At 45.3% G+C, this 72,089-nt stretch overlaps 2 protein-coding genes and 1 long non-coding RNA gene across 4 annotated transcripts; 1 reads left to right on the top strand and 2 right to left on the bottom strand.

Moving 5' to 3' along the window:
• The first annotated feature begins 33,218 nt into the window (after positions 1-33,218).
• LOC135386055 (3-hydroxyisobutyrate dehydrogenase, mitochondrial-like) lies at positions 33,219-39,929 on the top strand. Its single transcript, XM_064615779.1, has 6 exons — positions 33,219-33,327; positions 33,466-33,730; positions 33,794-33,915; positions 37,293-37,503; positions 37,851-38,007; positions 39,658-39,929. The coding sequence occupies exons 1-6, from the start codon at positions 33,240-33,242 to the stop codon at positions 39,820-39,822; spliced, it is 1,008 nt and encodes a 335-aa protein (XP_064471849.1). The 5' UTR covers positions 33,219-33,239; the 3' UTR covers positions 39,823-39,929.
• Positions 39,930-40,016: 87 nt separating this feature from the next.
• LOC135386053 (endoplasmic reticulum junction formation protein lunapark-A-like) lies at positions 40,017-65,764 on the bottom strand. 2 transcript variants are annotated; one of them, XM_064615775.1, is made up of 9 exons: positions 65,560-65,763; positions 64,215-64,256; positions 62,387-62,574; positions 57,875-58,061; positions 55,749-55,797; positions 55,296-55,454; positions 47,940-48,113; positions 47,677-47,847; positions 40,017-41,544 (listed from the first exon to the last, which is right to left on the bottom strand). In XM_064615775.1, the coding sequence occupies exons 1-9, from the start codon at positions 65,584-65,586 to the stop codon at positions 41,327-41,329; spliced, it is 1,215 nt and encodes a 404-aa protein (XP_064471845.1). In that variant the 5' UTR covers positions 65,587-65,763; the 3' UTR covers positions 40,017-41,326. The 2 variants fall into 2 exon arrangements, with proteins under 2 accessions (XP_064471845.1, XP_064471846.1); XM_064615776.1 differs by lacking the exon at positions 55,296-55,454 and having other exon boundaries at positions 65,560-65,764.
• Positions 65,765-67,704: 1,940 nt separating this feature from the next.
• On the bottom strand, positions 67,705-69,473 carry LOC135384021 (uncharacterized). The gene is made up of 3 exons (XR_010420211.1): positions 69,309-69,473; positions 68,680-68,740; positions 67,705-68,271 (listed from the first exon to the last, which is right to left on the bottom strand). It is a non-coding gene; the product is annotated as an uncharacterized LOC135384021 (long non-coding RNA).
• Positions 69,474-72,089: the final 2,616 nt, after the last annotated feature.

Here is a 72,089-nt window from a genome sequence, read left to right as displayed (position 1 = left end):
TTCCGATATATTCTGAAAAAGTTCCTCGCTCTTGAATGTTTTCTTTCTTCTCATCACTTCCGCGCAGCTTTTATTTCGTTTCGGTGGCCCCTCTTGTTCTACCCTTTTTCCTTTTCCAAATTGGGTTTCATGGGACAAGTTTTTCTCCACTTTCTGCATCATCAAGCTGGCAACATACCACGAAGAGGAAAAAAAAAAACTTAGGCCGTCAAAGACGGACGTCGGTTGAACTATGATCGGCTAACCGCGTCGTATAGACATGTTTCGAGCTGCTTGGAGTAGATAGAGTCACGAGTCTATAGGGTCACAAATTGTCGATATTTCCAGCAGGTAACTGTTCTTCTCTGTCCTCATCGCTGGCGCTGCATTTTTAAAGGGTTGGGAGGTGGCATGTCACAGAAGCGTGGATTATAACTGTGAGTCAACGAGTGATGACGACGGTGCTCACCGTGCAAGAACAGCTTTCTGTTCGAAATCGGCGGCTGTCGACTTGAGGATTTCCCATTGTGGCGACCCGTTAGAGGACGACGACGAAGTCGCTCCACAACTACCGCGTGTCAGACATACGTCGGCTCAGTTCAATTAGAAGTCGGCCCAGGACGCACATTCCCCAAGGGCGTAAGTCGTGACGTTGCCCACCTCTGTGAGGCCGACAACGGCGAGTTCTTTTACAAGCACCGCCGCCACCACGTGCACCACTTACTAAACGTTACTAAACGCATTACGCGTAATTACTGAATGCATGCACTCTCTCTAGTAATTTTGCATCTTGGAAATACATGAATTGCTAAATTAATTGCCGCGCTAACATGTTGCGGTATATTACAGTCAAAGCAGTCTTTGGTTGTTTTTGCCGCGTGAAAACGTTTTTTTTTATTTCGTGTTAGCCTCTAGAAGCAACTGCGGTACAGACGTGCACAGGTGGAGAGAGATCAGTAGAATGTGTGGGGGACAGAGAGAGGGAAACAGCTATGTAGCTCACATACGGCTTCTGCACATATCTAGCATGCACTTCTCACATAAATGCGATATGCGTTATACAGCTATTGCTTCAAGATTACTTGTTGCATCGAAGTGTTAATGAGCCCTAGTGAAAGCGAATTACCATATAATGTACCTCACCACGCGCTTTTTGAAGTATTTCAATGCATATAGTCCGTCTCCTACCAAGCTGCGCGTCGTACACATTTTTAATTCAGAAGAATGACCTAATCACCAATCAGCTAATGGTTTAAACGATGCACCGGTATTGTTACTATCAGATTCCACGAATGTTTTCGTGAGAAACTAACATGACCGTACCTGTAATGCTACACCTATGAACAGATTAACGTATAGCATAGTTCTGTCGAGATTAGATACGTATTATATAATTTAAAAATTCCAATTTGACAGGGTACCCGTTCGTCAAGAGGGTGTTTGGTGTTTTGTTGCTTTCTGGCACAAGGGCAGCTAAGCTAAAATATCGTCAAAAGGGGTATCCTGTATTCCACAGACACAAAAACCTGGCGTTATTCATACACAGCTACTAGCTGCGCACATTGCGAGACGCCGGATTAAACTTTCACAGTACCGGTATATGTATACAGACTTTGAACTCGTCTGAAATGGTTTCGCAACTCGTCTGAAAGGGTTTCGCAACTCCATAAACCCTCCACACGCGTCGCGTACACCTTGCATATAGAGGACATATCGAACGAGCAATTTTTTCCCGCACCAAATAAAATCCTCTATACTCGCAGGCGGCCTATCATTTATCGGAGCTTTAGACCCTTTAACTCGATAACGATATTCAAATAACCCTGGAAACATTCGCTTATGTATCCGTAGCTTCAGCACGCACAAATCGATGTAAATGCGCCACTGGCTATGCGGAAACAAACAACATCGCTCGCAATATATTCGCCACCATTTGCATAAATCGATAAAGTGCAATAACGACCTGCCAAACTGGGGGGGCCTATCTTCTCTTCCTTCCCATGAATTGGGCTCCACTTAGGGAAGAAGGAATGCGCATAAAAAGAGGAACGCACTGGAAACTCACAAACATTATTCCCGGCGCGTTCGCGAAGTTGAGCCGCCGCTGTGACGGCTCAAGTCCGCAGTTAATAAATCAGACGGCAAGTGTCCCCAGAACGGTCATTTCTCATTCCAGCTCTTCTCATCTATCAGAGGCAAGTCAGATAGAACAGCCGTATAGCGTAGACCTTTGCCGTTCTAGGTCGCCCTATTGCAAAGCGGTCGTCCGATCGCGCCGATGCACAGCGAAGAACGGGCTCTCCAGAGCAGGCTCATTCATTTTCGTCTCGTCCTACCTCACAAGACGTCGGCCGATTAGTATTTTCAGCACGCGTCCCGGCCAACCGCAAAAAAACACATTTGCCTTTCTTCCTGCGAAGATGCGTCACGGGGAGACTAAGGAAATGCAAGGATTATTAATGACTCCAATGGAAGGAATTGACGATCCCTTGTTCATACAGCTCCACCGTGTATCCTGCTGCCAATCTATTGACCAATGAGAGAGATGGAGGAGGATATGGTTCGGGTTAAGGCTGAACTATTTCGTTCGGTATTCGCTACGCGAATCCAACTGGTGAGGGACGTCGCGTCTGAGCAGACACACGGACACGTTGAGGAGGTGCGTCTGCTTGAGACCTATGAGCTGCATACAGCGCCCTGCATGCTGGTTTTCGTTGCTGCTGTAATGTAATACTGTAAAACCCTTATTGGTTTGCTTACCCTTAATCCTCGATAATTGAAACATTCGCAAACTTTCAGGACACCCGGCAAGGTTTGGCACTTCTAAAACTATGCATGCCGGAATCTCACACTTTATGTTCAGGGTTGGTTGTAGACAGGTTACTGGTAAGCATTTTAACTGCTTCGCAGCACAGGCATGTGTAATGTGGCTTCTACTGGTGAGCTCGGGCCTGTCACGAAGTAAGCCAATGAAGCCTCGAATTCTAGCACCCAGAATCCGCGAAATTTAGTGACCGCGAACATGTGTCCTGTGCCCGATTCGCGAAAAATTTAGGTCGCGAAATAAAGGGTGTTTACGTCTATGAGGCGGTGGATGGTCTGAAGAGCACGGAACGAAAGCTCGATGCTTACCATGAGGCAGACGCGAAACAGGCAGAGAATATTAACCGATGACGTGTGGTCTGCGCCCAAGAGGTTATTTACCTCCACCCACGCGAATCACATAGGGCATGTTTGCCTGCATTACTCCCTTCACCATTTTGCGTTATCACTCATAGAGAAATGACACCTACCTAAGAACGTCTAGAGCGCGGATTTTCATGCAAATGCGTCTTTTTCGTCATATGGTTTCGTATCTGCACTATGAAAAAACGCTTCGTCTTGGTTTGGGACCGGACAGAAGGGTGCCAGTCCTATGGGGATGTTCGGCTAGAGCTTGGCACTGCGACACTGGCTCCGGCTTTCGTCCCCGGTGGCGGGCGGAGGGAAAGTTTGCCAGCATAATCTACAAGCGTAGAAGACGATGTTGGCGATTTCACACGATATCGCAGGAATTCTGTATTGTGTTCGAGCTACCTCAGTGAATGTGTAGAATGCCTGATGAAATAACGGCAGGAAACTGCGAAATAAATGCTGGAAATAACTTATCCTTGCCACCGTATAGGTGGCACTGATGGCAGTGAGCGAGGGTGCCCCCTGGGCAGCCTAACGAGCCTATATGGTGCATTTAAATGCATATTTTGCACGTTACGGCATTTTCGCATGAAAATGCATATACATAATGCATATTTTGCCAAATTTTCGACAAAACGTGGTTTCTTGTTCTTCTTGGAAGGTCTTGCTGTGGTTTCGGGAAGCTTTTGGGTCCTCGTACGCGAAAATTCCGGTCGGAATCAAATATTTGCGAGTTTCAGTAGAACAAAGCTTGGCGGTGGGTTAGTTTATAGAAGTTCATCCTTCAGAAGTTTTGACGCGTTTGACCAAACTTCCACTCTCGCGACTGCAAAAACTCTGCTTGAAAGGGAGCATAGTGGGAGCATTCTACAAAACACGAAGCACGTCAGGACTCTTGCGCGAAAAAGAGGCTGATCTTTTGAATCGCTATCTTCGGCGCTGAAGACGAGGAATGTTCGTGTTTGTTCCTTTGAACTTTCTCTCCCTCTTTCCCTTGATCATTTTATTAAACAGCTAGTGGCACTTCTCATGTGCGTAGTTTATTCCTCTCGTCCTGTTCCGTTTGCACTACTTCGCAGTGCCAAAACTTCTGAAGTACGAATTTTAGTACATCGGAATACTACGACAACGAAACGATAAAGAAAGTTATCAAATTCAAGCTTAGCAATATGGTGTCACCCGTTTCGAAGAACCACTGCGGTGCCTTATCACATTTTCGCAACCGTTATCGTGAACACCTTCGAATCAACTGAAACTTGACATTATCGATGTTTCAGTACCACCTGGTGTTGAGGAACCACACTAACGGCTCCACTGCGTGAAATACTACACACAAATATTATATCGTTTCGTCGCGGTGCGTTTGCTGTGCGTCCATGGCCGATGGGACGCGCTTCGCCTTCGCCACTTTTTTTACCGTGACCATACCGCTACGAAGACAGCCGGCATTCCCATTGTAATTGATTTTAATTATTGTAATTGTACACGATTCGCTTTGGTTTCAGCAGTGCACCATTGTGCATGCAGCGCCGAAAGCAAAACCTTCAGCTGCATGACATGTGGCGCAAGTTTTCATTATTATGTGCTCCTGAACGAAAACAGCCTTATTTCCTCCTATGATCGCTAATTAAATGCTCAAATTATGTCAAATGTGAATTCCATACATTCCGTTCACTTTCACAGTACAAACAATGAAAAAGATTTCACATATTCAGTGTTTTTGCTGCATACATCGAAGACTTCTAGTAGTTGTATGCATATATTTCGGGAGTTTCTAGTGTATATTTATCCGCGCGCTATAATGAAACCACAAGTGTGTACGTGTTGGACGGGTAGCAAGGCTACTTTCTGTGTTTATAGCTCTGGGAAATGAATCAGTGTACTAATCACACACCTTCTATCCGACCTCAATGGGCTTCAGCTTTCGTTACATTGTGCTGCTTAGGTATTTTCTCTCTTTATTGTTGTCTTACTTCACTTTGCTGTGCAGCATTTATTGTGCAGCGATTGTAGCCTGAAGTGAGTCGAGGTATGCCATCAGCTTTGAAATCATTCGTGAGTTCGAAGTCGCCTGCCTATGAAGTGTGACGTGAAACAGCCGACCGAAAACGTAGACATCTGTCCACCACGAAGTATGCATATCTGCTCGTTCATCATTGAACACCAGACGACTGCACATGTACACTCGCTAAGTACACCCTGAGAAAGGGCAAGGACGACACTTCCTGTTGGAGTATTAGCGTTAGTAGCATTCACAGAAACAAACGATACTTACAAAGAGTGGTTTGCAGGCGTTGGCAGGCGCTGTAAGAACTAAGAACACAGAAGAGCACACCGCGTGGATGACTTCCTCGATGCCTGCTATAGGACGAATCATAAAAACGTTTGTCTGGCCGCTTTTGAACATTCCCAACAGTCAAAGCAACATGCGTCAACATGATCTGCAAAACCCTTCGGCCTCTTATCATTTTCTGTATCTCCGGCCAATTACCATCGCTCGGAGAGGAGGGAATCGTGCACCGTCTACCGTAGATAACAGGCACCTTCTCCACCGCACTTCCAACACGAGGCTATGTGCGATTGATAGGCCATTCGTGAACCAGTTTCAGATCAACTTCATTGCTGAAACTAGAAATATTAATCTTGAATCTGCCGTCAATTACCGAGTCATACCATCCCGTCCACGACACCCTACCAATATCCCATAAAGCCTATCACGGTTTCACGTGCGGAAATATTTCTGGCCAAAGTTGCGTCTCAAGCGTTGGAGTTATAGCAATGGAAAGAACTACTGGTTAAAACTTTACTCCGGTTACTTTACGCGAGAAAATTTTGTTGCCATAAGACGTTTCATATGATAGCCGGCAACATTTATGTGAAGAACGGTAGAAAAGAGCATCAGAATAGAATTTTCCTTTTAGTGACCCACCGATTAAATATATATATATATAAAGTCATAGGATATATTTAGGAGCGGTAAAGTGCATGATAAGTAGATGTGTTATGTTTTGTTATATATATTTTGTTATGTGTTATGTTATGTTTGTTTCGATTTGTTAGGTCACTTATAAGTAGGGGGATGTGCCAACCGAATCCGCGAATCCTCGAATCCACGAATCCTAGGCAGGGATTCGAGATTCGGGAATCCGAATCCCAGTGCCCAAAACGGCGAATCGAATCTTTCGAATCCACCAACCGCGTTTGTTTCAAATTGGCGCCTCTGGAGTCGGCGAAAGCCTCATTGACCGACGGCTGTTTCTTGTTTCTTTGTTTTAGATTGCTCATGACTGAAAGAGTTCAGGAAGGAACTGTTACATTACAAGTTTAAAAGTCATATGTTCCGCTTTCGGTTGTTGGTTAGTTTCATGGAAATAATTCAGACTCGAGAATTTTTGTATTTCCTGTAGTCGATGAAGAATATGCTAAATAAATTACGTTTAAGAAGAACTATACGGGTATATTTTCTCCCGAAACTGAACTATTATTTAATTTGTATTTTGTTGAACAAATGTATCATATTCTACTTCAAAACACTTTTCAGTAGAACTGTTTTTTTTTCTCTTGGCTTTTTAAAGTCTTTTTAAAGAAAGGATTCGAAGGATTCGAGATTCGTAAGATTCGTGGATTCGCAGAACCTTCCTTGGATTCGGGTTCGGATTCGGATTCGAAAAATTCTGGATTCGTCCCATCTCTACTTATAAGTAATGTTTTGTGCAATGCTTCCTCTTATGGTTGCATGTTTTAGATCTGAAACAGAAATTATTTCGGAAAAATGGTTCACGTGCAACAACCTTACATTTGCAAATACGCCGATACGTTGAATTGAAACAGAGGGCACACAAAAATGTACATAAATAAGTTTCACGAACATAGATATTGCGAAAGAAGCCCAATTATTTCAAAACTATACATACCTATAGGCGCAAAAATACATTTATATTTAGACTCTTCTCAACAAGGCCTAGTGAAACAGTGTGGAAGTAGAGGCTTACAACAAGAGGTCTGACGTGGATATTGTGTTTGATGACAAAGATATTACACACGTTAACATGACGCTTGTGAACCCCAGCTTATGCTGACCTGGACATCGATACCTACGTCGTCAAGGCCCGAGTTCAAAACTTCATTGCTAAGGAATCACAAACTGCGCTCCTTCCTGCGAAAATATCGCCAACCCTTTTCACCTGTCAGCGATGAATGAAACGGTCGTAAATCAAAAATCCCTTCTAGCACCGCTGTCCCTCTTTCTCACTCTGCGTGTTCCAGGTGCGGATCCCAGAACACTCGGAAGACAGGGGAGAAGGCGACCGGACTAGCCCAAGTAAAAAAAGAAGAAAAAGAAAAGAGCGATTTCTGACAGCTTGTAGAAGGATCACCTCCATTTCTTGCAACATAACGTGGAACTTCCTCCGCTTTCCCCTACTGCACATCTTCCGACCTTCGCCGGACGTCGACCATTGGTCAAACTTGATGCAGAAGTGACGTCATTTCCGGAGAGGAGGAACAGATAGGTGGAGAAGAACCAAAAGAGAAAAAGTTTGCAAAGTTCGCGATTTGTAACATCCACTGCACTATGTCGAATGGCTGGTAATAACGACACTGGGGCAAGCAAAACACAGGCAGTGGGGGATGGTAAGCTACTGGGACTCCTGCCGTCAAAACTAGGGTCTCCCCCTACTCTGGTTTGATTTATCACCGGGTCTTTCTGGGGAGCGACCTTTTATGAAAAATATGAAAAGGCGAGAAGCATGTGCCGCGATTCTCTCTTGGGATTACTGCAAACGATGCGGTATTCGTGCTTTGTATCCTCGCGCTTGCCACCGCCTGGTCGTTTGGTTGTTGTCCACTGCCCCCTTGCAGTCCTGTCTGGGCTTTGACCTACGAGTCAAGCATCGACCACGAGGGTTTCCGCTAGAGACTACCCCTCGCCAACTCGATGGTTAACGGTGGCTAACATTCTTTAAAGTCATTTCTATTCTGGAGACTTTGAGGATTTGGTTAACGACGTAGCTAAATGCTGTTTGAATATGCTCAGAAAAGCGCGGTTTGGAGGTGCGGTTGCCACGTACGTGAGAACCGTAAGATGTCGTTTAGGTGTTTCACGGGAAGCGTATAGTGTCGTATAGTGAACTGCAGGAGCTACCTCGTTATTTACCACCCATCAGTGATTCTCTCGATGTCAGACCACCCAATTGGCGTCGCAGTGTTTGTGGCACAACCTTTGAGATAATGCCTTTCAGATAAAGACGTTGCATTACTGGCGCCATCATCGTCACTGGCAACTATGACCTTGACACATCCATGGAACGCAGAGACACTTCGCAGACCAAAGATATGCCTACCACTCGTAGGTTAACGTTCTATGCCGCTTTTTACGCATTGGTTCAGTATTTACAGACACAGTTGCATTGAGAATAGCCACTCTTGTCTATTCTCTCGAAACTGTTCACGCCAAAACAACGTCCTTGAAATATGTGCTCGGGAAGTCTCGGGACCTTACTTTCACTCACTGTCCTTGTTATAGTATTTATTCGCTGACGTCACCCCTCCAGCTTCGAAAAGGCGAAATCGCCGCCATGATGCAGGTCCCTCGAAGTTTCGTTCCGGGTTTCGTTCACTACCATGTGCTATTTGGAGGACCATTAACGCTTAAAACATGGCAGTTACTTGGATTGTGGTACAAATAATGTTCACACAGTACAGTAACTTTGAAACACCAAATGTACGGTGGATGCCATGTGGGTGAAAGCATGGACACAGTCAAAATCCGAGGACCTACATTATGGCGCCGAACCTGCTAGTGGCGGTGGCGTTATCCTGCGGATGACGTCATGTGAATAAACCCTGCAGGTTCACTACTGGGGAGAGAACGCGCGGCAAAAATTATGGTTCGGTTTTTCGTCACGTATATAGGCATGCACATATATGTTGTATGGGCTGCAGAATGCGATGGGTGCATTGTTATTGCAGTGCTGTGTCTTGTGTGGCGCATTGTTATTTAGATGTTTTAGCACACGTGTAGCATGCATTGTTACTTTCATAACAACATATCGTGCAGATAAGGGACAAAATTAACTAGAGTGTGCGATAATGTGCACCGACATAGTGGCCCTAGGTTCTTAACGTAACTTACAGCTTATAACTCTAGCCCATACAAGTGACGTACGATGCATTCCAAAATAAACTTTCCACGCAACTTGGACGTATGAGAACAGACAGATAAAGCGGCAATGTCCCGAGCCTAAACTATCACCCAGGAGAGCCGTATCCTTTCGCAGTTTCCTTATGGTTTATCGTCCGTCTCATTATCAAGGTTGCTCCACAGTGCCACATAATAACCCACGCAGGCTGTTATACGACGCTACACCCAGGCGAGAAAACGGAACTAACTTATCGCCCTTCTACCAACTTTGGTTTGACAAACGAGCTCGGGGCCAGCGTCTCAACATGCTGCTTCTCCATCTCTTAGCCACCACGCATGATAAATATGCAGGCGAATGGTCTTCTTGTCCGTCCTTCCCGCAGTCCCTTATATACGCAGTCGCTCCTCTGCGTAACTCGCGATGTTTACACAGTGTTTAGCACGCCCACAATTTCTCGAAGACCCACAAGAGTACATTACGAACGAGTCCCGAGGAGCGTGTCCATAGCTTTCTAATGGAGTTCCTCCGTCTCGACTTGACTGCCGACATTGAAAAATGGTCTTGGCTGCACGGGAAGGAGGGACGTATAGTATAATGGCACATATAGGTGTTCGTTGCTTTTCTCTTCTTCCTCTTCTTTTTCTCTCTCCTCTCTCGCACTCTTTCTGCCTTATCTTTGCGAGCGTCCGTCTGGAAAGAGCCCTTTTATACGCGTGGCAATTACCTAATCATTGCGGTTGTTCTTTTCAGTCACCTAGGTAATGCATCAAGGTGTTCTTTTCATGTTGTCGACGCTCCTATTCGTTAGTTGGACGCCAACCATGTGCTTGAATAGTGATAAAAACCTTGTTACGTCTCGGTTAGTTTACTACATTGAGTTCGATCGGCACGCTCCTGTTAGCCGTATATCTCACGCTGAGAGAAAAGAAAGAAGAAGAAGAGAGAGAGAAACAACACCCATGCCGCTTACTTTTATGAATCTCGTGCCGTGTAGTCTATGGACACTAAGAAAATGGTCACTGAAGCATCAGTATATGCACGTGTTTTCTTCTTCTTATTGCGAGGAAAAATCAACGTGCACGTTGCGAAGAGCGTGTAAAATAACAATATGGTGTGTTTCAATCATTATAACACACACAATGAAGCCATGATCAGAGGAACAAAAACATTGCGTCACACACTGTTTATAATTTTCCTGCAGATCATGTTCACAAGTTCCAACGTAACCCTATACCTATATGATGATATGTCCCCCCTTCGCAATCCGAGTAGTATCACATTTCACGCGCAACCAGTAAAATCCAAGCTTTAGGAGACATAAACGACTTAGCGTCTCAACGTGTCTGATACGAACAGCGCACAAATGTGACAAACGAGGAAACCTAACCAAGGCCGTCTTACTTTTCCGCCTTTGTCTGGTTTCGGGTTACGTCATGCCAAACACAACATGCACGCGCGACCGATTATTACAACAATGTATCGCTCAAAAATATTAATGATGGTGAATTAAGCTCCCATTTCGAGTTTGTCTCTTCCTGTTTTGGTTAGTTGATTCAAAAAAAAAAAAAAAGAAAGAAAACTATGGGTAGTTGCTGTTTTGTTAGAAGTTAGAATTTACCTCACATTCGCTGCCGCAAATCAAGCTTAGGAGTTTCATTCGAAAGTGCTTCCGCAGACAAAGTGCGAAAGAAACGTTTGTTTCCTGTAATATGATAATATAATGATTGGGGGCCTTAGCTTTACGTCGCGAGACAACAGTGATCAGGAGCGACGCCACAGTGGTCGGATTTGTGGATTAATATTGGCCAGCTGAGGAGGTCCTTTAACTTGCGCCGAAATCTCGACACGCGGAACACCATATTTAACGTCCCTCGCTGAAGACGGCGCTTGTACCCTTCCGCGATCTTGCGATCAGCAGGCGGACATGCTACCGACTGAGCCATCGATTGCGGCTTCGGTAATATGGACGTCCAACTCAAACTACTGAAAGCTAGTGAAATCAGAAAAAAAGAAAAAAAAAAGCCACAACACAGTTAAGTTAAGAGCATCTTCACCGCTGCTCCTTCTTGAGAACAGGCCCGCATTGCTTTCAACCTCGAACATACCTATTATCACGGCACACGTTCATTGCCACAGCAGAAATACAGAACGAAAGCCATTCACCCCATATACATAGCGTGGCAAACGGACGGCGTTACATTTCAGAAAATCTCGGAGGCATCCGCGGGGCTGCGTATAATTATTGCAAATAGGCTGAAACTGTTGCGGCCCCTAATTACCACCATTTCCGAGCCGTCTCATGGACGCTGCTGTGGAGATCCTCAATGTGCCATTCATCACCATTAGGTGATCACATGACGGATTCCATGCTGAATTGCTGAACCGCGGCTCCATCATCTCTGTCACGTGATACTGCCAACATACATTCGCAGACGTATATGCGGCCGCAGCAGTGATCTCACCGTCTGACATTGAAGGTAATGGCAACGATGTTCTGATATCTGAGAAATGTATCAGGTGCGAAGAAGAAATAATGGTTTTGAAGACGGAATTGTTTAAAGGAACAACTCATCAGCGACATGTGGTTTCAAATATTAACACCATGGACCCGCGCTTACTATATGACTCCAAACAGGTTGTACTTGTGTTTCTGGATTCCCCACCTATAGCGTAGCATGCAGCAACAACAACAACAGCTATATGCATGCATGACGATGGGATGATATATGGACTGGGATAGCATGCAAGTACACATTAGCGATGCCTCTCAAATATGCGGTACTTCAGGAAAAACAGGCGCACCTGTCAGTAACTCTAACATTCTATATGAGAAGCTGTGATATTTAAAGAAAGCGCCTGCAAATACCAATACCTGCTGACTGACCATGACATTATATACTGTGCAGCGCAGTGTTGTATCATGTTTTATTTCATGTGTTCTGTTCAAACTTTCCAGAAGTTCGGTTCCTAATTGCAGCGACGAGCGCTCAGAGCTAGAGTAAATTGCAGTTTACAACAAATTGCACATGTATATATTGTGAGATGTAAACCGGTTCATGTTCGCACCGTGTCTCACCATCGTCATCATATTCATCGCCTTGATCTAAGCTTCACTCGGGGCCTCATTGTTCCCCGATCTTCCTACCACTAAACGTCCATGTCCAGTTCGCCCCGTTCCTGCCTCACAATATGTACACGTGTAAACATAGATTCATGCTTCAAAATCTCTAGTACACACGGGTGGCGCAGTCGCGCACACTTCAATTCTGATCTCTTTCATTATTCGAGAACAGAAAATCAAGGCCTGGGGAATGCATTCATAACAAACTTTTAAAATGTGAACCATGAAGCCGAATACAAAGTAATGTCGCCTCGTAATAAAGATGAGGTCGAGTTGTATCGGTAAAACGAGAGAGGTTCGACGCAAATGCAGACCCGCTCACGGGAGCCACTGCTGGCGCCATCCATTGGCGCTCCAAGACAATACAATATGCTTGCGGTGCTTGCGGCAATTCCGCGTTGTTCAATAGGTGCCAATATTCTTACTTATATATACTTATATACTTATATATGCAGGGTGTTTCACCTAACGTGATAAAAAGTTCTAACTGGGCACGTACTCGCCGGCCGGAGGATTGTGGGACTTTCGGCAATTATCTTCTGGAAACTTTTGCCACCATTGAGGAAGGCTTTGGACAATTTTTGATTGCGGGAATCTTTCCTTTTCTTTTTTTTTGCAGAAAGATTAAGCCCTCCATGGATAACCACAGACCCAACAAAAACTATGCACAGTATGGCAACAGAAATAGTCTAAAAAAAGTTAAAACCACGCTTTAGCCCCGCCTGCTCGACTGTCGCAAAGAAGAGCGCACTGAAGATGCGGGGAGAGGAGGAAGTGTTCCCGCCACATGTTTTATCTTTCTTTCCCCCGCTTTGACCTTGATGCTGGGGACAACCGATTTATCACAAAGAAGGCAAAACAAATGAAAGCGGGGGCACTTCCTCCTCCATTAGACGCACAGTTCTAGCGCGCTTCTTTGCGAAAATCAAGCAGGCGTGGCTAAGGCGTATTTTTTTCCCGACTATTTCTGTTGCAATACTGTGCATAGTTTTTGTTGGGTCTGCGGTTATCCCTGGAGGACTTCATATTTCTGTGAAAAAAAGTGAGGTTCGCTGGGCAATTTTCAAAGTTCAATTCACAAAAATAAACTTCCCGCAATTAAAAATTCCCAAGGCCTTCCTCAATGGTGGCAAAGGTTTCCAGAAGGTAATTGCCGAAAGTCCCACAGTCCTCCGGCAAGCACGTCGCCAGTTAGAATTTTTTGTCATTGTAGGTAAAACACCCTGTATATAATGTGTTCGGGCGACCGCAAGATTAGATAGGTAGTTGAAAAAAATTTAGAGGCAGACAACGAGGACGTAGGGACTAAGGAAAAATGGGGAAGCTATTTATTTGCAGGTGGGAAGTTAAGGGGTTACGTGGACGTTGCGGCAGAAGCTCCGCCTTCGTCAGGAGAAAGGGGTGGCAATGGCTGCTTGGATCTTTTGTACGTTGCGTACACAAGGGAGCCTACCAACTTTGGTTTGATAAAGACATAAATAGGAAATAGGACGAAACGCGTAAGGCGCATCTGCATGGCTACTCCACATCTAGGTGGCGCCGCCACCTAGCTGGAACACTGATATCTCCCAGCGACACACTGCTAGCGCCGACCCAAGTTCGTGTCCAATGCGGTAACTTCGCCAATAATCCTGGCGGTTACCGTGGTGCAGGGAGCATCCCAATGAAGACTACTGAGGTATGCCCTCATGTTTTCTGTGGTCGGTAGTCCTCTTGGACCACCAGGTCCCAGAGCAAGAGGGTTAGCACGCCCCTCCCTCTCCTATGCCACCATCATCTCTCCCCTCCTTCTTTCGCCCTTCCCTCTTCTCTCTCCCCTGGGTGCACCGAGCCTCCAGTTCAGAGCAGGCTGACCGCACCTTCCCACTACATCACTCCCCCCCAAGATCGTGTCACTTCCCATCGCCAGGTTGACGAGTTCCAAGTAGAACGAAACAGCTGAACTCGGCTGGGAATGAACGACCAACTTATAAACATATGTCAACGTGCTACCACAGAGCTTCAGCTATTTGTCCGTTGTATATGTACTTGCTGAGTTGCACTGCGGCCTCCACAGGTGGCGCCGTCACCGTGGAACACTGATGTCTCACTGAGACACACTGTTTGTGCCAACACAAAATCGTGTCACTTCTCTGCGCCGCGCTGACGAGTCCCAAGTAGGATGAAACAGCTGTACTCGAGTGGGAGTGCATGACCAACTTATAAACATATACTCCACGTGCGGCCACAGAGCTTCGGCTATTTTTCCTTTGTGTATGTACTACTTGCTGGCTTGCACTGCGGCCTCCATATGTGGCGCTGTCACCGTGGAACACTGATGCCCCGCTGAGACACACTGTCCGTGCCAACCCAAGATCGTGTCACATCCCTGCGCCATGCTGAAGAGTCCCAAGTAGGATGAAACGCCGTGCTCGGCTGGGAGTGCACGAGCAACTTGTAAACATATGCTCCACGTGCAGCCACAGAGCTTTGGCTAATGGGATTACGAACTAACGCAAGCGGATTCCAGCGAAGAATCTGGCTAAAACAGGAGTGACAGAGATGTCGCTATATTTACTGCCTTACATGTCCACTTCTCTTGCACCTCCTGTGAAGGCCTTCGATCCTTGCTGCTTGTAGACAACATCCCATAGCGATCTGACCAGGTACCCGCCAGCTGGAAGGAAGCTTTGGTGGTCCCCTTGCTGAAGCCTGGCAAGAATCCATCGCACCTGTTCTCTTCTCGTTGAAAGAACAAGAAGTTCAAGGGTAAAGTCGCGCATTTCCTATGTCCCGGAATAGATTCAAAATTTATGGGCCTATAGGCTTATTTGGAGTCATCGGTTTTTTTAAAGGAGGAATCTAACATTTCACGGACCTCCTGCCGTAATATGGAGGGAAGTCCGACGTCTGTATAAGACTTCCTAGAGGTCAACAGGTGCCTGCCAGCCCTGCCAAACGACAACGAGTGGAGAGCCCTGACTCGAGTTATGCCGATAATCCGCAACACATGAATATTCCTGGTAACGCCATGGACTTCGCCAACACTTCGGTACCGTCGGCTCCCCACTGGACAGATGAGACTAACGATGCCAACACTGCTACAACTCTTGATGACTCGTTCACCACTGCATCCTACAGGAAGAACTGAGCCGGTTGTATTCACATACTGTTTCACCCACAATCTAGTGACTACTCCTTCTGGAAGGCGAATCCCAATGCAGTCGCTAGTGAGATACGGCTGCTAGCCGGACAACAGGTTATGCACCACGTTTCCACCGAGATGGTTGTCTCTCGACTTCCTGGCATCGGAGCGATCATGAACATAGGACTCTTCGGATTCCGAAAGAATCGACGTCGTGCCTCGCACTGTCAACTGGACGAGGGTCGGACGAAAACGGAGAATCGTCCTCCGTGGCGAACGGTCTGAAGCGGCTGCCTACAGCCTTTTGTCAGTTATGTGCTTAGCTGGTGTTCCTGTTCTATACCGTCAATACCCCAATCGGATGCCAGAAACATGGGCAAGATTTATGATGTCTCCAACGAGTACTCGAACGGCGATTTTGTGCTCTACCTCAAAGACACAGGGGTTATATCTGCAAGCCGACAGGTTCGGCATTCCAATGCAGAAGATGGCGGCGATGTGTTCACTTCGTTACGCAGCGTCATCCTGACTTTTCCACCCACAATCCGTCTTCCCCCGCCGAATTGCCTTTGATTTCGGACCTTCATAGTCCACTAGTATTTAGAAGGCCTCATGCGGTGCTATAACTCGAAATTGCCGGGGTGCTACACGGTGTGGCGTATGCACTGGGCCTCACCAAAGATCAGACTGCAACAATAAAAGGAAGCCAGCGTGTAATAACTGTAAATCCGGCTATCCCGCATCATTTTCTTTACGTCCTGTGAAGACCGCCGCCACCAAAAGGCACCAAGACCGGGTACTACGACTTCCGTCTGACGCTCCCAAGGGACGTAATGCCACTTTCACGTCTGGTACAAATGCGCAATAATTTCCTGAAAATTGCGCCGAGCTCCCTTTCACACGCAAGGCTATGAGAAATTTCCCGCTTTGGGTCCCAGAAGCTCGAGGCTGTACGCTCCCATCGCTTCCTTTGCGTGGTCATCTACTCGGACCTGCGGGGTTCATCACATTAAAGGGACCATGAAATAATATTTGACAAGCCTACGATCATTTTCAATTTGTTCCTCTGTTCTAAAGCATTCATCCTGTAAAATATGAAGTTGAAAATCGTTAAATACCGAAAATATCCTATATTAACCACGACCGTGAACAGCGGCTTCTACGACCCGCCTGTGAGGCGAATTGGCCGTGATATCATACACAGAGGATGTTGCCGATTCGCGGACGGTCTTTTGCGAGCAAATTGCAAAATTCGAAAGTAAGCTTGCAAACTTCGTTGTGAAATATGTTTTAATTTTACCTGGAGCTAAGATCATATCTAATTGTTTACACATAATCCTACCAGAAGTGTAATGTAGCCGTTGATTGTCATCATGGTTACCGGGGCACGTTTTCACTCTGAACCGCTGCTGCTTCACAAAATGTCTCTATCGGTGACCCTTTAGAAGCTGCTGCGTACGGAACGATTCCTCGACGCTCTGTGCGTCGCATAATCTCTTCATCGCTGACAATATGCGTTTCGCCTTATTTCTACTGATTTCGATGGCAGATATACGACGTCGTCGTTGTCCAAACCGAAACCATGCACCCACGTGGTCCCGCGGGGTGTGCTCCAACAATTGGCTGAGAAGTCAGGACGTTGATGACGTAAGCCCGCTTCGAAGGGATGTATCCGGCGGTCACGCCCAGTTATTTTTGCGTGGTAACTGCGTTCCCAGTGCACTGAATACGGTTAAAAGTCGATGCGCGTATGACAGTGACGGCTCATGAAAACCGTTTCCGGCAGAGTACTCGGAATTCCCGAAAATCATTTCATGTTCCCTTTAAGCACCTTGAAACCAAAGTGCAGCGATGGCTCCCTGCAATTCAATATCTTTCTGGCTCAGGATGGGGCTATGATCAGCGCTCATTTCTAGTAGTTCACACGGCTTTGGTTAGGGCGACTGTGCTTTACAGCCTCTGAGTCCTGCAGAGGGTTTCCACAGCATCATCAAATACCCTTCGAACCCTATTTGCTCGAAACTTTCGCCGCTACGTTGGAGTTCCAAGAATGGCTGAAACACGGCAAGTCCTGGCTGAAGCTGGTAAACACCCGGTTGAGGTTCTACGTGAACGTGAAACGGCACGCCACCTCCTACGTTTGAGTGCGCACATTCCCTGCCACCCGCTCCTCAGGAAAATTCGATACCGCCCTGAAAGCGACTTCTATCCAAGGCTCATCCGCAACCCTATAGTTATGGATGTCTTAATGACTTACCACCTTCTGTACGAAGCAGGGCACAGGCTGGTTCTCCAGTGGGCTCCAATATTGTGGTGTCGTAGGGAATGAGTAGGCCGACAGCGCCGCAGAATCAACTCTCTCGTATGGGAAACGAACCAGTATTGCACTGCTGAGAGGAGACCATTGTTCCATTCTTGGACGCCTCATAACACCCCTGGCTTCCCGCCAATGGACAACTGACATTCTCCCCCACCCCCCATCTATGCTGAGAAGAGTTAATCCAACGCTCGCTTTCCGCATGCCATGAAACACCTCTCCTCCAGATGCTGCCATCAGATGCGACTCGGTGTAGCTTTCCCAGCTCAGTGGCGTGAGACAAGTTGACTCTCCCAGCTGCTGTCACTGCGGTGCTCTACAGGACCGAGAGCACATTCTTCTTCATTGCCCACAGTACCAACCTTCTCGAACCTCACTCTCTCGGTCTCTTAATCAGCTGGACTCTCGCCCTATCTCACTATCAAAATTGCTTGGCCCCTGGCCAAATCCAGTCCACCAACGCTCTGCCATCAAAACTCTTTTGACCTGTTTCCACACCACAGGACTTCTATCCTTATTGTGAAGGGGCTCATCATTTTATTCCCCACATCACCACCAGCACTGGGGTAGAGTTGTCGCCCCCGATGGAACTCCTCATTCATCATCTCCAAGCAAAGTTGTAGTTGTCGTCCTCTTCTCGCCCGGTTAGCCCTATCAGTTGCCTTGGTAAAGTAATGGAGTGGATGGTTTTGCACGGGCTGGAATGGTGGCTCTAGAGGAACCACGTTTCCTCTGATGAATTGTCTGGCTTTCATCATCCCCGTAGTTAAGTTCTTATGGACCTTCTGACTGCTGTTGAAGACAATTCCCAATTTGAATTTGAATTTGTTGAAGACGCCAAGAGCTGCAAGAGTATTGTCCAAGCTGTTTTTCTCGATGTCAAACGTGTCTATACGATACGGTAAGTCATATTTACGAGTATGTCTTGCACACCTTGCTCCGGGCTAGAGTATATCGCGGTCTTTTTGTCCAACAGCAATATTTCGTCCGCACTTGGGACGGTGGCACGCAAAAAAAGTTTTGACTCAAGGTTATGTCCCATCCTCTTCAATTTGGTTATGGCGGATCGCAAACGTTTCATTCATCGCAAGGTCTCCATAGATGCAGACGATGTATGTGTGTGGGCCACAAGTAAATCAAGACCGGCAATTCAACGCCGCTTTCAAACTCGTTGGATGCGATTCGGCGTTTACTTCACGAAGGCCGACATGAACATCTCAGCTATGAGAACTCAGTTGTGCTCCCATTCACGCGGAAACGCATGAACGCCCTTCCCCCTTTCGCTTGGCAATAATGCACTCAGGCAAGTGAAGTGCCACAAATTCCTTGGCGTTATCTTGGACACCAATATCTTGTGGGACGCCCATATCAAGCACTTGGAAGCGAGAGTTCAACGCTGGACCAGCGTCACTTCCCATTTAGCTGGCGCTGCAGGGGTATCGATCAGAAATCACTCCTATCCATCCATGGAGCATTGGCTCACGGAACCCTTCTTTACAGCGTATCGGTTTTGCACGGCAGCTCAAGGACTTCTGAACAGATACCTCGATGTCTGTTGGCCAGAGGCTTGAGGGTCTGCCTCGGAGTGCCTCGCGCCGATGAGACATGCATGGTGGTGACACAGGGCCGAGAGGCGGCTGTGGAGGTCTTACATCTCTGGGAAACTGTCCCCATTATCTGCGCCTCGTCGCTGAACACCACCGTCACACGTTGATCTCGAAGCCCCAAAGGCGGAGGCAGAGCAGCATTTCTCGCTGCATCTCTGCTACGTAAAGCTGTTTGCTGTGCGATCCATGTTCTTCCGGGACCCTTCCGTGGGTATTTTCGATACATTCAATATCGAATACCATTCTTGGGCTCAAGAACAAGAAGGATCATGTTGCAGCACCCGTGTTGAAACAATAACACTTGACATGATGCAATGTCGGTACCCTATGCACACTGCAGTATTCACGGATGGATCCACCAACTTTCAAGGCCCCACTGCTGCTTTTACTATTCCGGCTGCGTCATCGTGCCACGCACACCGTCTGTCACACCGCGCATCCTCCACGTCTGCACAGTTGCATGTCATTTTGTTTTCCCTCAAACACATTTCATCTGCCGATATCCGCAGCTGGGTGATATACAAGGGTGGTTCCATAAGTTTCCGGCCCGACCAACTTTTAATAGTCATAGAGACGAAACAAGTGTATCACATTTCGACATAGTCACCCTTAACTTCGATGCACTTTTGACACTTTTCAATCAGCAATCTATATTATACCCTTGAAAAAATAGTCAGAAGTTTTGTCCGCAAAATGCTCGAAAACTGCCTCTTGCACCTCACTATCGTTTTGAAATCTCCGTCCTCTGAGATCCCTCTTCAAGTTTGAGAACAGGAAGTAGTCACTCGGTTCCAAGTCTGGACCGTAGGGTGGGTGGTGGATTTCTTCGAAGCCGCACTCCTTCAGTGCAGCCTTAGCAACAGAAGCCGTGTGGACAGGGGCATTGTCCTGGAGCAACCGGACACCTCGACTCAACCTGCCTCGCCTCTTTTCCTTGATGGCGTCTCGCAGTCGGTGCAGGAGTGAAGCATAACAAGTCGCATTCACTGTGGTGTTCCTCTCTTTGAAGTCGATGAGGAGGGTCCCGTGACAATCCCAAAATATTGTTGCCATGATCTTCTTTATGGATTGTGTGACCTTGGCTTTTCTTCGGGGTGCTTCTCCTGCTTTACGCCATTCCATCGACTCCTTTTTCGAAAGGGGATCATAGTAGAGCACCATAGTCTCATCCCCTGTGACAATTGACTTCAATATTTCTTCTTCGTTCTCTTGACAGAGCTCCAAAAACTATTTGGCACAGACGACGCGCTGTTGCTTTTGAACTGACGAGAGAAGTCGTGGCACCCATCTCGCACTGACCTTTTTCATGTGAAGGCCCTCGCCGATGATGCGAAAAACGGTTGTTTTGGAACGTCCCAGCCTTTCTGAGATTTCCTTCACCTTCAGACGCCTGTCGCTCAGCACTTCCTCCTCGACAAGAGACAAATTTTCTTATGTCATCACTTCCACTGGACGACCATCGCGTGGATCATCTTCAATGGACTCTCGCCCCAGTCGAAACTGCTTAGGCCAGTCTTTTACAGTTGTGTACGACGGCAAGGCTTCCCTGTACACGTTGTCCAGTCGCGCTTTAATTTCTTTAGGCGAAAGTCCCTCTTTTGTCAAGAATTTTATCACAGCACGGTACTCGATTTTTTTCCATTTTAACTGAAGAGTGCACCCTGGCTGCTTGAAATGCCGCTCTCCAACCGACAAAAGCGTAGAGAGGGTTGAGGGTGGTGCTCCGACCCTCCAACAGATGGCGCCACGCGTCCTTAATCGCATTTTTCAAATTCCCGCGCATTTTCTACCTCGGGCCGGAAACTTATGGAACCACCCTCGTACACTGCGACTCCAAGGCAGCTCTTCAACGTATAACGAACATGGGTATTCGTGGATCGCTAGCGCCAGTTGTAAACGTTGTGGAGATACTTCGGGAACTAAGTCGCCTTGAGATGAGCGGGCACTCTGTCTATTTCCAGTGGATTCCTGCACACTGCGGCATCCGCGTGAACGAAGAGGCTGACGGGGCTGCGTCAGCTGCGTATCATTCCCGGTCAAGCATGCGGAATGTCCTACCCAAAGGCGACAGGCGAACCTTCCTCAGTGGTATGGTGAGGCCTCTCGCTCATGCGCAATGGTCTCGTGACGTTCTATGAAGAGTTCTGATGCGTGAATAGATCCTGAACTATGTTTCACCATGCCCTCCCTTGTGCCTCGCTATTTTGCATCGCTGAGGCCCCGCCTCGGGGTCTCGCTCACACACATTCATGCCTCTGCTCATGCTCTCGCTATGCTGTTTTGGCAGATCGTCGTGCTCTGCAGTATGTATATTTCCTGGTCTTTCTCCGTGACACCAGTCTCCTCTCTATCCTATGACGTGCCCGCGCATCCCTGTGTGATGTGTGTTCTGCCAATGTTTTGGCTACCTCTAATGTTGGCCTACCGCCTCCGCTGACTGTCAACCACTCACTTCAGCGTCGTCCATCGTCTCATCATCATGTCACATCGCATGCCGTCCATCGCGCCTTGTGGGCCGCACCTCATGTGGCGAAATTCCTCATTCGTCATCATCAGTTTATCTGTTGTTGTGCTCACTGGGCATCTTTTATGTGGATAAAGTTGTTTTCTATTCCGTGTTAGCACCGCGAAGCAACTGTGGCTGTGTGCGGCGTGCAGATACGGACAGATGGAGAGAGGACAGCAAAAAGGAGAGGGAGAGGGGGCCAGATGTTTCACATGTAAAATATAAAAAAAAGTGCAGAGGACGCTCAATCGTCGTTGAATTGGTTATAGAGGAGATCGTCCAAGGCAAGCGTCGAGAAACCTCATCCTGAGGGCCGCTTGCGGCGCAACGCAGACCAAGCGCGCGAAAAAAATCCCGGTGCTTAGCTCAATAGCCGATAGCGCGACATGGCAGGCGAATTCCTCATGCAAAAGCCCGCTCGCTGTGTTGTCTTTCCCTCTCTTCACAAAATTAACAAAAGGTAACGTAACCTTTTCAGTGACTTTCATCTTTCATCGTTAATTTCTTAGGCAACTTGAGGCCTTGTATGTGATTGTCCCTTCTATGTTGTTCCAGCCTCAGAACATCAGTTATCTCATGTTAAACATGTTTGTCGTATAGACCTCCCCCTGTTTGTAAGCAAATGACGTCATAGTGTTCGACAGCGCCACCAATTGGTAGAGTTGAACTACGCTCGTAGCTAGAGGCGAACAAGATCGCGTCCGAAAGCCACGGTCTTGAGGGGATTACGATGAAAGGGACGAGACCTTCGGTCCTACTTTTCTTTCAATAGGAGGCAGCGAACAAGTGCCATTTCGTGGAACCCAGCCCTCCCCTTCCGATTTGTTTCGGTTTCCATCTGTCTACCAGTCATGATGACGTTTCTTTGGTAGAGGTCTATTCTCTTACCGTAACTTTGTGAATGAAACAAGCCACCGAAAATGTACGCATTCAGTACAGTTAGACTTATTAAACGGTAGTAGCTACAAAGGAATGTTCAGCCCGTTATTCAGCAGCAATTAGTAATTTTTGCAGGCTAATTTAGACTTCTGGGGTCCCTGGAAAAAACTCGACGGAGGAGAGGGGGGTGAAATGTGGCCCTTTGGTTTGTAAAGGTTCCCGACTCCTGGTCTACGGAGTTGAAGACCGGACGAAGCGTAGCTCCCACCAGCCGTTCAGAAGGCAACAATAAATCACTGTAAGCTGATCAAATACGTCCCTTTGAAGGTATACAGGTCATATTTTGATCTTCGAAGTCATGACCTGAAGGATGGTGATATTACATCACCGCTAATTCCCAGCGACTTAGCTTGTGAAGTATAGCCGATTCTGCGATGTCGGGCCCGAATTGCGCGTGGTACTCGGTGGACAGACGACGTATAGTATCCTAAGGAGGTGAGGCTACTTGGTCTCACTCGCGCTTATGGTTAGGAAGGCCGTGGGCTTGCCCAACTGCCTAATCATGGCGAAGACATCCCTCTTGCGCCCTGCCCAGTAATGCATCGAGTGGGGGATTCTCTTCAAGAAGATAGAATCCATCTCAATCAGTTCATCGACGAACTCGCGATCTCCGATCTGCCTTCGTGTAATGTTTTGTGTGTGCCGTGACAATCTGAAGGCAGAAGGAAGGAAGTCTGAAGGTGCTGTAAATAACGTCGATCTCCCGCAACCGCATGATCTTCATAACCACATACAGCACATGCTGAGGGGTTACACCGCGCCTATCGCTACGCCTGGGTTCTGATGCTCCGGTTACGTTTCCGCGCTCGGGCACTTGAGCCCAACCTGGTTACCAAGGGTGGCGACTGATGGGGTGGAGGGCTCTTCAACCTCCATTGGGTGTTCATACGGCCCGACAGGCTCAATTCTGGGCCGCGACAACCCGCGTGGTCCCGCAGCACTCGTATATACGGCTGCGGCTTCTGCGCTTGCCTCAGTCTGGCAAGTTCCCTAAGTTTCCGGGACCGTTCAGTCGAGGTGGCTATAGTATTGGTCGAGGTCCCTCGGCCTCCTCTCTTTTCCCTTTGGCCGCTTCCCGCTGTTTGTGGCGCATAGTGGTCCGTCGAAATTTTCAGACTTTTCAGAAATTTTCAGATTTTTCAGAAATTTTCGAATTTTATTAACTTATATCGACTATAACTTTTAATGGGCACACGCCCTGGGTAATCGGTAAACGCATAGATGAGGTATATAGGCGAACAAATGCCGCGTAAGCGTCTTTTTTTTTTATCTCAAATTGCGACGCACGTCAAGCGGCACTAGTGTCATCTGGCTGCATGAGACATAAATACTTGAGCAGTGGCTTTTTTGCTCTACACAGTGATACCTAAACGAATCGCGCATAACACGCACGCACTTAGAGCTGCAAGCGTCACAAAGGCAACACGTTTTCGTTGCATGTGGTTTTAGCACGTGCACCCCTACTTACCGAAAAGGAAGACGTTTCACGCCGAAAGATAAATTTTTGCAAATTTCACATTTTCAAAGAGGAGCTTTTAAGAGGTACAGCTTGCGACATACTTGTCTGGAATCGACAGCTTAAGGTCTGTCCTGTCTGAAATCTTCGGGTGTTGCAAGAATGTTTCTTCCGATTAGTAAACATGTACGGCATGCAACCCAGTATACGTGTTTATGAGTCGAAACAAACAAGCTTGCAACGCTTGGACTTTCCAGGACGGATAAACCGCAAGCTGTCGATTCCAGACAAGTATGTCGCAGGCTGTACTGCGTTTAGACTGCAGATTAGTGCAGTGCACGGGCTCGGGCCTACCCGAAAACCCGAGCCCGGCCCGGCCCGTGGCCGAGCCGGGTAAAGCTTTCTTTTGTGGGCCTGCGCTGGGCTTGGGTTTGACCATTATGGGCCCGGGCCGGGCTCGGGCTTCTACATTGCCGGGCCTAGGTCGGACTCGAGGCTGTGTTACCCCTCTCTTAGTTAGCCACGGTCAAATTTTACAGCCTGATACAGTTGGTTGGGCTGGGCCAGGTAGCCTATACATTTCTCGGGCTCGGGCCGGGCTTGGGCCGAGAAACTTACAATCCTTCGGGCTTGGGCCGGGCGCGGGCTAGGTATACAGCCATCGGGCCGGGCCCGCGTGTGGGTAAATCAGAGGAAGGCTGGGCTCAGGCCGGGTCTGGGCCTAAAAATACGGCCCGTGCAGTGCTCTAGTATAGATACAGCATTGGCTTCACCAAGTGCCGTCCTTTCCGTATTGTGAGTGACGCACTCGATGAACCAACTAACAATCATCTTGACGATCAGTTTTGACACACTCTTAAGCTCACGCGCCGTTGAAACCCGTTTGCCGTGTCTCCAAGTATTCAGGTGGACTTCGGGAAGGCAGATTTGGTTTCCCGGATGAAAACGCCAGAATCAAAGTGAGGATTAATGCCGTAATGCTGTTTGAGACCGGGGAGGTGGGGGGGGGGGGGGGGGGGGGGGGGGTCCAGAAAAAATTAAGAGGTATTATTTTCGGTGCAACCCTCTATGCATGCGGTTCTTCAAGACACAACGTTTCTTGGCGAGTGGCGCTCCCTTTCGCTGCTAAATTATAGGTCCTGACTAGTATTGCTCAGCTGCATTAAATAAGCACAATTTTCGGTACAATCGCTGGCAACCACCAGCTATGCACCACGTGACCCCCATGAGATCCTCAAATGCCTCACAGGATGGATTCGTAGTCACAGTGACTCAAAGAACGCACTATAATTAACAGTGTGTTGACTGTGTGCACAATGTGTACATTAAAAATGCATCATCATCTATATGGGAGCCACGTCAAGGGGGACTCGGAACCAACCTAAGCTCGAGAAATTTCTGAAAATTGACCGCGAAACGAAAAGATGTTACTCCACCCCGCAGAACTCCCATCACCACCACTATCACCCCTGTCACACATTTCCAGTAGAAACCTAAAGTGGAAGTCAGCAAACTTTTCCAGAGAATTTTCCGAGTTTAACAGGCTTCCGCCGCGCATTTCAAACAGAAAAAAAATTCGAGCAGGAATTTCGACATTGGTGGATGATGTTGCTTACGACCGTATAAGGTTATATTCATCTGCAATGTTCTTGCTAAAAAGCTATAGCATGCACGTCTTTTCTTCGAGACCGCCACTGCATGATTCAGGCCTTCAGCTCCACGCATCGCTGCTACAAGTCCCAAAGAAAGGCAGCTGGAGTTTCCTGCCTTTATTTTCTTTAGGTTATTGTCGTCTCTTCCAGTGCTAACAATGGAGCGAAGTTAAAGAGGACAAGTTTCCCTGAAGTCGATCGACATATGGCGTGAGGCAGAAAGCTCGTCCCCAGAAGACGTTGCAGTATGACGCCGTTCACGCTCCGCGGGGCTAAAAGAAAGCCAGCAAACAGCAAGGAAAATACGCAACTCCTCTGAGACAAATCAAAATAGGCTGACTCATGCAGTGTTACACATAGAATACGACGACGCCTCCTTCGTATGCCACAGGAAGTTTACAGCAACGATGTTGCGATGCCATATGATCACAAAGTACGTCGCAATGCCGATACTGACATCGAATAATATTCACCGCGACACTATATATTTTTGTGAAATAAGCAACGTTGAACTGAAGGACTCACAAAAAATTTCAGTTCGTACAATAGTTAGCGTTTCTTGAGCACGACTTCAATGCCAGGTTGAGGGTTCATACAAACTTCAGTTAATCAAAAGCTGACACACTATTTTAAGTGTGAATATAGCACATAGACGCTGTAGTAACTGACAGTGTTTGACGATATATAGGCTGGGGCTAAGCGCCACCCATAGACGCCTTGAGAGCCCCATCCATCACGTCATGCGACTTCGCCGTCGCCACACTACTGCCGCCCTTTGCTGCGCGGTCAGTATACGGCAGAATATGTCATACAACTTCCACTGGGTCAAGGCTCTCGACCACGGTGTCTCCCTACACTTAATAACACTGCATAATATTATCACGTAAACCAGTCTTGTTATCGGGCATGCCAGTGACTGTCCAGAACTCCTACGTCTTCAGTCAAGTACACTCCCGCAAAAATCATACTCCAGCCCTCCTCAGGCATTATGCAAAAATTGTAACACCTATAGTGCCTAACGATCAATCTGCTAGCATTTGAGATTAACACCACCACATTCTCCTTTCAGTCACGTAATCTGAAGCAAAAGGGCCGCGATGTGTATTCCTCTAATTCAATATAGCCGACAGCGAAAGCACTACCCATGATACCACACATATACGTACTGGTTGTGAGTTGTGACTATAGCTGCAACTGAACCGAGTAACAAAGATAGATTCCAAGGATGTCCTAATCATGTTGCGAGATGCTGGGACGGGTATCCTGGGGACATGCGAATGCTGTCCAGAAATTGTTATCAACCTACAGTATTTCGACCAGACAGGACAAGTGAATCTTTCGGACGTCGCATGCAAATCTGTAAAAGGATTTTGGACAGCTAGCGTAAGGGGTTAGTGGAAGAAATGAACGTCCTCCTGCCATGTCCCAATGAAAATGAACATATATAAACGTAATATTTTCTTTTCATAACACGCGTACAAAATCTTTCGAGTGATATAAAAAGAACTTGAATACTCTAATAAGTACAGGTAATGATATGAACCCAAATACTAATTTGTAATGCCACGGCCACGCAAGTATATATAGGTGCTTTGATCATTGCTGTGTCCACGACGACTGACACATGTGTACCTTCTTCCCCATCAAGGAGGATCCTTACCGGACAGGTCCAGCAGGATGAAATATACGAGGCCTCCTGGGGACATGTGTTGAGACCCCAGAACATGTATCATTCATATCCTGGGGACAGGACGTTGTGTCTGGGTGGGATGCGAATCTTGAGCACTTCGCAGGGACGTCCGCAATAACTGTTTGAGGAGAGATGTGTAGGACATACATTTAAAGGCTAAGACAGCCTTCCCCGCCCGTCATATATCACGACGTAAGTGTAAATGTGTTATTGCATACGGACGTTGTGACTAGAGCACAGAAATCGACAGTAAAAATAGGATATTGTATATTAAATGTTGTCGTATTTTCACACTGGCTTACAGGCACAGCCATTAACGTCATTTGCTTTTGTGTGATTACAAAATAACATAATAATAATAAACGGCTGGCGGTTGTTGCGTACCTGGCGACGCATCGTCGGAGGGCGTCAAAACATGGGCTGATTGGTGAGACATTTTAAAAGCGTCAAAAACGCCGTGCTAGGGTATACTCGAAGGGGACGAGAGACACACACATACTCATACACCCATCATCATCATCATCATGACGAATGCATAACATCCCTAACATCAATGGTGTCGCCTAACATCAACGATGAATAGAGTTAACAAATAAAAGGCAGGAGAGTACCACAGTTGTACACGTTACTCGAAAAAAAGTAATTGATTATAATTACTGTTACTACTGCGCGAAAAGTAATTGTTACCGTTACAAATTACTTCATCAAAAATGTAATACGTTACCGATTAAAAATGTAACGCGTTACTTTTCCCGTTACTTTTAAATTGTGGGCCATAGCAAAGCCAACAAGCCTGCAGTGAATGCAACCACGAAACTCTTGTTGCAAATTCTAATATGCATCATACATTTTAAGTGAAATTCACAAATACATTTGAAAGCAACATACAAAACACATACACGCGTTTATTACAGATTTATATACACATTTAAAACAACATCGAAACATCCGCTTCGTTTTGTTAGTATTGTTAGGTTCAGCCCGCACAATTTATCAATACAGTCACCTATTTTGCTGTTCTTGTTTGTAAGTGTTGCCAAGTGTTGTTGTTGTTAAGTGTCAGCCATTATTTGGCCACTATTTTACTGTTGCTCCAGTAGGTCACGGTTGTAAGGGATATTACTGTGGTGTGCATGGAACACGTGTGGACTAGAGATGGCCGTCACAGTGAACTCTGCGTCATTGCTTCAGTCGAACACGTGGTAGAACAGAAGAACAGATTGGCTTGCTGAGAAGTGTTGCCATTGCTAACAGAAGGTTAAAAAATAATCGATTACTCAGTAATTGATTACCGAAAATTGTAATCAGATTACTTGGAAAATTACTTGCTCACAAAATTAATTGGTTACGTTACAAAATTACTGAAAAAGTAAGTGATTACTAGTAACGCAATTACTAGCAACGCGTTACGTACAACTCTGGAGTGTACCAAGTTAGCCAGTAAAAAAAATTCACATACTGTAGAACTGGAGTGGTTTATATAGTATCCGTTTAAATTGCAGCAAGGAATACAAATATAGGACAGACGACTAGATCTATAAATATAAGACTAAAAGATCATTACACAAGTTTTAAAAAAATAACTATGGAGAACCTTCGCCAATGCACAGTATAGAACAAAAGTTTTTTGGAAGTCTAAAATAAGGAGTACTATTGTATCACCGCAAAAAAATGCATAATTAAACTTATTAGTGCCGCATTGACGACGCATTAGTGAAATTGATAATGTCATATATCACCGAACACAGTATGTTGAATTGCAAAGCATATCGTCGATCTGACATGTTTTTGTTACTTCTGGTGTGCTCTACAGGGATCTACACTCGTGCCGTTATTATTTCTAGTATATATTAACGATATTTCTGTTGGTGTCGATTGTCCCATTATACTGTGGGACTGTTTATAGATGATCGGCTCAGTTATTTGCTAGTACCAGAAAAATTGAAAGCTGTGCTTGACAGGATAATCCAGAGGTGATGGTAACATGTACCGCTAGCGCCTTCACGGATCATGTTTGAACAAGCCATAGATGTAAATATGTGTAGATGTCATTGGCTGCAATCAGTGGCGTAGCCACGGGGGGAAGGCGGGGGGGGGGGGGGCTCGAGCCCCCCCCCTACCAGTGCTTGACCGACCAGTGCTACCGGCCACGGACCGACCCACGCAGACCGTGCAGATCCGAAGAGAACATAATAATATGGGGGGGGGGGGGGGGGTTGAGGACCAGTGTGACGATCACGAATGTTCTTGCAGTTCATGGCGTCTATCTAAGCAGCACTCTTGAATGGTTTTCAAAGTATGAGCTTTTCAAAATGCTTCTAATCTCGTTACACCACCTCATTGGTCATGACAGCCTCTACATGTAATCGTATTGTGAACGTCCAAATCAATTATTTTCTTTCCTTTTTTTTTTTTCATCCGCATTTTACAGTGTGCACAAGTATGTGTGTGTTGTCGCACCCAGGATCAGCGGGGGAGGGGGGGGCGAGTTTTCGTATCGAGCCCCCCCCCCCCTACCTTGCAGTTCTGGCTATACGCCACTGGCTGCAATACAGTATAGACTCCTTCGTCCCCCCAGTTCGCCGATAATATTCGTCCAGAGTACTTCGTGCGTTGTACTGTAGCGCACGTTGTCGAAACGAGTGCAATCATGTTTCAGGATTTTGCTATCGCTATGCGGCTGTTTTGCTGCATTTTGGCACTTCCCTATATTGTAAGTTGCTCTAATGAAAGTGATTCGTTGATTGAGCTTGTAAGTGTTGACAGATCGCCGTCACACATCTTCCGAAAATACCATTGTCCACGGGCAGATATTTTACGTACGAAACTCAAGCCATGCTAGATCAACAGCACGCGAATAGTTCCAACAGCAGCGAATGGACGGTGCCCCACCACTGTGGCGCTTCAGTCATTGCGCCGGCAACGTTTACATAACTTGGTAGCTCTAGATTCGAACCCACACCCTCTGATTGCCGGTCAGAGATGCTACCAAGCTACCAATTACAACATGCTATGGCTACCTTCTCTTCAACCTACCGAGCCGGACTATAGGAAGACGGGGACACGCACTCACCCTCAACCATAGGTGGGGAAGTTACTTTTATTTTGTAGTGCACTACCGTTACTCACTACTTTCAAGTTTAGACGATGAAGCAATGTTCCCAAACACGCAGTAACGCATAACGCCGTTACGCGTTAGTTAGTAAAAATGTAATGACGTTACGTTACTCATTACTTTTCTCCCAAATGTAATGCGTTACCATATTTCACTACTCGAATGTAACGCGTTACCGGTAACGCACTACTTTGTAACGCGTTACTCCCCACCTATGGCTTCAACACATTCTCTCCTACATTGTTGCCAGTCACTCCCACATCCACACAGACGAACACACTCGTGGCGGGCGGCATATTTGTTATGTGACGCCTATTGGAAAGCGGGGCCACATCGCAAGGAACTGCCAAAGTATCCAAGTTACCAGTTCATCATGGAGACTTCGGAAGAGGAGTATGGTAGGAACAGAGGAATACAACGGCAAAGGGTAAGACCAGCAAGGATGGAAGAGGCTGAGGGTCCCACGGAAAGTTACCATGATTTGACTGTTCGAACCACGTCGTTCCAGAGTACGTGTGCAGGCACAGGATAGCCAATTGTGATTCGGGAGCCAGCAAAGATATCATAGAAGTTAACGAATCAATTCTCGTTGTTTATATCTAGGGCTCCGCATTTTCGGCGTATGTTTTTCGGTGTTTAATGATTTTCACGGAATCTGCGGGTTTCGATGTTTTTCCTGGCGTGTACATGGTTTACCCGACAGTTATCGGCGAATAGAAACCACAATGTAATTTCCGAACGACGCTCATTGAACATGGCGTTATTAGCTGCGGTGGCGTTTTATGGCTAACGAAAACGTAAACGGACATTTTTCACGACCGTCGTATATTCATGTATGGTTGTCTGATCTGCATCAACAACTTGCTGGGCATGTGCAGCAATTTATCTCAGTCATCGTTCCTGGAATGTCCCTCTGTATTCGATGTTTTTCGATTAAAACCGAATGAGGGAAAATTTACCCGGCGTATGTTTTTCGGTGTTTTTCGATTAAAACCGAAAACGCGGAACCCTATTTATATCATAGGATATCTCACGGAAGACTCTATGCGACCATAGGCGATGGAACAAAAGTTGACCGTGTGGCTGTAAAAATAGTCGAGCGGACTACAAAACAAGTAAACTGCAACAGCTGTGCTGCACGTTCCAGTCATGGCAGATGACCTCATACCTATATCGAAGCAGAAGAACAACTGGAGAGCTTACTCATTCCTTTCGTGTACTCTAGCACGGGTTTTTTACCACTTTTAAACTGCCTTACTAGCTTTTTAACGCTGGAGGAAACAAACTTGAGAATTTGCCTTATTCTCCTGCACAATGTGGATTTGCTTAGACCTATGCTCGTCCTTTACTCAAATATGCCGACGTTGTTTGGGATCCTTACACGCAGAATAATATTGACTGCTTGAGAAAATTTAGAGCTTCGAAGGAGCAACGTTTCATTTTTCGTAGATATTCAAGGAACCGGTTGGGCCAACTCTACAGCAAATCAAGCTTAGACACCTTACAGTATAGGCGTCAAATGAACCACATTAAATTATTTTCCCTTCTTGCAAACAAGTTTGAAATAAAGGCTCAATTACTTCGCATCTATCAATACTAAGGACACTCCGTACAGTCACGAACAGCAGTCTAGATATTTACTTGCAAAAAAGCAACTGTTTAATATACTTTTTTCTTTTGGTCGTCTATCACTTTTAAATTTTTGAATTTAGGGCAGAGGAGTTCAGCGTTGTGAGCACCAAATTGTGATCTTGCGAAAGTCTGCAGCAAAACTTTCGACGCACAGCCTTTTTTAGCTCTTTTCGACAGTGTACTCTCAGCATCACCATGATCGAATGCCTCCAAATGTGCACTGTGATGCTCCACTGTGACTCCAAATGTGATGTGTTTTCTCTGGCCTCCAAAAGTGCACTCCGTATCAGCGCTACTATATCAAACATGAATGCAGTTCTGTTTGAGAGTACTTGTACAACCACGTCGACCGAGCGCTGGTCCCAGAACAGCAGAGAACAGACAAGATTCCAAAGCCGCTAGAACTCCTCCCCTATACAGAAACATCACTTGTCCCATGCTTTTCTTTTCTCTCAAATACCCTTTAGGGAAGTCTCCTCCTTTTCCTTCCTCCACGCGTTCACATTGTGCTTCACGCTTGTGCTTTCATAGCGTAGCTGTTGCATCGAAACCGAAACTCATCACGCGTCATTACGAACGGATGAGAGGGCAAGAAGTGTGTGGCGAATAGTTCTGTCCAGTAAGCACTCTGCAGTGCTTTACGTCAAAAACGGGAACGATAGAAAAGTTTATAGTTAGCCAGGTTAGCATATGTAACTCACTCTCGTGGTTTTGCTATAGAGGGCGCGCTGTTTCCTTTTGCTTTTCTTGCTGTTTGTCCCGCAGTTTCGGATTACGTTTGAAAATGGCAGCTACGAAGCTGCTTTTCTCCCGTCCGTTTTCAGCACACCTATTACGACACTGGTCCCAAAAAAGTTGTATAAATGCCACAGGTAATCAATATGCATTACATGGACATCCAAACCTGCTTCCGTTTGTGTGGCACACGCGTCCTACTAATATATGAGCCTAGCTCACGGACGGATAAAACCGCCGGTATAGCTAAGCTCACCATATTGTGTCTTTTACAGCAAAGAGAAATGTATCTCAAGTTCCGCTTGGATTCATCGGACTCGGAAACATGGGAAGTCACATGGCCAAAAACTTGATAAAGGCTGGTCATCGCCTCGTCGTTTATGACGTCTATCCAGAAGCAATTGAGGCACTGTCCAAGATGGGTGCTGTTCCTGTTCAAAGCCCAGCCGACGTAGCGGGCCAGTGTGACAACATCATAACAATGTTGCCGTCCAGCCCCCATGTGACAGCTGTCTACGCGGGTCAGAGGGGGATACTATCGTAAGTGGATTTCTTTAGTACTCGTGTAGCTCTCATGTTATATTACATTATGTTATTTTCCAGAAATATAAAGTCTGGATCCCTATTGATAGACAGTAGCACAATCGATCCATCTGTATCGCAAGATATGGCGAAGCTAGCAGAGGCAAAAGGAGCAACATTCATTGATGCACCAGTTTCTGGTGGTAGGTGCTCGTATTTCTGCAGGGTAGGTCAGTCTCAGCGTCAGGTAAAGACCAGTGTTGCCACACGCAAAAAATATTTATCTGTAGATCAGAGCCCGAAAAGTCTGTAGATCGAGCTAAAAATCTGCAGCCACTCAAAACCCAGTGACTTCAACGTTTTGCCTTCGAATCTCGAATGTCTGCCTGCGTCTCTAAGTGGAAGAGCAAGGGCTTATTTCGTTCCACTGCTGAAGACCACAGCCGGAATTTCTTGTTGCGGTGCACTGCCGTTGGAACTTTCGGTTTCGGTTTGCGATGTCGCGTTTTTTGTGATTGCAGCGGACTTAAGTGTCTGCTACGACCACAAAAAAAGTGTCACTGCACGTAGATTTTAATACTTTGACATGTGTATTCACATCAGCTGTGGCGCTCCAATGCAAGAATAACCTATCGCGTGTTGTAGGGACATTTCTCTCGCTCGCTCCACCATCGCAGTGATGAGCGAGGATCACAATGGACCACAAAAACAATAAAGCCCGATATATTATTTCCACAGACGTGAAAGCGTACATGCGTGACGTGAGTTATAAACGTTTGGTTTCACTTCAAAGCCAGCCAAGTCGAGTCTGTGAGACAAACTGGTAACACGCACATACTCAAGAGGTGGTGGTGCTGGTGTAAGAGCTCGCCAAATATTCAAGAAAACTGATTTAGCGTTAAGGCTCGCCAATGGTTCGTTCGCTGAAGACGTCCTTCTCCTCCGGCGAGCCCCTCCAGTTTCGTGATCGAGGGATCAAATCCTTGTCAATGGCGAAGGCAAAGCAGCTTGATCCAACAGCATGTGTTTTGTGTGCAGGAGGCCAATTGTGGTGGTCGTTGAGAGGCTGCTTCTTTGATCCGTTTTCATCAAATTAACTTCGGAAAATATTCTAAAAAACAGTCGGTCAAACACTCATTCCCGCGTTCTGCTAACGTTTTTCATCGTTGTCGTTTTGTGCACTGATGCGAAACACGTACAGCGTCGAGTGATCCATTCATTGGACCAAAAATCATGAGATTTCCATAAATCTCTGTAGATCTGTAGATTTTTCAAAAAGTAGGTAGATCTCATGATATATCTGTAGGTGTGGCAACACTGGTAAAGACAAGCAGGAGCAATGTAGCACATGTTTTGGATATCTAGCAAGCAAAATGCTGGGAGTATTCGGTGCCACGGGTGCTTCACTTGACTTGCAGAGACTCCAGTGCAAACATGCTGTACTTCACAATGCACACAAAGGGAGGTTCATTTGTTGACCACTGTCTTAGCAGATACAGTCATTTTGTTTGCAACTGCCTCATTTTCGGTGACCCAAGTTAAAGACTTGTATCCTCTGCCTTACTTCGGGGTTTGCCATGCAATCAGAACATGGCGCTACACACTGTGCTATGTTTGGCTATGAGCAAGATTCCATATTTTGGCTTATGTATTCACGCTTGGCCAAGGCTGTTTGTACTACCCGGAGCTGCCGTTCAGCAGAAGTAGTTTTGCTGTGTCGTTGCAGTTCTTGGCATGATTATTTTACCTCTGGGGATGAAGAGGTAGAGTCATATCAGCAAAGGCCTTGCAACCTTAATGTCCCCAACAGCATTTGGCATCACAGGCACTCTGTAACAGATGGCTCTCGCAGCAACTCTTGTGCGGATGAGAAATAATTGGTGTCAGGGCTTCTCAATTTCATACGACCCTCCTGTGTCCAGCTGCTGTTGTGGTATCTAGTTGTACGGGGTAGTCATTCATAGCGACCATCACTGAAGGTTGAGACGAGGTACTAGCATGACACAATCAGGAGCTGTGACACGGAAGAAATCATAAATCGGTTTTAATGCCGGAGATGGAAAGATGATGATGAACTCAGGTCAAGCGGAATACGGACATTGCGGAGATGAGAGGTGGAATGCTAACATGAGACACCAGGGCTTGAAACAGTGGGGGCAAAGGATGCCTGAAAAACATGACGAAGCGGTCAAAACGGTGTGAAGTGGACGATGGTAAAGATGTCCGGTGGTAGCCGCCTATTCCGGTCCAAGATTTCCACACGTATGCTGCCGAATCTTCCTCACGAGGATGCCTGATGTTTTCTTCCTTGATGCACGTATCGGTGCCGCTGACCATGTACTCGCGCTGTCTCTTGGCACTCACTCATGACGCTAACGAATGTGGTTATATGCCAACCACACATATTCGCAGGAAGGGTTAACAGCACAATTGTCTTTGGACGCGCAACACTATTACGGGATTTACACTATAAAGAGTGTCGAATATGGTTGCAGTATCACAGGAGAAAATATCTGGAATGTGGAACATAAAATTGCTATTCATAAAAAGTGGTAAAACAGTTGTTTTATATACGCTATGCAATCAGGTTAGCTATCTGCGCAGCTCCTCAGTTTCTTACTCTCCCCTTTTGTCCGTGGGGCGACCTCATTTGGTCCTCTCCCCAATAAGGAGGTAACAGCACACAGCTCAAGGTGAGATGCACGTGGTTCCTTCTGTGAACCCACGCAGAGGACCATACCGGTCTGTAAATATCCCTTTATTGCCGCCTTGTGAGTCGACAGACATGTGGTTTCTACAAACTTTACCCTCTCCTATGCAGAGACAAAATGTCATAGCATATTGATAATCGTACATTAAAAATGTGGTGATTACCAATGTACTGAGGTGTAGGTTACCCAAGCTCTGTACAAATTTTGATCTCTGCAGTGGAGTCTCAGCAAGGCCTCATCCTACTGCAGCTACACAAATAGGTTAGTGTGGGGATGATCTTTCAAATCACACTCGACTTACGCAACAGGGAGTTTCAATGGCCGACCAGATTACTGCCTATGAGGAGCCCATCCGCACGATCCGCTTGGGGCGCTACTCATCGGCCCGTGAGATATACGTCGTGATTGGAGAATGAAAATTTGAATTTTGAATGCGCAAAAGCGGTTGTACAACTACCATAGCAGACGACAGCAACAGCTCCTATGAAAACACGTTGAATGATGATGAAAGAAGCATCTCCCGTGGGACATCCACCGCTTGTACAAAAATAGTAAGGTAAGCTGAAGTAAAAAGTACTATAGAAACTGAAGAAATAACTGGGCCGATGAGCAGTGCCACTGCTAGCTTCCAAATGCGGTACTGGTAAGGGGTCCATATGACATGGTTGCTATAATCAAGTAGGTAGTCACTTCCTTTTCTCATCTGTCGCCTGCAGTACTGTTCGCGATCCACTAAAAGTCCTAATTAAAGCCAAATACGCTATACCAGGAGCCTATAATTTTTTTTTTTTTTGCCTGTTTGCAAATGCAACAAATATATATATACACAAGCTTCAACAGCTTTTACGAAAATCCCTGTTGTTTGGCAGGTGTGAATGCCGCAAGGGATGGAACATTAACATTCATGGTTGGAGGTAAGGAATCTGAAGGAAAGGCAGCCGAAGAGGTTCTCTTGTGCATGGGCAAGAATGTGATCCATTGTGGAAGTGTCGGCTGTGGACAAGCGGCAAAGATCTGCAACAACATGATGCTCGCCATTTCCATGATTGGATGTGCAGAGACAATGAACTTGGGTGCAAGGTCAGGACTCTTTGTCTTTTGTACGTAAACCTAACACCCCAAAGTATGTTCACCACAGCATTGGTATATCGGAGGAAAGGGGTTCTGAGGGCCACGATTTTGTGAGACATTTTACAAAATATTGATGTAGGTGTGCCTTCAAGAGGGCTGAATAGATGAATGAGAAGCGTAATTGTTAAGAAAGCAATAGGGTGAGAAATTTCAAAACCCTGTTCTGCAAAATATGTAGCCTAGTGTTAGATTCACTACGGAAGGAGCAAACCTTGAGCTTTCTGTATCATTTTGTCGCACGCCATATTTTGACTTTTGGTGATTGCTTTGGTGATTTTGGTGCTTTCTTTTTGCAGGTTAGGATTAGATCCGAGCGTTCTCAACAGCATTCTGAACGTTAGCTCCGGGAAGACATGGCCCAGCGAAGTATATAGCCCCGTTCCCGGTGTGATGCCAAATGTACCGTCTAGCAACAACTATAATGGAGGGTTTGGAACAGCATTGATGACCAAGGTCTGTCAAAATGCGTCCTACGCTTGCAAACCACTTTTGAGCACAATGGAACTCGAGTGTGATTTATGGAGGCTGCAAACAAATATAGACGCTGACAGATTTTTCCCCGACTATTAGGAGCCGTAGAATCAGTTGAAATATTTGGCGAACAGCAAACATCCAGTTTTGTTTCGTATTCACAACACCCCAAGTGGCTCGAAAAACGTGGCTTTGCCTCACGTACACGAGATCACGCATTGCTGCAAATTTCCGCCAGCACAGCACTCTTAAGCTACGTTCCCACTGCCGGGGGTGCGCTCACGGAGTGGGGAGTGGCGAACGGAGAAGTGTGTCCACACAGATGCTTGCTGTACGCTCGAGATATACCACTGGCAATGGCCACAGACCCTTGTCGTCTTCTTTTTCGCTTTGATTGGTTGGTTGTTGCCGTCCGTCGTTATCAGTCGCGCAAGGAGCGACTGCTTAGACAGCGCAAGAAAGTGGGCCTCCGGTGACCACTAAGCAACCTTTCTGGGCGCCTGATAGTGGGAACATAGCTTTACTGTACAGCGTAGAGCATCAACGTCGGTCATTGCCCGAGCCTTGTGCTAGCAAGTCAAGAAGTTCTTTGTGCAGTCAACATATATGAGAAAAGGGTGATCTTGTTTGTGTGAAGTACACAATTATATCAGAAGTATGATAAGACACTGCGCTGAGGAATGAACTTTTGATTCATCATGTGACATCTGATTTACAACAAAATTTCAGCATTATCATTGTGATTAGCAGCCAGAGATCAGCATTTGTAACTGTGACATTCAAGCTGAGCTCATTCGCCACATTGAGCATGAGCGTGTTTTACAAAAGTTTTGTCACGTAGGACATAGTTGTCGAGAATGCCACGTTTCTCCATGTAGCAGTTGTAAGCGCTTTTGCTACGATTCATTTACCCATGGGTCTTACGGTACCATAGTAGTTGTTTAGGATATCGAGGCGGACTTAGTGTGATGGTTAGGATGACGGTGAGAGGAGGGATCCACCTAGTGGTCCTCGTCTAGCTGGTCTGCATAGCGCCTGCCATAATCCGGTGTTTCGTTATCGCTCAGCTCATGAATCAGTTTCGCCGAAGTATGTTAGCAGCACCAAAAAACACTAGTTTGCTGCATTGTGAAATAGTATTGTGACATACTCTGTGTTGCACTCTCCTTCGCCTTCATCTTACGTCTTGCTTCCAAGTGGTCGAACGGACTTGTCACATGTTTTCGTGTCTTGTGCGTGTAGCTGTAAATATTCCGTTTCCCTAGAGAGAGTGCCTTTATTTTGCTTCTCCAGAGACATGTCGTCTGTTTATTGAATGATCCCGTGCACCTCCACACTTGTGCACAATAATGTATTCTGCACGCTTCTGTATTTGACCTATCGGTGACCAATGTCCACATGAATTGGCTGCACAAATATGCTAGTAGCCGAGTGCACACAGAATGACTCCTGGCACCTCAGAGCCATAACCTGTGGATGCAGTTGGGGAAGATATCTACCTTCACACACAATTGACCCTCCCATTCTGAAAGGAGTTTGACACCACCTTGCATTCCGATTCTAGATTCCCCCAAGACTCTACCGATCGATTTGAAGTTATAGCACTGTAACGCACATTTCTGTCACATCCAGGACCTTGGACTGGCCCAGACTGCAGCAACCAACACCAATTCTCCAACTCCTCTGGGGTCAGTGTCACACCAGATTTACAGACTGCTGCTCAGCAAAGGTTTAGGGCAAAAGGACTTCTCTGTGGTGTACCAGCTCATACGAGAGGGTGGGCTTCCAAATGAATGAAGATGCCCAGAAACAAAATCGAGGACATAGACTTGTACATTCCCCCATTTCTTTTATGACAGCTGTAAAAAGCTCTGCCGATAAATAGCATTATTGCCGAACTTCTACGACTGTGTACAAACGTGCTTCCTGTTAGCCACTGTCCAGTATCTTTTTTTGGCTCTGTCCACAGTGAAGAAGTGATAGTCAACGAAACAATTTCATCATTTATCCTAGATGGTTCGGTCATCCACACTGAGAAATAAGTCGCAAGTTACCAGAACAAGTATCACACCTAAGTCCGAACAAACGAATCAGATCGTTCTTCATGTAAGGGACATCCTCCCCATGAAATTGCACAAAGATTTCACACATTTGCCTAACAATGCATCTTTCATCATATAACTTACAGCACTAGAGATCTAAAACAAGAGGTTAAGAAAGTATCCGCATGATCCACCTTCACGTTCTACGTCAGCTCAGAAATGTAGAAACAAGTCATCACATCGCCTCAGGTTGAGAGTCAGTAGTCTCAACGGACTGTGTTTGAATTCCCGACCCAAGGCCTTTGCTTCCACCTATACTTTCGATCACAAGATCACACAAATGATCTTCGGAACCCCGCTGATCCTGCAACGTATAATCTAAAGCACGTTTCCTAAAGGAAAGGTGTTGATTTACCACAAAGGCAGCCGCAAGCAAGGCAGTGTGCGGTCACATTTACAACTAATAAATGCAGAACATACACGTACAGACGTTAGGAATACCACTGCTGTAAATTCTAAACATCTCACTCGGGCGATAACGCACCTGGATCATCCACACCTACTCTGTCAGGCTGCAGTACCACAATGTATGTGTCTGGTAACAAGCACTATACAAAGTGAGACAAGCGGCTTCCAAACGTTTATCAAGAAAGCGCAGAGTTCCGTAAACTGGTACGTTAATGGCAACTGTTTGACACAAAGTGATTTCTCCTTGGTTACAGACACCAGTGATGTTAAACACAGAGCAGCAGGTAGAGCCACTGAGAAGATCACAAAAAAAATTTTTCATGGCTTAACTGCATACCATTATCATTGATCGTCATAAATGTACTACATATTACATCTTCATGCAGCGTTACGTAACACAGGAAGCCCCGCAACAATGAGAAACCCGCTGTTATTTTTTCCTTTGTTTTTTTTTTTTTTGTTAGTAACCTGGACTGACCTACGTAATGTAGAAACAGAGCCCCATAAAAATGTAGCCAAATTTCCTCTACCTTCAATGTGCACTACCTCACCCTGGGGGGGGATCTCTTAAAATAGCAAAAGACGGCTGCTACCCTCTGTTCGATAAAATAACATCCTCGTGGCAGCTGCTTCCATGTCACTAGCAAGCACACTCTCCCACCATCGTTATAAGCTCTTTCACGTGACTCTTACCCAATGCTTGTCTCTCTCTCTCTCTCTCTCTATGAAATCTGCTACAGCAGTCATGAGGCAGCACAGAGTTTATACCCGATTCCAGCCATTTCTGAGATTCAGTCTACTTTCTTTGACTGCGGACTCTTTTGTCGTGGGGCAGTCATTGTATGCCTCGTGTGCCGAGGACCCTCTCGCGGAATTCCTACAATGTCACCAGATGCATCCACTATCTGTGCCCTCGTCCTAATAAGCGAGCCTTCTGAGCATTCTTCTTTGGATGCCTTGCTGTCGACACCTTCGTCACAGGTTTCCATCTCACTTTCATCTTCTTTATCTTTGAGAAAGAGAAAAAGTTTTCCGGTTACAATGGGGTCACTGCTTCAATTGGAGGCCCCACAAAAAAAAAAAAAAAAAAGGAAAAGAAAAACTGCAAATATTGCCTGTGGTTATCTGACCTATCTTTAATGGGGCAGTGGCACCTTGACACTGGTGGATGATTCCGTGAAACATATTGTACTACATGACAGAGCAATGAGTAAGAAATAATGATTGTGGCGTAGTTGACTAGATATATTGTTGCCAGGTGCTATGCGGGTTGTTTCCTTTTATCTGCAACAAATTTTCATAAAAAGGGGAGTTGCTTAAAGTGGTTTTACTCTCGCCATTAAATTACTCGATGGGGCTGCTACTAGGAAGCCGTATTTATTCTCAATTAGGGGACCAATTAATGGATATTTTAATCAACATTTTAATTACTGACTTTAGGGAGCACATTGCAATTGTAATATTAAAACCTGATCTTCGCACGATGCACCCAAACCACTGACGAAGCACGGAAGTAATTGCAGCGTGTGCCACAGACCTCATTATTTCAGCTCTGCCGTCTGTTGCGGAACCTCACGTGGTCGGCAGAAGAGCGACGGTGACCTAGGTATCTCCGCCCTCACCTAGTGTCGCAGAAAAACATAGTGTTGCACAATATTTGTTTTGTTTTTCCTTTTTCCTCGCAAAGAGCGTTGCGCATCACCACTACATATCAGCGAGTACCGTACCGGGGAAGGGCAAGAGCTGCATCCGGCAGGATGAAATGACTAATACGGCAAGCGACTGCAAACATATGAAGGAACGAAAGGAAGGAAAAAGAAAAACAAAACAAAGATCGTGAAACATACCCGATAAGGCCTTGCCAACATCGCATATGACATTTTTCTGTGACGTTAAGTGAGGGCGGAGATATCAACGTCACCGTCACTCTTTTGGCGATCACTGACAATCACCAGCTGAAATACTCTGGTCTGTAGCGTGCACTGAAATTAATTTAGCGCTTCATCAGTGGCTCGAGCGGATGAGCGGATCATGCGGTGATCAGGCTTTAATACCGGAATTGATATGTGCTCCCTAAAGTCAAAAAGTAAAAAGTTGATGAAAATATCTCCGTTAATTAGTCCCCTAACTGAACAAAAAATTGGTCTTCTAGTAGCAGCCCCATCGAGTAACCGAATGACAAACAAAACCGCCCTAAGGCAAGCTCCCCGTTTTATGAAAATTTGTTGCAGATAAAGGGAAACACCCTGTATATGCCAGACAATGAGGTGCTTCTCCCATGCCAACTTATCTGCTTAGGGTCAACAGAGGATAAGCAGCTCATTCCTCCTGCCAGCAAACTGGACTGGGCCAGCAGAAACTAGACACACTGGCCTCATTCCCATGCCATATGCGGAACAGACTTGATCCACAGATTTTACAAACAATACTTAGAAGTGACATCAGTTTCCATTATGCTTGCATAAAATCACAGGTCCCTGAGAGCATGTCTGTGATCTTCAGGACAGAACAATGTAACTGTTATGGACCCGTCTACCTCCACTACGGTACGACTCTGGTTCTTGTTCGTGCATACTGCGGACTGTTACTGCTTACTGTGGTAATATGTATCACATCATTACAGCATGAAGTTTTAGGGTTTAACCCGATTCTTTCCCAACTTTGCACCCCGAATTGCAGGTTGCCTCTTTAGGGTAAAACCCGATTTTTAGCCGGCAAATTGCCCTCACTGGGACGTCTGTAGGAATGCACACAAAACTTGTTTGGCAGCGAATGCATTTACATCACCGTTTGTACCAAACCAGCACAGTTAGTTTGAGTAACTGCAAATTTAGTAAACTGGAAGTTTTTTTTCACCCGAATTCGCATGAATTTAGAGCACATGTTTATTTGCCCGATTTTTACCCCCTGAATTTAGAAAAAAAAAATTCCGAAAACTTCAGGCTCTACTATCACGCTGTAGCTGGCACTAGAACTGCATGGCGAAAAACGATGCAAGAAACATTGAGTCACACAACTGGACTGGTCAGTGTGCAAAAGACATCACGGGAAAAGATGAAGATAGACGAAGAGCCAGGGACACGTGTTCTTGTACTGACTGGATAAGGTTCGACATAACCTGAAATCACCATCAGCGCACATTAACAAAATGCTGTCTATGTGTGTGCATGTGCTGAAGGTGGTGCTCATATAGATACTGGAACATCCAACTTTTAATTTGTCTTCCCATGTTATGGCAAAGCCAGTGTATTCTACCAATACAACACCACCCTGAATAAGGAGGAAAGAAAAAACTGGAAGACTCTATGCTGATGCAATGAGGCACCCTGCAACAGCATTGCTGCTGACTCACTGAACTGCAGATAGTTTATACAAATACATACTACATTATTATACATTTACATAGCTGGAAATTCCTGCATCACTTCACGGAGCACAGATGCTCGATCAGCTTGCACCTCCCTAACATTACTAGCAAATAAGGTTGCCACGTGGTTGGTATTTAACCAGCATGTTTCTAAATCAGACGCAACATATGAACAATTTGCGGTTGCGTTTCCTGTTTCATGGTGTTTTTCATGTACACTGCTGGACAAAAGTTTACGGAACATGTTCCGCCACTGTCCTTCCTCAGAGTGACACACTACCAGCGAATGGTACCTGTCAGTCACCTCAGTACCTCAGTACTGAGTCACCTCAGTACCTCAGTACTGAGTCACCACAGTACCTCAGTCACCTGGTACCTCAGTCACCTGCAAGCAGGTGACTGAGTTACCTAGGCACATGTCTAAGTCCGTACGGTCAGCTGCTAGCGTGTCACTCTGAGGAAGGAAAGTGGCGGAGCATGTTCCGTAAACTACTGCCCAGCACTGTACGTTGTAACACAAACACTCAAAACGAAACGAACAGTATGTATTTTTGCACAATGCTGAATGAGCACTTTCTTTTCCACTCTCTCCCATTCCATTTCCATCACTCAATCCCCTGCAATAAGAAACTTTGACTGTGAAGAGGAAGATGAACTTGAGAGTGAAGAGGCAGATGCATTCCAGTGTGTGTTGGATAATCCTGAAAGCGTGTTGCTTTCACTCTTGATGATTCAGGGATGAGGTGTGCAGCTCACACCCTTCGGCTGGCAGTTACTGACACATTCAAAGCTTCAGGCTGCAATCGTATTGTTGAGGAATGTCACACACTCAAGAAGAAGTTCCAGGCCCAGTCTGCTTAATTAATTAACTTAATTAATTAAGAAACTTGGACCGGAGAAGCCTGTAACTGACTGTCGGATCAGGTGGGTGTCTACGCCGCATATGATAGTCAGATTGTTCGAACTTTGAGGGTTCGTTGAGTGATTTCTTTCAGAAAATGAAAGCTCCGCTTTGGGCCAAGTGGAAAAACCTGCTGCATCGCTCTAGCCCGCAGAAGAGGTGACAAAAGTGTTGCAGAGAGAGCAGCTCACAGTAGGGGACTTCTACGGCACATGGTGGCTGAGATGTTTCATGGATACTTCAAGGGTTTGTCGCCCTTCACAGACGCATTGTCTCAATCAGTGAAAAGAAAGCAGCGGCAGCTAATGGAAATGGAAGCTTTCTCTGCTGCACTGCACATGGATCCCAGTCTGTTCACCGAGAATGCAGCAATAAGGGCGCCTTTCGCAGACGGGCCACAACGCTAGGTGAAAAAATCAAGCCATAAGCACGTCCCGTATAGTTGTTTTGCTATCTTATTTGACAGCAATCCAATGATGATCGCTCCACCTGCACGAGGGGAAAGGGAAAAGCTAAGACGCAAATTTTTTACCCAAAAACATGGGGGGGGGGACTGAAACCCAACACTTAAGGTGTACTTAACTGTTATTTTATTCCAAGATATCTGCGGCGATCTCCTCGGAATCGAAAGTCGCGATTTTGCCTCATTGTCGCAATGTATTCCGAGATATCTGCGACGATCGCTCCAAAATTGAACATCGCGATCCTCCCTCAAGTCGCTATTGTCCCTCAGTGTCGCGATTCTCCCACATAAAATCGCCTTCTATTGTATCAAGCGTGGACGAAATACTCCTAGATGTCCGTCGCATTCGTCATTGTCACACTGGCACCAGGCGCTACTTCTCGTTGACTGAGCCTCACGAGCACGATATGCTGGCTGGCGCTGCACGAGACGATATGGCCGTGATACTAAACTCGGGGTGCATTTAATGTACGGTGAACAAAGAAATCGCAGCATTTTGGCGCTCAAGTTCGGCTGCATTCAATAAGCGAGCTAATATGGTACTTGCACAGCTGTGCATGAACCTCACATCGCAACAATGTGTCAGAGCGCAAGACAGGCTCGTTTTCGTCTAAGTCACTCGATAGGACCTTGTAATCTCGCACGTTTTCTTCTTCTGTCTGTCGTCTCGGAGAGAATAAATGGGGTTATTTTCACTGCACTCAATTCTCACCGTGTGATACCGAACTGGTTCCAACCATTATTGTTTCACTCTGGAGCTGAACCGGAACCGAACAGTTTTCTTTGAACCGAAACAAAAACTATGATGAAAAACGTTTCAGTTCAATAATGGTTGGTCTATGGTTCAGTCTATAATGGTTGTAAATACAACCATTATACATGTTTCTTAGTAGATTTCTATGTGTTAAGCAGTGTGGAAGGTGCCGTGAAGCTAAAAAAGTGCTCAGCTTTTCCATACGTTTTGGGCTTACGGGTTTACGCACGGCATTCCCATATGTTTTGGGCTTATGGGTTTACGCACGGCTTTCCCATACGTATGAAAGCGCAAAAACAATGGGAGCACCAGTGCTGCTCCATCTGTCGTGCAGCCTCGCAAACTGCCTTTCTCCCTTTCCAAATTCGACTCTATCTGGTTGCACGCCACCGCTTGCTTCTTCGGAAAGTTTCGCCTCCTGTCTTTCTTACTCCGTGGTCTTGGTGCCCGCTTTCCTCTTCAGCTCGATCTTCTGTTCTTCAGTGAGAGGTCATTTTCGTGGTCATCCCATGACCACCTTTTGCAGTAAAATGTGGCACGCATTTCTGGTGATATACTCTACCAGCTACTCCCGAACACACAGACACGTCGTCCGATACCGTGCTGCAAGCCGCAAAGGCAGAGAGAGCGTGCATGGTGTGCAATGCACCTTGCTGCTCCAGCATGGTACAATGCTGGACAAAAGCTTACGGAACGCGCTTCGGCGCATTCATTCCTCAGAGCGATACGCTAGAAGCGAATGGCACCGTATGGACTTACAGACATGTCCCGAGGTAACTCAGTAAATGTCTCTCTCAGATTCGGGGTGTAAAAATCGGGCGCAATTTTTAAACCTGTAATTTGGGGAGAAATCGGGCGATAATTGTGCCTTCGGGTGTTTTTGTTTCTCCTTTTGTCTATTAAGTCCTTTCCTAATCTCTTTTTTTTTTGTTTTTCTGCGGGATCGTGACCTTCCAGCAGTAATCCCCGAAGGCATAGACAGTGTTGACACACATGGGTGTATTGCTGGGAACGTAAGTGACCCATTCTTACATGTGCTATACGTGGCGACCTTTGTTCGTCTTCAGTGGAAACCGTGGAAACGTCACTTGAGGATTTCGTAGTGACTGGAATTCGGGGAGAAATCGGGTTTAACCCGAATTGGTCATAGGCCAGTTCGGGGGGGGGGGGGGAACAACCGGGCAGAATCGGGTTTAACCCGAAAAAGTCACTCCCTATCTATACGGTACCATCTATCGCTGCTCTAGCCAGCACCACTAGTAAGTTTTCACTCATAAAATGCTATTGCATTAAAATCCCTCAAAGTTCTCTCTCTCCAGTCTTACATTTCATCATCGATTGGTTACAGATGTTCTATGACACCTTCACACTTAAAAGTAAAGCCGGTTGTTGTTCAGCATTTTCTGCGCCAGTTTCCCAAAATTTTCGACGGGGTCCAGACATTGAGGCCCGGATAAATGAGGGCAAATTGAGTGGGCAATTTGCCCTCATCTGTCCCCATGTCTCTTTTCCTGACTGTGCAGGATCCGGATAAATGAAGACCGGATGGACGAAGGAAGACTGTACATTCAGAGCCATGAATTCATTGAAAATAGTACTCAGAAAGTGCTCATAAAGTGCCTTTGTAGCTGACATACTGCAAGAAAACATACTTACTGTCGCTTGCTGTAGCATTCGCAACTGTTGTTGATGAATTATCCTGCGTGATTGTTGACGAAGCAGTGGAAGGAAGAGCAAGCATGCCACTTGAAATTTCAATCACCTTGGGTAACTCCGGGCGCTGTTTCTTGGCTGCGTTCCAGTGGAAACAGTAACAGCACCGGAAAGCTGCAAAGCACAATAAAGAAAGCATCGAGGTTTACTGGTGCCACATACCGGAACTTCAGGTGCTGTGGCACTGTCTCTTGACAAGTGTTTACCTAGATATTCGTACTCTTCCTTTAAGGCCATCCCATTATGGCAAAAGCAGCGTGAGCAAATAAGGGCATAGCGGCTACTTGGCCCTTCACCGACCATAAAGTCTATTATCCTGTCGAATGCTGTCCTCTCACGGGGTAGGATAGGCCTAGGAAGGGGTGGGCCTGGGGCAGGACCTGAAACACAATGCAATCACGTTTGACTTGGGCTACTAAAATGTACAATAAGCCTGCATGACGTTGGCACAGATACAGCTGCGGTTCCTGTTGAAGTGTATTATGCAAGGAAAACGGTTCATAATCATACATAATAGTGATATACTGTACCATGTAAACTCAACTCCCCTACGCGATGGGTCCAACCGGCTGTGCTGTCTGAGGTTTTCACTGGGTTTTCTTAGGACCTTCCAAACGAATGTCGGCACAGTTCCCCCTGAAGTCGGCCCAGGACGTATACTAACCCCCCCCCCCCCCTGTCCCCCCACTCCTTCCTGCTGTCCCGTCTCCGCCTGTCCACATCTGTATGCCGCTCGTAGCCACAGTTGCTTCACGGCGCTAATACGTAAGCAAAAGAAAAAGGAAAAAAAAAACTATACGTTCTGCAAGTAGATTTCGTGTGCAGCAGAAGAGGGCCAGGGTGTAAAAATGACGTGCGCTGCAGTGTGCCTTGCTCCCATTCGCCAAGGCCACTGTCTGCTACACATGGGAACGATAGAAAAGTGAACAGTAGGAAACCCGCTGTACATCTTTTGTGTTTTCCGCTTTGTTAAGGAATACAGCGTTAAATACCTGCTGTATTTATGACTGTATTTTTTCGTCTCACTTCGATGTAGTGACACTTTCGTTATTTCCGAAGCACACACGGCTGCGTCGATGCTGGGAGAACGCGATTAAATGTTGTCGCTCCTGCTGGCGGGTCCAAATGGCATTCTGCAGCTAAAGGGATTGTTTGTGTGCTTACGGTGGCTACAGAAACAGTTCAAACATGGTGCACTACCAAGGCTCTGCCTTTGTGGCAGAAAAGAAAAGTGCCCTGGCATGTTGCAGTTTAATGTGTTGTTTTGAGTGCACCGAAGTTTTAATGCCTAACAACAGTGGAGTCTCACAGTTTACCAGTTCGCCCTAGATAGTTGTCTACCCCGCGACACCGTAATCGGAACTCAATGGGTAAAATGCTTGCAGGATGCTCACATGGATGAGCTCATACGAGAGCCAAATAGTTTAAACTTCGGCAAACATGGTGTGTACACTTCCGTTTCTCTTTCGTCGATAAACCGAGAACATCCCCAAAACAAAAAGTGGGACCTCTAATACAGAAATCATAGCTGTTTTAGCCTTCCTGGATGCACTCTGTGCATTCAATGCTCCTTTGTTTACCTTTCTAAAGTGTGCATGCTTCCTCCGGCCAATCAGGAGCATCCTAGAAACGTCATTGTGACGTCATGCACATTGACCCCGCAGACTTGCGAAGTCGGACTAGGCTTAAAAAAAAAAAAAAGACAATGTGTTCTACGCGGGCAAAACCAACTGGAAGTTGTTCACACACCTATTCCCCATTCATCGGTCTTTTTTCCATTACTCCTAATTAATCGATAAAATTTGAATAATTGATCAACTTGATTGATAATTGATAATTGATTAACTTTTTAATGCTCCTGCTTTAGCTGCTCTTGCACCGTAACAGACGACTTTTGGCAACCAATAAAAGTGCTCAGCTGATACGATGTCACCACACCCAAGAAGGAGCTGGGAAAGAAAGCTGTTGTCACAGTGTGGACTCTTGTAAGCTAATTTCCTCAGGAAACGTGCACTTCTCAAAAATATTTTGCGCGGCACTTTCTGAAGCTAGTATGTTCGTACCACACGCTAAAAAAAAAAAAAAATGTTCAAGGTGCCTTCCTGTAATGTAGATATTTCCATTCTGCATACTGTCAACGCTTCATTCAAACATGTTTCATCTGCTTTCCATTGCTGTCTGCGGCTAACGTACATACATCACCCAACTGCCTTTGGGGACTGCGGGTGGAATCGGAGGATTGCAACAATCATGTACTGACTGCACGATTGACACTCAGATTGACTTTTAATACGTTAATACGGTAAAAGTTACCACTCGACAGAGAGTCCCACACACGAGAACACTAAAGCAAAATGTCAGGATGCAGTGGCATGAGAGAGCGAATCATTAGGTGACCCTGCACACCTGATCCTGCTTGTGGTAGCGTTGCGACACCACGAACAGGTAAGACATGTTGAACAGAATCACCTTTTTTTCCTTACACCAAATCAAACCAGAATCAGCTCCATCATGAAGTGCTTTCACAGCCTCGTGATCTTGAACTGAGGCTATCGTCAGCACTGTTATATCGCTCAGAGGAGGCATGCAGACGTTTTCGACAATAAAATCTCTTGTATTAGAGCATGCTTAGATTTTTCCATCATATTAAATGTATTCTTGTTTGACTCTTCTTTGGGTAGGTATCAAATATTTATTCTATACTATTATTTCATTTTATTCAGCAATGTCTTATGCAATAACCTGCTGTTCTGTGCTGTGCTGTTGACACACATGAATTTCTCCACCACGTCCCACGAGCCCCTTTGGGATCACAATAGACAACTTGAGAAAATCCCAGAGTGCTTAGCGCCGCTTTGAACTTTGGGAGCTTACTAATACAGGTGGCCTCCAAACTGTTCCGATTTCTTCCCTATTGGTCCATTGTCCACGACGTGTCAAGGTCAGCGAAAGTGAAACGTGAAGGATCATTCTTCGTTCCCCCACTCAGTAAGCACCCAGGATGCAACGTGTGCACAAGGGGCACTGGGATTTTCTGAAATCGTCTATTGCAACACCGGCAGCCTTGCATGGATAAAGGCACTGTATTCTCACTTTAATGCTCACAGAGGCTAAGGCTCTTGAACATGCCACCTTAATTTGTTTTCGATTAAGAAGCGAAACCTCAACTTTCGATTTTCACACGTTTCACCTGCCGGCAGGAGAATTCTGATCGCTATATGTGCACCCAAATTTTGCACCCGAATTCGCATGAATTTAGAGCAGATGTTTACTTACCCGATTTTTAGCCCCCAAATTTAGAAAAAAATTTTCCTGGAAACTTCCGGCTCTACCTATAATCGACGAAAGGAAGAGGGTGCAGACTAACGGGTGCACCTCCGGGAGTTGTTGGGTATTTAGGAGGCTCCTTGTTATTAAACCATTTCCTGTGTCTGAGAGCTTTTTCCTGTTTGTCTGCGTGTCCAGTGTCTCTCGGTTATTCATTCTTTTAACTACCTATATAACATTGCCTACGGGTTGCTTATATGACTTGAGAGGACTGATGTTGGTGGTTGAAGGAACTGTCAATGGAACTGCCAACAAAACCTTGCAAAGGAAAACGCCTGACTACTGTATATGGGATGTCCAGTACCTCACGAACACACAAAAATTATGCGGACTCTACTGCAGTCGAGTAAAAGTTATAGTAAAAGTTGGGAAGGGTGGTACGAATCCAACCCGGTCCCGGTTTTGTTGTCGCTCTGACATGGTTTCATTCTGCTGTTTCACACACAATGATATCTTCAATATTACATTGTGTGCATTCTGTGGAATGGAACATTACCTCGTACCTGAAAGATGGTTATTCGAGCAACAACAAAGACATGCCCGTCGGTTCCGGAACCACAGACTCGGTGGAACTCAGCTTCGGAACTCAGCTTCAAAGCAAAATGGTAGTTGAGTACCTTGGGCATATTTTGAGTGTGAAGATCCATTTTTTCTGCATGTAAATAAGGGTCCCCTTCCGTGGTGCTAGGTTGTTTTGGTTTATGAAAGCGTGTCAATTACGCAAGTACGTGTGGCACTTTATGGCTACGCTTACCGTATTTGCACGATTGCAAGAAAAGTTTTTTTTTCTTCAAAAAATGGTGCCACAAAAATGGGGGTCGTCTTGCAATTGAAACCATACACCACACCTCCCGCCAGACGAGGGAGAGAGCGCAAACGCCAGACAAAAGGGGAAGAGCGAAAGTCGAGCCCACGTGACTTACTTCTCCCTCACTTGTAAGCTGTGTCTCGTGTCTTTCGGTGCCAGTTGCGTTTCGCATTCGCACATGCGTTTCGTGATGGCCCCAAAGTGCGTTTTCCACTCTGCCACGTTCAAGCGGAAAGTGATTGAAGCAGGTGAAACCACGAAAAACAACGTTGAAGTTGGACGGCATTTCGGAGTTTCCAAGGAAAGCTCCGAGCCAAGAGCCAAGCTCTGGGCTCTGAGCCAAGTAATCACATGGATTTTGGAAGCGTGGAGGGGGCAATCCCCGAGAACATCGTAGTGCGCGAAATGCAGCATCTCGAACGCGATGGACGGTACTGGAGACGACTTGCTGTGGGACGACTCGGACAAGGAGAATAGGGGTGATTCAGACGTATGTGAAAGCTGAGTGTTCTTAATAAAGTATGTTAGGTGGCAATTTTTGTCTTTTTTCCCCCTATTTTTGCGATCATTTTTAGGGGGGGTCATCTTGCAATCGGCAGCGTCTTGCATTCGAGCAAATACGGTATCTTATTATTGCTGTAAAATGAACAGTGTATGTTACGATATATCATACAGTAGCCAACTCAGCAAATATGCTATTGTTTTTGTACCAATACCTTAATCACAGCCATACGCCCACGTTTCTGCTGTTGAAGGCAACCTCATAACAACAAAAACGATACTGAGATTACTTTTTCCATCCATGTCATTCCTTGTAAGGACAATGAAGCACGATTGATAACTATGAATTTAAAAAAAAAAAAAGAAACTGCCGAGTTTGCGTTGTCAGCTCCTTTGTAGAATGCGTAGCTTCAGATTCCTGAAATGCTCTCGTAAGCATGACGTCACGCAAATCTCGCTCCACCACAACTCGTCAAGGCTTACACGAATATGATGCAATCAGCTCATAACCAGCCCTGTTACAGGGTGTCTACCAAACTGCAGCCTTCAAATTCCCTGACTTTTCCATGTTTTCCCTGACTATTTCGAGCTAATTCCCTGACAAAAACAAAAGGGAACTTGGTGCCTGCTCATACGTTTTGATACCATATCCAACATGAAACAGACCATTTATTAAGTATTAGTGAGGCTACCCTACTTTTCTGCGTCAGAGCTTGTCATAGTGGTGAACTGCTACTCGCAGTAACGTTGCTGCGGCATCGCCTCTCAACCACCGGTCGGCACTCGCCATTCGTCGCGCATCATCACGGCACTTTGTCTGCGATTTTCCCTGACTTCAGCTGCTTTTCAGCCAAATTCCCTGACGATTCCCTGACTTTTCCAGTCACATCAAAATTCCCTGACTATTCCCTGTTTTCCAGGTTTTCCAGGTTGGTAGACACCCTGTGTTACTACGTGGCATCCATTCCATCTGGGAAATCAACACATCTTTACTTTAGAAAAGATGTACAGGACCTGCGAAACAGCAGAAGTGTCTTTTGGTGTCATACTACACTTAAAGAGACTGTCGCATCCGGGAACCCATCTATGAAACAGATATCGCTATGTTTGGCATTGGGCGACAATCTACCCGGCTACTTTTTTCGCAGCTTTTTTTTTTTAAAGTGGCCAGATAATAAATAAACAAATTTTAAAGATCAGCGCTGCTTCCGTGGCTGCTGGAGCTCCTGCAACGTGACGTCACTCTTTTTTTTTCCTTTTTTTTAAATTCTGCGTTAGCGCCGCGAAGCAACTGTGGCTACGAGCGGCGTACAGACGTGGGCAGATGGAGGGAGGACAGCAGGAACGAGTGGGGGGACAGGGGGTTAGTATGCGTCCTGGGCCGACTTCAGGGGGAACTGTGCCGACATTCGTCTGGAAAGTCTTCGGAAAAACCCAGCGAAAACCTCAGGGACAGCACTGTCGGTGACAGGATTCGAACCAGTGTCTCCTCCCAGTCTTGGCATGGAAAGTGGCCACCCTAACCACTACGCCACGGGAGCTGGCTCGTCACTCTCTAAGCGGAGAGAGAGAGAGAGAGCGGCGCTCAGAGGAGGAAAGACGCCGCTCAGACGTCCCGTAAGTGTATAAAACACCCGCAGCATTCCTTTTCTCGAGCTCGCACCCTTGTTGGTTCTTAGGGAGTGACATTTTCTATTTTCTAGTTTTTCCAGAGAGGGAATTTTGGAATACTCTCAGCATCCGGCATCTGCTCTGGTCATTTCCGTCGAATAACAGTCAAACTGCGCCACTATTTCGCGTGGGATTTTCAACATCGTGGGAGGAATATATTGAGGAGTAATAAAACGACACTATAGTTTCAAAATCGACTGGAACCGATGTGACCGACTTGGAAAGTCTTATATGACTCATACAGGGTTTGAGTTTGATTTTAGAAAAAAAACAAAAACATACAGAGCTATTTTGCTGGAAGCATTCTTTGCTTGGCTTCATGTCACCTGTTGGGAGGATACCCCATATGCAAGCATTGAGAGCCACTGTCAACCGAATTTCACGGTGACCTTGCTTTCCGTATCTAGGTAGGCATAAACACAAGTGGACACATTTCAGAAATTCTGCAGGTTCCTTACCATCTCACTTGAATGACTATCATTTCTATAATCAACAAATATGTACAGTCAACCCTCGATTTATGAACCTTCGATTTATGAATTCCCTCGTTTTATGAACACGAGCACGAGGAACCAAACTTTTGACATGCATTTTTCCCTCGTTTTATGAACCTCGATATTCGAATAATGAATGGAATTTCTGGGAACCAACTAAGAGTTGCCCAGCGTTTTTGACCTCAATTTATGAACGGATCGTTCCGAGGTCAACAGAAACCTGCAAAGGGATTATTCCGTGGTCTTATGAATGACGCCTGAATAGACAAATCGTTTTCCAGGTATTGCACCCTCGGTTCTTAACCCCTCAAAATCTTAATAAACGGGTCTTCCGGGGTCGCACAAGGGGCGACCAAGTGTTCCTGACCTCGGTCGCTGTCACCCGGAGATTAATAAACGGAGGTTACAAATCTCTGAGGAAATCCGAGATCAGTCGAGTGCGAATCAGGTGACATCTCTTCTTTCCAAGATTGACACAGCAGAAGGCATGGTCGAAAGCAAAATTACACAGTATATTGCATTATAAACACAGTCTGAACTCGGAAATACTGTTCCATTTGCTCGATAGTACTCACTTAACGGAATTTTCGATTGATGAATCCCTCGATTTATTAACGATTTTTCGGGGAACCGAGGGTGTTCATAAATCGAGGGTTGACTGTATTTGATTTTCAAATAACAAGGGCCGGACAAATGCCTTATTCTTGGTTATGAGTTACCATTAGAAGAGCAGTCATCATACCTCCCGATCGTCCACTCACCATGCTGTCCATTCCTGTGTATCATGCCCGGAGGAGCCACTACGAGGCGACGCTCGTCATGTGGTGCGTTAGCAGAGGAGGACACTTTAAGGCTGGACTGAGAGAGCTTCTGGTAGTGTGAAGGGGGGCCTTTAGAACTAGGCATGCGTCTGCGCAACTCTAGGGGAAGAGGATCGCCGGGAGTCAAAAACGGAACTGCACTGCTCAGAAAGCAGGTGAGGAAAAAAGCTCAGGAGTTGTGCATATTATAGCAGAAACTCATATGAACATGCAAACGTGATGGAATGGGACAATGGAACTCATCAATACCAGTTAGAAACACTCCACACCATTGTAACATATTCACACCTTTATTAGATATTCTCCCACACAAGATGGAGCTGCAGGTTAGAAAACAAAACAAATCTAAGGTAAAGGATTCAATGAAGCACACTGAAGGCTTCCCAAACTTACCTCGCTCTGGCAATGCTAACTGCTTCATCTCTACCTTTTCTTCAAGATGCTGTAAAGCAACAATACTTATACATCAATGGCACTGTAACCACTGCAAAAATTACAGGACCAAAATGGACGTGCCATCCATACTAAAAGAAGAACCCAGAGCTTGAGGAGCTCACAGTACTAATATCTTTGCTCCTTTGCAGCCATGATCATGGCCGATTGTCATAGAAAGCACTTGAACAGAACATGTCGTGTCCTGACTCCACACAAAAGGTTCTATATCGTTTGCTAGTTTACAATTAGTGCTACCTACAATTCCTTATTCTGACAGCTATGCAGTTTCCTAGTTTGTGGATGAAAATGCATCTTCCTTTCCTCCATTGCTGCCACCACCATTTTATATGTCGACTGCAGTGCATCACCGCACGCTATTGAATTTAAAGCCTAAGTTCAGCCAAGAAGACTTCTGACCATGGGGCACATCGCCTTTCAATCGTCCAGCTCAATCAGACAATCCCTGTATTCATAGGAGAAGTGGCACACACGGCACCATTCAGCCCCATTGCTACGCCATTGTTGCTATGGCCCTTCCGGCCCAATAGTCACTGGATGCTTGCTACTTTTACGACACTTCCGATTTCAGAACCGATATATGGCCTGGCCAAATTCGACCGAATTCGTCACGAAACTCCGGTTGGAAACACTTCAGTCCTGATTTCAGTTTGGAATGAATTTAGATGATTTTCGTGCCGTACGGTTCATGCTTGAGGTTCAGATGCTCAAGGTCACACACCTTACCACGCACATAAGCACGCTCGCCCCAAAGTTTCGCGTAACACCATCTACATTTCGCAAAGGAACGCAATCCTCTCCTATTTTTCCCGTCTAGGGAACCTTGTCACTTTCTACTCAGCATGACTCACTCAGGAGAGTCATGGCCTCCCTACTCCCCCTGGAAGCTAGGCCACCTGCCGAGAAGGTCGGCACGAGAGGGAACTGGTCAACCTCTGGGAGAACAGCCAAAATTTCTAGGGTCGAAGTTTCTCGACAGGAAGAACCGTCTTCAGCAACTATTTTATGGGTTTTTCGTATGAATTTTGTACCACTGTGATATTAATCTCTAGCTTAAAATCAATTACCATAACACCCTTAGACCAAACACACGCTAAAAACAGGTGGCAACAGGCACTGCACTCTGCTCAAAAACATGCAGACACACATCGCATATCTTTGACATGAGATCGTAGAACGTGAAAAAAACAATGTGCAAGTTTCCGGCGATAACGATTCACTGTAGAATCAATGATTCATTGTAGCAGGTCCTCAAACCTGAAGAAGTGCAGCCTACTGCACGAAAGTCTCGTTGTTCACAAATTAAACTGTTCAATGCTCTCAACCGTTTTCTCTTTACTTTGACATCAGCAGCGACAGGTTCCCAAAGCATATGTGCCCCAAGCACCCTCTTCAAGACCTCTCGATTGCCCATAACACTCTCTCATGCAAGCACTTTCTAATATGAACAGCATGGTACACACACACACACATACTATATATATATATTTATGTATATCAGTCCATCACTTTTTTGCTGTTCATAGCGAATTGCACACTGTCAATAAAATTAAAGACAAGCACAGGAAGAAAGTGACAGCTCCTTTCTACTCATATGCTGCTATAACTTTCTGGGGAACTACTCTGACATCCAGGGGGGAAAAGTTCTTGATGCACACTAGAGGTATGTTTACTAGCGTTGTAGTGGATGAGGCAATTAAGCATGGAAGGAAAACACAACACAAGCCTCACAACACACAGTTGTATACTACTTCGACATTGAATCAACATTTTCATCTGCATTGAAGACAATGACAGGTAAATGCAACCAGAATTTTAGGACGACACGTCACACGGACTACATCTAGCTAAGAAACTTCTAGACTCGCAAACTTTTGACTCAACCAGAAAGTTGTTAAAACTTTTGGCGTGCTTTTGCTCAAGTTCAGTTCGTACAAAGATTAAGCTTTTCCCTTCCTTAGTTATGGTTTCATGTGACATTGTGGTTACGATGCTCAATACAAACATAAACCAACTGTTCATGGTAGGCAACAACGACAACTGGAAGCCAGTGATAAAATACTTACAATGCTTCTTTTCAGAGTTTCAGGATCATATTTTTCTAAGATCTCTCTAGCCACCTTGAACGTCTCCGTTTCCATGACATTATTTAGGACTGACTTCTTTTCCCTTATAAGGTCAGCAAGCTCTTCATTCTTCAACTCTATTTTTCTTCTAAAATACCACTGTAGTAATTTCTTAAGCACCATTATTCTGCAAACAAAAGTCGGTATCAGTCGAGGTAACACACACAGGTTTCAACAAAGCTATCACTAGGATTGCTCATTTTCTTACGACAGGTGTACACAAAGACCAAAGCAGACGTGTGAATCAAATGCAAACCGTTGCTGACAACTCTTGCTACTAATAGAATTCTAATGTGTGTAGCCAATGTGAAATGACAATCTGTAAACACAAAGGTGCACACATTGCTTGTGTGTCTCACTCTGTATGTGACACATCAGCACTGCCCATAGTTGCGACCACTTGCACTGCACTTGCTACCAATTGCAACACGAGCTTTTCTCCTAGCATGTATAACCATGAAGAATTGGAAATCCCCATCTTGTAACTACTTAGTACTAACTGCTACTCATTTACAATCAGTCAAAGTTGAAAAATATTTGTTGCACTCTGAGGAGTTTCCAATTTTTATGAGCATCATTTGTAGACAAAAATATGAATGAAAGAGCGTGTTCGAGACCCTTGCTTTTTTATGCATGCATGTACCATTCATTTCACTTGAGGAACATGTGAGCCGGGCAGCCGGGCACATCCATGACATGGAATATATCTGTCGTTCATGTGTGCTGACGTTGATGCCATGCACCTCAGCTTTGAAACATTCTCTCCAGTGCTGAGGTCTCTCAGCATCACAGCTCTGAAGTAATTAATTATAATGAACTACATTACTGTAATTAATTATTTACAGAGCACTTTTCACTACTCAGTACTTTTTAAAATTAGTAGTATCTCTAAAATAACGTAATTACTACATAACGTACTCAAGGACCTGTTACATTTTGGGTTATATTTGGTTCTCGCTGTTTCTGCACTGACCAGTTTTTTTGTTTTTTTTTCATTTAATTCCGAGGCTAACAATCACATTTATTATATCAGCGACACTCATAAACCAGATGTGAATAGCTAGAGGAGGACAACAGCAAGTTCTACAGGGGATAAGTTATTTATTTATTTATTTATTTCGACACCGAGTGCCCACAAACAGCTGTTAGGCCTACGATAGCGGTGCACCATACATAAAGAAGAGGACAGAAATACAAATTTAAAAATACAAACAAACAATCTAATTCATGCGAACAAATTAAACGCTACAGGAATGCAACATGCGCTTGAGATTGATACCTGAATTGGCATTAAAAATGTCTAGGTGATTGTTACTCGTGACGTAAACATTAAAAGTCATCTGCATCCATGATATTGGGCAGCATTTGTCTGGAACAGTGGGATAAAAAGGACAAACTGTGTGCATTTGCCTCGGCTGAGCATGCATATTTACAAAACTAAGCAGCAAGGAAGAGTCAACTGATCCGTGAATAAGCGGACCGTTAAGGAGGACAACAGTGAAATCTCAATTGACTTTATGCTGCACTGGTGAAAAATGGGACACGTAGCTTATGGCATGAAGTGGTCGCACTTCTAATGTGTGAGTTTATGCAGCTCTTAACAACATCTGATGCTCTCTGAACTGAGACTGACAACTAATGATGCTACCACCAAGCAGAAATTGGCATACACTGCATGTAGCCGCACGCCGTCCAAGCGAATGATCATCCGAGGTACAACAAAACATGCATGTACAGAACATCTTGTTCAACTTCCCTCCGGGAAGTCTACCCAGATGACACTCAAGATGAACGTTTCGAGGGATATCCTGAGAATCACGTGTTTCAGGCGAGTGATCATGAAAATCCTGTAAAAATTTGCCTCACGTCGTCGCAACACGGAATTCCCGACACCCTGCCTGACCTCTCTGAATGAAAAGGGGGGGGGTGCCCCGGCCCGCTCCGGCGATTGCAAACTCTCCGCCTATGCCCAGCATCATTTTTGTCTCACGTGCTTATGCGTGCCGCCCCGTCCCAAGGTCAGGGTCACAATAAGCGCCAGTAAAAGTACCACGTCTATCCATGGTCCACCATGCGGTACTGTTACCACGTGCCTCCAACTGTTGTTCTAGAAGCAGCAAGTATTTGAAATCTGTCCTAGTTTCATTAAGTTCAATTCCCTGTAACAGTCCCCCAGAGACTCTGTCAAAGAGGTAAGAATATTAGAGGTGCAAAGATATGGCCTCTGTTACTTTCCATCATGGTGAGCCCAGTTGGAGGTTTTGGTGCCATAAAACGACAGAAAAGAAATACAAGCAAGCTCGAGAATCCATTCAAATGTCATGGTACGGCTCGCGTCAACGTTAACTTGAACACCGCTTCGGCCAAAAAAGCGGGAGGAGAGCCACCCCGGCAGCGCCTAGCAGAAGACAACGAGGGCCTTCATAACGAGGGTCACCCATCCAAGGGCTCATTCACACATGCGCTTCAAACAGCGGCGCCGCCTCAGCGTTTGCGGCGCAGCTGAGAGGGGCCTGTCACACATAGCTGAGCCGCCAGCCTGCAAATGCGCTTCGTTGTAGTTGTTGTCGTTGCTACGTCAAGATCGTACAGACACTTCCAGCGCTCTTCCTTCAAAATTACATTGTGAAGCATGTTATCTATTTTACCATTATTGTGAACATTTCTGCTACCATGATCAATAGTTGAAGCGGTGAACACAATACAACACAGATGCAGAGGAAGCGAGACACGTGTTTACCTTCCTACGACCAACACACGGTCGCACACAAGTCGTATTTATTTTTGTCGATTACGTGGTTCACGCAAATTCACAGCTCATCGTTGACGGCTCGGACCACAAACAACTATTGGTGACAATGAATTTACTCACACGGTAGCACCAAACACACACACACAGAAAGGATAAAAGATACCAGCACGGTATCAGGAGGCCCGCCGGCACGAAAAGGAAGGTACTTCCACCTTTTAGAGCGCTCTGATTGGCTCGATGAAAAAGCGTTTGTGGAACAAGCTGCGACACAAAGCGGTTCTCGAAAACCGTCTGAAAATGCCTCGCGCTGCCTCAAGAAACGCATGTGTGAAGTGGGCCTCAACTGTTAACAGATTACCAAATCACTCTCCGCCGTTATTTCTAACAAGCACCACCAGGGTTTGCAGGCCGACATGGCATTCAAGTTAACTCTGATGCGAGCTGTACTAGTTTAAAGGACAACAGAATTCAAAATATTCTGCCAATCTGTTTACCTCATAATGCAGTGTGTAGCAAAAACATGTGGAATTCGACCGAGATTTACATATATTCGGTGAAATGTCGCCATCATCGTGATACAAATTTGGCCGCGGAGCGCTCTGAGCCCCTGGTGAGCGTCGCCGTGCCACCGTAGCAGACAACAGAAGTGATGGACGTTGTTCCACCCGTTGGAGCTCCTGACGTTTAGTTCGCTGTTGTCATGCGATCGGGGGGTAATTTCTGCAACACCACACATTTATGCATGCTAGCGAAATGTCTCCTGTCTGCACTAGAGCGTCTTACAGACTTCCTTTCGACAACGGGAGGTCAGGATATTTCCTGGGCGAATGACACGACAGACAGCATGACAGACATGACAGCACAGACATGGTGCCACACTTCAACCGACGTTTATTGCAAAGACAACCCTACTGAGGCTGGCCCCCAAATCCTTTCCAAGAAAGGTGACCTGATTCCCCCCAAGGGTAAGAGACTTGATGCTCACACTGTTGTTGTCTCCTCTTGCGTTCGCCCAGCACACGTTTCACCAATCTGACATGCTCTAGTCAAGTCTGTCATTGTTTCCGAAAGACGGGAACTTATCCTGGCCGTAAATCCGTCTAGGCCTAAGTGCGCCGCACATTTTGTTGACAAAGACTTCGTAACAAATCCGGAGGTGCTCATTAGCGTACTGTATTCCTCACGCAAACGGAAGGGAGAAATCGTCCCGTTCACTCCGCGTTTCGGCATCTGGTCCGTCCGATCCCCGCCGCGGATGACAAAAAAGGTACGAACCCCTAAATCACTGGAAACGTTGCCTTCAGACTTCCACGAGACCCAGAGCCTGGTATTTTTTAATGCGTTGTTCAGAATTTGCCATGTAACACCATTCACCGGTGGCCACCCACTGGAGCACAAGTAATACCTGACGTCATGCACTCCACAGCTGCCCCCAAAATGCTCTGCAAGAGCGGAAACGCTCGTAATTGTCAAAGATATGCCCATCCGTACACCGTGCTCACAAACTACTGGTGGCACCGGAATTCAAGTAAAGTTTACGCCTGGTTTGGTCCTTTTCATGTGATCGCCAAATTTCGTTTCTGTTGTCCTTTAATATAGCATGCTGAAATCTGATGCTGGCAACAGCAGTGTCGAATCAATGCCGCATTTATTTTGTTATACATGGTACGCACTCCAAATAAAAATGAAGCACTACTTACAAAACAGGAAAAAGCACTAGGGGTATGGCACAGAGCAGCTGTCCATGCACAGTGTCTGGGAAGTACCAGATATAGGTAATGACGACAACCAGGATATAAAACAAACAGGAGTAGGAGATGAGGGCACCAACAAGACGCTTCTGTTGTTTTTCTTTCGTGTGCTTGTAGTCATTGATGTCCGCAATTCTCTGGGGACAAGAAAGCAAATGTTTGGCCCATGAGCACTTGTACAATTTGTGAACCCTCAAAAGAAGAGACAGTCATAGGCTACCACAGCTGAAACACTACACTTAAAAAAAAAAAAAAATTTCATTAAGACTAGTTTGAGGGCTTCGTGGCATAAAATATATGCCGAAACGACATACGACCACGTGTAGCATGAAGTAAAACCTTGTTTATCGACAGCTGTGGTTGTTGCTCAAAGGTTTGAGCACCAGCAACGGCACTGATGTCATCCACTGTCACAAGGTGCTCACCAAATTTTGGTGTGAACCTGTAGAACGAGCAGGTTTTACTTTGTATATGTGATGTCCCAAATCAGGATCCAGGGGTAAATGCACCCGGAAAAAATGTCCTCCGAAGAAAAAAACTGGGGAACCTAGTACCTCTAAGAAAATTTATATCAGTATTTAAAGTTTTTCCAAAAGACAGTTCTTGTTGTTTCTTTGCCTATGTCAGGGGCACTGTGGATGACCAGGGTCAGCCTGGATGCATTTACTCTATTGTTTCTTGGAATGGAGGGGCCCGTATAGTCACGAGGCTCCCGAGGCGCAACGTATGGTGAGAACCATGTCTTCACCCCACATTTCCACGTGCAAGAGGAACCAATTTTAACCGCTGGACACACCTGAGTACTTTTTTGCTCCATGCTCCTAGCAAAACGTCATTCCGAACGACATCGACCACTCCTGATTTGTGGAACTGGGCAGCGTACACAATGTTGTGACATGTGTGACATCACGTCGGATATATTTCTTAGTATTATAAGATGATGATGATCATGATTGGGCGTTTAGTGGCGCAACGACAATAAAGTAGTATTATAAGAGAGAAACAAAATAAGAATATATCCCAGCGATGTGTGCACATTGTCTCAACAAACGTGAGAATTGATTCAGTATACTGTAAACGTGTTTTTGTTCGGAGTGTGTTAATTTTCGCAAATTTCGCGCCCCCTAAAAATTGTGAAAAATTTTACTCGCGAACACAGCTTTACGTTTATCCCGCGAGAGGAAACAGCCCTGAAATCGGGAAATTTAATACTCTAGAATAATTTTGCAAATGACAGAATGCACGATTTGCAAAAATTAATATATCACGAATCAAAATACGTTTACAGTATTCCCTGCGTGTAATTGTTCCGACTTAATGTCGTAGGACATGCCGCATGCAATGGACATTAATTTCAGCAAAAAGCAGTCCACATACTTCTAAGTATATAGGCTTAACAAACGGTTAGGTGATTTATTAGGCGATCTGAGCATGAGGGGTTCAAGACTGGACACATTGGAACCAGGGTTTCCACAACAAGACCACGCGTTCCAAAAGTGGATGCTTCGCAGAGGTCTTTTCTTTTTTTTTACAGGGAACATTTTTCTTGGTTCGCCCAAAATCATGCTCCTCATGAATTCTGGCCCTATTTGTCAAAGGCAATGCAAGCCTTTTATTTTTAGCATGTTCTTTACCCATAATATGACACGTATTTCCAAGATAAATATGTCAGTGTAATGATCCTTCTGGCTATGATATTGTGGCTGTGTCACAAAGAAAAGATTGTTGTGTGTTACAAATGTTATAATGTATGACAACACTAAGATTTCATTCATACCTTTTCTATGTCTTCTAAAAGGTCCTTTGTTCCCGGTTTGCGCTGCACAAAGTAAAGCAAGTCGGTTGTGAAACATGCGGCTAGGAAAATGAACAAACACATCAAGATGCGCAGGCCATGTTACTCAAGCACATATGCAAACGTAGGAGTATTTTCCCCCTTCAAGCTTCACACAAAAGCAGCTCAACAGAAAAATTATCAGTGAAACGTGCACTGAGCTGGTGCTGTGTATCTGTTGCAAACAAAAATAATTTTCCACACAATGAATTTGTTCCTTGGGTTTCTAGTAGTTGTCAAGACATAGTGCGGAAAACAATAATATGGGATGCTGCCATTGAATTCTTATTTTTTGCCATTCAATATACATGTAATAGCTTTCAAGCATTGTGGGCATGTCTTAATAACTTTCACATTCGCAGATCCCTTTCACCTAACTGAAAAGCGAAAGTAAGAATCCACCACATGTGTACATTTAATGAGAGATGTGCTTAGGTACTGTGGCTCCGGGCCAGATTCACGCAGGTAGGGATGGCATAGGAGGGACTGAAAATAAACCCCAACCCAAATATACTGCCTTGTAGATGATGGGCTGAATGGAGGCCGTGGCAATGATACGACTTTCTGCACTACAATGTTAGTGCATACAGTTTCTCATCTGTTTGTTACAGTTTTTGGTTGTTTCTTTCACTGAGGATGAGAAATGCCACAAATGCCGTATGTGTTGTGCATCTAATCTCCAGATTCTCAAGCCTTTATCTTCAAGACAGGTTGCATAACGTCGAGAAACAGTGTTGATGCGGGCATAGGCTGCTAATGTGCATGTTATATTGATCTTTCATAACCTTTTAAACGTTCAACTTCCTTGCAGTTCTAAAGCTGCAAAAAAGGCAACACAATTTCCCGTAGCGAAGCGTTGGCGTAATTCAATTTGCGGGTGAGAGAATGTTGTACCAGTGTATACTCTCATTAGAGGAGTGATTTCACATTCCCGTGTAGCGAGAAACGTGTGGGCGCATGACACTACCTTGACTGCTACAGAAGAAACTTAACTTCACGGTTGATAACACACGCGTGCAGTGTCATGCAAGACAAATTAAAATGATTGAGAAATGGCAACGTCGTCGACAATCTTGGTGTGCACAATTCCAACCGGGTGTATTCCAAGCGAGCGTTGGACACTTCTGAAGCCTGCTGCTCCACAATTTCGAAATAAGGGTTACATATAAACGCTTTCAGCGGTACACTGAAGAGCTTCCTCTGCTGTATGTATTTGATACGCAATATCCTTCACGTGGTGACTTTCACATCCCCAAATCGGTACGTGGGCCCCGTCAGCATACTTCACCTTGAATCTGGACCACAGTACCCCCATGCTTGCATGTGTTTGTCCTCAGTCGCCTGGTAGGGTAAATTTTGTGTATGTCTTTAAACAACAAACAAAATAGTAATTACAGAGCCAGAAACCCTGTTTTGAAACAGATTTTCGAACGCTGCTCCATCTCACACTAACCGGAAGCACGAGTAAACGTCACCGGAAGAGATGTGCTGCCTCCTGGTGCGTTCCCCGTGCTGCGTGTTGTTTCCATAGAGATCAGTGGTTGGTTCTCACGTTCCATTTTAAACATTTTCGGCAGGATTACTTTTATATTGTATTCGAAGTTCTGTTTCACATATGCAAATGCATTTACGACCGTGGACGGAAACATAGCATGTTCGTCACTTTGTACCATACAGAAACCGAAACTATGACCCGTAGACTTCTTTAGGTGGCGCGCAGAACATTTGTCCGACGCACTGATCTCTATGTATAAAGGCTGGATCGCGCATGGGAGAGGGGCTCGTGGGGGAGAGGCGTGCCTTCGGGCCGCCATGTTGGTGGGCCCTAAAGTGCTGTGTGTGCCCATAGAAAACAATGGGAGGCAACAGAGATTGTGAGTATTTATTGCGCTGCAAGCATTGGTCGTTGTTTGTCATCACACAATTTTGTAACGTGCCAGTATACTGATGTATCCTAACAGTGTTTCACAGGTGTCCTGCCGTTCGATTCTTAATTACGTTATGTTTTGCATTCCGAAACTAGACCGTCACTGCAGTGCAGCGCTGGGCATTGTACTACAGCACGTTTCCCAGCCAATATTTCAATAAGAAACGACTTGAGGTTAACAACAACCATGTATATAATATCCCGTACTGCATTCTGGACAAAAATTGTTCCATAAAGAACGGTCCGGGAAAAGATATACTCGCATGGCAGAAAGAGATCGTTCTATAGAATCACAGCCGTTGTTTTAGCCGTGTATGCGTTTAGTATGATTTATATCAAGCATCGCCTTAGAAAGAGTCTTTTAGTAAACGACAGCGGTGCTTTGCCTCGCAAATATGGACACACCGAAGCAGCCCAAATAATTACTTCACGCAATGGACAGTTAATCTGATTGCGTATTTTCAAAGTCAAAACTGCACGCTATTTCTTGCATTTTTCTAAAGATATAGATTAAAAAGTTGTGCATATACTCACACATACTATACAAGATATTTGATTGTGGATTAAATGCTAAAATTTATCGATTCACATTCAGGAGAAGTGGTGACTACCACACATCAGTAAGAGTTTAATTAAAATTTGAACAGGTGTTGCGATTTATGATCAGTGTTGTAGAATGTGTAATTTCACAATACGCAAGCTTTAATTCGCTCACTTTGACGAGCACTCTTTCATGACGTCAGGGAAGTTAATCGAATGGATTGATATTTTCTGTATATATACACTATAACATAATGCGAATTCTTTATGTCGTGGATATTAAAAGTTACAAATATTTTCCGAACGAAATTTACTTAAAAGTCGAAGCTCGAACTCGACTTCTTTACTTAAACCTTAATTTACTTAAAGCTCGAAGGTAGTGATATAAGCTTAATCAATTAAGTTACTTAGAAAGTGGTAACACCTCCTTGAAACACAGGACTTATCTCTTTTTGAAGTACAGCCCTTCTATGTTTGTTTGCTTCTTCCTTCATTTGTTCTGATTATTTGCAGGCGCGGTTGTGCCAAACTGAATGTCCTTCTCCAGCACTCACATGCTTTTGTTGAATACAACTGCAGCGTGAGGAAAGCTGCTTGGGGACGGGGTCCTGCTATCCAGTGCTGACTTTGTCATGCTTGTTATGTGGAGCATGTTCCAAAAAATGCAGCTCCACGTATGGTCTTCAAATTGCAACAGGACTATTTGGAGCTTGAAACAGTTGTGATTTTGTCATTTTGGCCCTCGTGTACCCAGACTGTGAAACGCAAACGAAAAAGTCTAACACGATATGCTTTTGTAATGAAGATCACTGATGATCTGTAAAGAGAATATACGAGTTCAAGTTTATTCAATATTCTATATCATACATTATATTATTCAACATTTTATGTCAAGTTTATACAACATCAAGTTTATTCAAGTTCAAGATTTATTTCTTGCACTTATGCGTTTCAGGATACAATGAACGTGCAGGGAGGTCGCAAAAGACTACATTTATTGTTTTGTGACCTTGCTACAATGGCAATATATATTTTAGGAATGACAATGGTCAGGTACGCCCTCTCAATTTTAGGTTCGAATGAGCAATGAATAGCAACTTTCCTCCTGATATTTTCTCATATATGCTAAATTTTAAATTTAATGTGATCAAATATGTGATAATATAATAATAATATATAAGAATATAATATGTGATAAATGAATGTGATCAACAGTAGATGTAAACAACATGAGTAGCCAGAGAAGTGCATTCTCAATAAATAATTGTCTTCTTATAGCGTATATGTGCATGCCTATTAACTGAAACAATTATCACAGTTCCCTGACAAGTTTTAATTTCTGAGAGTGTACTGTAGAAGCTGCTTAGATCTACAACAGTTCATACAAGGTATTATATACTGTGAATGCCTTTAAAAATCCCATGTGACACATATCCCTTTACTTTCTGGAGATGCTGTGGTAGTCAAAGCTTGCGGGCATTACGCAGGTTCTGCACCCATTTCTTGAGTATGTCGAGGCAGCTGTGAAGTAACCTGCATTGATGATGATTATTCCAACTTTTATGGTGCATCGACAACGAAGGAAATAATACATCAGAACATTGGTTTGGGTGCAACCAGTTAAAAATGAATATGTTGTTTAATAAATGCATTGGACAAATGTTAAAACATCAGTTTAAAACATGGTTTACAATCCCTGTATCTTCTAAAAATTAAAAAGATTAAAAACTATTCTGAAAAGAATATGGGGAACTCTTCTAAAAAGAATTACAATCTCTAATTATTATATTGCTGGGTGAAGGAGCCTAAAGTCTAAGGCGTGTTTCTGATGTGAACATGTAAGAAAATATGCAAAACTGAGAGAGGCTAACTACAGTGCGTGCACTGAGGTTGTTCCTTCCTGTAAAGTAGAAACCAGTGGATGAGGAACGTGATACTTACCTGTACACCCAGCCGTATCACACTGCACAGATTATTCACTGGGTAGCCCTCATGACGAAACCTGTATTGAGAGACCACTTTTGCCTTAAAAACTGCTACAAATAGCACGACACGCTACAAATTATTACTATCGTAACAAGCTGACGATACAGCTCAGACACAAAGGCGTTATTCAAGTCGCGCCACACCACCGTTACTTAGGATTCTTTGTCACAAATCAAACCAAGGTACAAAATAATACCAATACATGAAAAAAGGTGACAATGGTGGTCTCATTATGACGTAATACCGAACTTGTGCGCGAAGGTAATTCAAAGAAATGAATGTGGCACTTGCTTCCGCAGAGAACACCGTGTACCATGCAAGCAATGCATGCAAAAAAGCGCTCGAGTGCTTGCACATATATTGATGACAACACTACCTGTGTAGTGTAACATGTTCTTTCAAGCATATTATGTACTCAAACTGTATTTGCCGCCGGGTAAAATGCAAGTGTGCTCGATTGAACGTCGGAAGAGCGATCAAGCAACCTGCATCCAGTGCTCGTTTTGGGCAAAAAAACACTTCATAATGGGCAACTAAATATACAGAATGGACGCCTATTTATTCCTTGATGAAGAGTGACTCACCTGTATAAATTTAGGCCCTGTAACCTTGCCAGTACGGTTGGTACGACCGTAATTGCAAGAAGTTGCCATGATCGCTGCGGCGACTGTTGTGGGTACAGTAAGATGGCGGCCGGTTTCTTCACGCTCGCGCTCCCTATCCGCGATCCAGCCTTTTACAATCGAGATCAGTGGTCCGACGACAGCGCCTGTTTCCAATGCAGCCCCCAATAGACGGATTATCTCCGATGAATAGAAGGATTAGCCATTGTGTAGGGTACACCACTAGAGGGCGCTACGAGCGGCGCTTCACCACTAGGGGCCGCTGCTGTCGCATTCCGTGGATGACGTCATTGCTCCATTGGGGAGCATGGTGAGAGACAGCGGACGCACAGGATGGCGGTGCGAAGTAGAGTGCCCTTCTGCTTTCTGTGGTGGCGCTGCGGGCGACAGGACAGACAGGCGCTCTCGGTGGCGGCTCTCGGGCGTTGTTATAGCCTCGTGACCGCGATATTAACTTCATACGCGGCGTCGGCGGCAAATGGTTTTCGCTCCATTTATTGTTCAACTGATAGTGGTGGTTTGAGAGCTCAATTACTATGCTGTGAGATTGGAGTGTACGGCACGCATACGGCATACGACAGCATAAATAAATAAATATAAACAGAAGGACGTGCACGGTAAATTACGCCACATTTTTATGGTTTCCCGTCTTACTACACTTTGCATTATAAGGGCGCTTTCGAGAACCAGTTCGTTCACAAACAGCCGTGTGCATCTCGTCGTTTATATATTAGTCTTGGATTTGCACAATATTATTTTGGTGATGCTGCAGATGTTCAGGCAAGAGCGGAGGAAAGTTGTTCCCTATTTGCTTTATGTATTTATTCACTTCAGTATCATCATCACATACTCGTTTAAATTTAATTAGCGGGTAGTAATACTGCAGTGTAAGCATCTTGATTTAGCACACTACAGCGCTGCAAGGTATATTGTACCTTATGGCTGCAGAATCACTGGGTGAATTTCAGTAAAATTCTAGTGCTCTCTTTTTTGTGGTGGTCACTGTTACTAATATAGGGATCTAGTTAAGTGTCCAATCTCACAGCATAGTAATTGAGCTCTCAAACCACCACTATCAGTTGAACAATAAATGGAGCGAAAACCATTTGCCGCCGACGCCGCGTATGAAGTTAATATCGCGGTCACGAGGCTATAACAACGCCCGAGAGCCGCCACCGAGAGCGCCTGTCTGTCCTGTCGCCCGCAGCGCCACCACAGAAAGCAGAAGGGCACTCTACTTCGCACCGCCATCCTGTGCGTCCGCTGTCTCTCACCATGCTCCCCAATGGAGCAATGACGTCATCCACGGAATGCGACAGCAGCGGCCCCTAGTGGTGAAGCGCCGCTCGTAGCGCCCTCTAGTGGTGTACCCTACACAATGGCTAATCCTTCTATTCATCGGAGATAATCCGTCTATTGGGGGCTGCATTGGAAACAACACCCGAATATTTTTGTCAGAATCTAATGTTTGCTATAGGGGGCTTCGGTCAGATATGGTGTTCAGCCCCACCGTACCGTACCTTTCCCTCATTTTGTTTCTTTTTTTGTAATAAACATAAAACAAACGGCATCTGCGGAACTTTCATAGCTTTTGTTATAAAAAATATGTAGCGGATAAAAATGAACACCTTGTGTGTATAATCGAGCAGGAGAACTACCTATGGGTGTAGCCCCCTTCGCACACCTTGTATGTACACCTTGAACACCTTGAAATGAACACCTTGTATATACGTATTTTCGTTATCATGTTTGGAAACTATATCGCCTGGAAGACTCCGTCGCACTCTTCAACGACAGAGCCACGGAAGCATTTTCTGGTGTGACACCCACAGGTTCGTCGCCGTTAGAACGATCTATCGCATTTCCGAAAACTTTTTAATATCTCATGCTTTTCTACTTATCCGCTTGCAGCAATATGCACTCCATCAAACGTCTCGACCTGGATCAGCATTCAAGTAGTATAGTCTACGCCTGTGTTCGCAGAGCGTCCAACTTGTCCGGTATATACTATACAGGGTGTCCCAGAAAACGTGTAATTGAATTATAATTTAAAAAAACTACGCCACCTAGAATCATGCGGTCAACGGCATTTGTTCTTACTAAGTTTTTGCCACCTCCTGATGTGCATGTCATGTAACCTAAGTTTAATGATGTAAATTTTTGCGATGTGAACTCGGAAGTTTGCCAAGTAAATGTCGCTTTTTTACCCCACCAAGATGAAGAGCGTGCTCAAATTCATGATAAATGACAGTGATATTCAGGGTCTACCCTATCGGGAAAAATAGCCGAACATAATGCTTTTTTGAGCGCAATCGCTGTCAGTCCGACGAAAGGAGGTGGGAAACTCAGCCCACAGAGTGATAGTAGAAAAAGTGATAGTTTCTTAAATTGGGAGAGGGAAGGTATTGTGCCAGCCGAAGCCGTATGCGATAAGCTATGTCTATGTTATATCTTTCTACCATGCCGCTGTGGGCTGGGTTTCCAATCTTCTTTCGTCGGACTGACAATGATTTCTCTGAAAAATTCGTCGCGCGCAATTGTTTGGGACCTCCGTAGAGCATGATTTTCGGCTATTTTTTTTCCGATACGATAGCTCCTCAATATTCCTGTAAATTATCATTAATTTGAGTAAATTCGGCACGCTCTTCACATTTGTGGGGTAAAAAAGTAACCTTTACTTGGCGAATTTCCTAGATGAGTTCGCAAAAATTTACATAATTGAACTTAGGTTACATGGCGTGC

Source organism: Ornithodoros turicata, chromosome 2 (assembly GCF_037126465.1).
Source record: "Ornithodoros turicata isolate Travis chromosome 2, ASM3712646v1, whole genome shotgun sequence".
Lineage (NCBI taxonomy): Eukaryota > Metazoa > Arthropoda > Arachnida > Ixodida > Argasidae > Ornithodoros > Ornithodoros turicata.
This window is presented reverse-complemented; position numbering and strand designations above follow the sequence as displayed.

Coding starts and splice junctions, on each gene's coding strand:
- LOC135386055 (XM_064615779.1), top strand. CDS start 33,240: ATGGCAGCTACGAAGCTGCTTTTCTCCCGTCCGTTTTCAGCACACCTA. Junction 33,328..33,465: donor AAGTTGTATAAATGCCACAG/GTAATCAATATG, acceptor TGTCTTTTACAG/CAAAGAGAAATGTATCTCAA. Junction 38,008..39,657: donor GAACAGCATTGATGACCAAG/GTCTGTCAAAAT, acceptor TGTCACATCCAG/GACCTTGGACTGGCCCAGAC.
- LOC135386053 (XM_064615775.1), bottom strand. CDS start 65,586: ATGGGGGTACTGTGGTCCAGATTCAAG. Junction 62,575..64,214: donor TTTTAGAAGACATAGAAAAG/GTATGAATGAAA, acceptor TCTTGTCCCCAG/AGAATTGCGGACATCAATGA. Junction 55,455..55,748: donor GTTAGCATTGCCAGAGCGAG/GTAAGTTTGGGA, acceptor CTCTTCCCCTAG/AGTTGCGCAGACGCATGCCT.